Source organism: Sinohyriopsis cumingii, chromosome 17 (assembly GCF_028554795.1).
Source record: "Sinohyriopsis cumingii isolate HCF-2022 chromosome 17, ASM2855479v2, whole genome shotgun sequence".
Classification (NCBI taxonomy): Eukaryota; Metazoa; Mollusca; class Bivalvia; order Unionida; family Unionidae; genus Sinohyriopsis; species Sinohyriopsis cumingii.
The window spans coordinates 33,241,392-33,313,480 of NC_142977.1; the positions used below are offsets into that span (position 1 = coordinate 33,241,392).

Below are 72,089 nucleotides of genomic sequence, written 5' to 3' on the forward strand. Positions count from 1 at the left end.
TACATGTTCGTTCGACCTAATAGGATGTACCACACACACACACACACACACACACACACACACACACATACATACATACATATATATATATATATATATATATATATATATATATATATATATATATATATATATATATATATATATATATATATATATATATATATATATATATATATATATATATATATATATATCCATATATTCATACATACATACATATATACATACATACATGCATACTTTCAGCTCTGTCGGGTGAATATTTGTAAATTTCTATATTTAGAAGCCAACCATTTAAATTAATTTCGGGGGTGGGGGTCAGGGTTCTATTGATGTAAACTTTGCGGCTCTCAAATTGCCATGAAACTTTGTCAGATAGCCATGAATGTTTATACCACGACTAAGTTCCATTCATTTTGGAATATGTGCGATTAGTCGAAACGTTCGGGGAGATGGAATTGTTATTCTCAGCAGGGGACGAATTAAAATTCTCTAATATGTATGATACTATTATTTCTCCAAATATAGCAGAGAGACCGAGGCTGTTGGTGCAAATAATGCCATTCGTGTACCATTCAAATGTCATTATAAACTGCATTTCTCCAGACAATCAATACTAAGATGACAAAATAGCAACAATCTGCATAGTTTATAACTGCTAGTTCATAATATTCACTTATTTTGCAACGACTACAATATATTTCTCCCTAAAATCGATACTAAGCTGAAAGATTGTCATTACTTAAATTGTTTCAAACCACGAGTTGAGACAAACAAAAACCACTTTAGTGGACCAATATAACTATATTTATCAAACATTAATTATATACACTTCGAACAAACGTTATCTTGAAAATTAAGTGATATCGCCAAAATTAATTTAGATCCAATTATTCCGATTAATTGATATCGTCAAAATTAAGTGATTTGCAATTGTTCTTCTGTTTCTTTTGTTTGAAGAGAGGGAAAAGGCATTTTAGTAGTAGTAGCTCCCTTTATGAAACACAGTAAATATGTCACATGATTGCTTGAATGTTCGCCTGTTCTGAAGAACATATTTGAAAATTACAATGAACAGATAAAGCAGTCGTACTTGTATAGGATGGAGTACACTGTGAATGTGTTTTTGTAGATTTAACGCCAGTTTTCAGCACACTGTGGGCAATAAATATTGGCAAGTGGAGGAAGAACCCGTGAAGAAAAAAAAAACAGGAAGAACCACTCACCAACGGGCAGCTACTGGCAAGCTTTCTCACATACCCACGTTATCAGAGCCTGAGATTCGAACCCATACGTGAGATGTATGTGATCTGTAAAGTCGAGCTCCTTACTCCATTCCACCATCTTGTTCTCCTGTTTGTTGCTGTAGTAGGGTTTAACGCCATTTTTCTGCATAAGCTTGGCTATACATGGCGGCCAGTATAAATGGTGGAGGAAGAACCCGGGAGAACCCCGGAAAGAACCACCAACCCACGAGAAGCTACTGGCAAGCTTTCTCACATACGCAGACAGAGTGGAGTATAGTGTAAAGGATTTGTTATTATTGTGTTTTTATGCTGCAACCTGTGCAGTTTAACATCAAAATTGAACATTCTGGTGAATACATATTTGCACAAATCTTTCACGGGAGTATTTCAGAACAATATTCAAGCATTTCACCGCTTTCAGAATGTTGTCAGAAATATGGCAGAGGGTCCTGATAATCTAGATTTTACTTGATTTTTAAAAATGTATCTATAACTGTGATCAGACATTAGAATGATCCTTCAATCTTCTTTTGACGCATCAGTGTAGAACAGTAAACACCGTTCTCCCTAATTAGGAAACTTGCTGCCAATATATATAAATATATATATATATATATATATATATATATATATATATATATATATATATATATATATTCTAATTTGATGTAGGTAGTTAATATATTTTGGATTATGAAATATAAATTGATGAAAGATGCTTTAAAACAACATAATTTAGTGGTGTCCTACTGTTAAAGATACATTAAAACAACATGAATTGAATGGTGAAATTAGGGTTAAAGACGCTTTTGTGTGTGTGTGTGTGTGTGTGATTTGGAATTTTAACGAAGCTTTAACAATTTTTCAGTCATATCGCTACGATGTCTGCAGTGCAGCAGTTTTTAGTGACGTCTAGCACTGTAGTGTGATGTCCCACCCAGTCACATTATCCTGTCACCAGGCCGACCAGTCCTAACACTAACCTTGTAATGCTGAGCGCCAAGCGAGGAAGCTGTTAGTACCATTTTTGTAAGTCTTTGGTATGACTCGGCCGGGGATCGAACCCACGACCTCCCGCATCCGAGGCGGACACTCTAACCACTAGGCCACCGTAGTGGTAAAGATGCTTCAGAACAGACATGAACTGAGTGCTCAGCCTATGGTCAGGAGTCTCCTAAAAGTACTATTAAACTTGATAACAATTTGATAACGTTCGATATAATTGGGGTAAAATTTCACAGAGAGGCTAAAAGAAATAAGTAATAAGTGCAAAACATTCTACATAAAATGTAGATCCTAACATATTTGAGGGATATTTTACGCACTTTCTCTTTAGTAATATACATCATGCACTGATCCTTTTGAAAATTGAAAACTGAAATTGCTACGATTTATATATTAAAAAAATAACCAAATATGTAGGAAGAGTATAACGCACTTGCACTGGATGATTTAAGGGGCTGGCGGTGCTGCACTAACTCAAATATCCGTTTTACAGGATCTGCTGGCAAAAGCAGAGTGTAAACTGTAAACATAAGTCTGTGTAGTACAGGTGCATAAGTTGAACTCGAGCAATGGATTTGTATAAACATTACCTCTTTTAACGAGAATTGAAAACCAACATTCTTGCACAGTATATCTAGAAATACTATCTTTAGCATAACTCGAGAAAAACGTTCATTTTGATTGCCAAAATTATTTTAGAGAACTTTTAGATATATTCATAGCTCGAATTCCTAGCTGATAAGAAACTTCAGTCAGAGAAACCCTTCCAAATAAACGTAAACAATACGTACTATCAGATCAAAAGTACATCTGTAAAAGTTCTGTAAATGTTATATAGAATCAAGCACAAAACTATACATCCCCCATTATATTGCATGACAATTTGTTATATAAGTCATTTCCTCACAAAGACCACGATTTTGATTTGGTGTCATGTCATCAATATAGGTCCTTCTTGAATTCACACACACACACACACACACACACACACACGAGATAAGAATGTGTTCCACCGTCTGGGAAGTCCCTCGGACATAGTTTAGCCCTTGTCGAAGTATGTACGAGTCGTGTATATCCTACGAAACTAGTTTGTAGACTTTTCATTGAACGTAATCAGGACCTTGTGGAACAAGCACTGCCACTGCTTCACGAATACGGTGTCATGCGCATGTTTTCAGTGGTCGTCTTGCCTTCCTGTTATATCTGTTTTGTCTCAGATCCCTAAGTTGGTTGTAAGTAAGAAAGTTAACAAAATCTAAGTATAACCAGTAGTAACTAAATACGCTGTGATTGAGTAATTAAATATAAGAAAGCAAATGTTTGTATCATCATCATGTAGGTAGGTAGGTAGGGAGGGAGGGAGAGAGGGAAGGAGGAAGGTAAGTAGATAGGTAGGCAGGGAGGGAGGGAGGTAGGTAGGTGGGAAGTTTTATATAGCTATACTTACCTTGATTTCTATCGTAGGAGTCCAGAGGAACTGTAAAAAAATTAATTGCTAGGTCGACATGCGGGTGTGTCTGTTATGCACAATGCATATGCCATTAATTTTGCTGCATTTTATTTTGAAAATGTGTACATGGTCGAGACGGTATGGGGCTTGATGCGTACATGCAAGCCGATGGGTGCCGTAATCCGCGGATCCGGTTTGAATCTCCGTAAAATATAAATTGAAAAAAATATCTAACCCGCATGATAATGTTATTTATTCATATTTTTAAAAATTATGTTTGTATTAGCAAGCATTCTCCTGTTAGGATTCAGTTCTATCCCATCTTATTGGTGTGTGTGTGTGTATATATATATATATATATATATATATATATATATATAGTTAGGAAGTCAATTATGATAAAGCAGCTTGAGCTTGTAGTTACCGTGTATTACGACCAACAATTCTATCAAATGTAGGGTGAGATTCCGTCTAGACATTTCTTCAAACACTAATAAGTATCTCCAGGGTAACATTCTAGCTTCGTCATGCTGGAACCTCTAAATGTATACAGAATATATACTTTTCTAGTCTAATGAAACTTCTCTTGCAAAATGTTGACAACGTAAATGAACTTTTGTTTAATAGTGTACCAGTATTTTATTCTTAACGGTAGATCTTCCTGATGCTTTTAACCTATTAGATTTTTCACAGTATTGTGAAATGAAGTGTTCTACAATTGCTAATAGTTCCCAACATACAAATTTCAATACACACACACACACACACACACGTGTAAACTATGTCATTCTGTACATAAGTGCCTGAGTGAAGTGGCAAAACTCGTCCTATAGCGTTAAATATGAAAACTTCAAACAATGAGATAAGAATTGCAGACGTGTATGACTGTCATAAATTCCTAATTTGTCCCTTTATTGTAATACAATAGGGTATGGAGAGTTGACGGGATGTGACGTTGGACTAGGGGTCTGAGCCATAAACGATACAAAAAGAAGCGTTAAGGCGATGTTCTGTTTTTAATGAAATTAATCGTTTCCATTATGATTAATTATTATGACTAATTAAAACTGAATTTTGTTCCCTCTTGAAAACTTACTAATTGATTTGTTGCTTATATCACGAATATATAGGGGAAAGATAAAATACAATCAACATATATTTCTGGTAAAAACCAAATGATCCCGAGTTTGGTTTAAGCATATTTTACTGCAATACTTTCGTAACCATATAGCAAAGGTGTCCGACTACAATTTCTAATGACATAATTTACGGCAAGTCCCATGTCTTCTGCAATAACGCTCATGGAAGATTTATATATGTGTGTGTGTGTGTGTGTGTGTGTGTGTGTGTGTGTGTGTGTTGACCGTAACAGAAAGAAATGTCTTGATCTTCTACATGAAAAAGATAATAATATGTGACAAGAAAATGAGTAGAGGGTCAACACTTATCAAAGTCACACTGAACACATAATAACAATTAAAAATTATGGTGGCAGAAGTAACTTGATGAAATTGGTAAAATGAAGAAGGCAACGAATTATTGTGTTCTATCACTCTAATATCACAAACAACGAAAAATCGTCACTAAAACAGCCTGTTCTACGTTTTATTTGCATTATCAATAACCATCCCGCAACCTGCCGCCTGCCGCTCTTGTGAGTGTCGTTATCTTCTTCCGTTCATACATGCACGGACGATTGGACGAGTTTCACGTACTCCTGATTTTCTGTGAAAAGAGCTGAAATATCCATGGGATATTTTTAAAATTATTTATCCCTAGCAGTCGATCTAAAATTATCCCTATTATAATCTCTTGATTTCATAGACCTTTTTAAAAGAATTTCCCTAAATCAGTGAAAATGAATATTATTGTAAAAGCGAGAGCACACGTTTACTAGGTTGTGTTTTTAATATAATAACGATAACGATAAAAATGTTATTAAAACCACCAAAATGACAATGAATGAATTCGTAAATCAAGTTGCAGATAGATTGTAAAATCACACTTCTTTTTCCAAACCTAACATTTTGCTTATATTAATGTAGATTATATTTTTTTAAAAAAAGGATTTGATTCCTTTTTGCAATGGTGCAAGGACTTTCATCTAACGTTTCCAAATGACGGACAACTGAACATCTTTATTTTTCGCATGGCCCCCGTATATCACAAAAACAAGTAAATGTATTTTTTTCATCTTGCGTTCTTTCGTTAAACGGCAATTATATCTGTATAGCATCGTGTGACATGTATTAAGGATTTTGTTCTCAAGAACTCTCAGATTTGTTATGCTTAACTCAGTGAGTGTAAGAAAGTAAGTACGTTTAATTTTCTTACTTAAACGAGAGAGAGAGAGAGAGAGAGAGAGAGAGAGAGAGAGAACGAAGTTAGTGTCACAAAGGCAATCTGATAGAATAAGCAGATAGTCTTCCATATTTCAAACCGGCATTTCAGCCTACCGGCAAGGGAGTAGTACTACCGAACAGCTAAAACACTACAAACATGGTTAACATTTCATCGATCGTTTTTCTCTTCCCGCCCTTGACAGTCGGAACAGACGACCCTATGAGTAACCTGGTGTCGTCTGCTACCACACCGGTAAACATGTTTTGTTGCAATTTTGCTCACGGGCAAGTGATACATACATGTCCCTCCCCCAACGAAGATTAGTTGTCTCCTTCTAGTTCTTAATTTGTGACAGTTTTTACAAAAGGTTAATGCCGACATAGTTAAATTACTGTTCAGTCTTATAAGTTATTTCTTTTTTTTTATGGTTGTAGTCACGTGCCTATTCTAGCCAATCGCCGCTACGGTTGATATATTATTATAAGTGGATGTACATTATATATATATTGCAGTCATTCAGGTAGGATTTTGTAGTCGGTTGGTGGCCAGCAGTACGATAGGATCGTAGACAGATTCTCTTATTGTATTTCACCTGCATTAGCTATTTGAATTAGTTCATCGCCGGAGTATTCTCATTCAAGTGACACTACATGCGATAAACACTTCGTACAATCGAGTACTCAGTAATAATCCAGTTAACAGACTTTCGTTTCCAGCTCTGTGACTTAGAGCAAAATGTCTCAATCGAGCGTTACGGAAAAGAGGACGGTAATAACTACGTCCTCATCCTCGTCATATGATGAAGGTGATGCATTTATTAAACCCAACATTGGTACAAGGGCAACCAATATCATCTCGCGTTCCTCCACCAACCCCGTCCGTAATTTCGGTGGCTCAGGGGGTTCCGTCATCACTCGGACTGTAGAGTATGGATACGGCCACGGGATGAGCCCCGGGAGTTACGGAAATATCTCCAGTGGCGGGGCCCAAACAATAAAGCAGACCAGAGAGAAGGAAAAGAAAGATATGCAAGACCTAAATGAGAGATTTGCTGGCTACATCGAAAAGGTTCGCTTCTTGGAGGCACAAAATCGCAAACTTGGAAACGAACTTGACGAACTCAAGGGCAAATGGGGCAGAGAAACCAGTCTTATTAAGCAAATGTACGAGGCGGAATTAAAAGAAGCCAGAAAACTAATAGATGACCTAAGTAAGGATAAAGCTTCTCTGGAGATTAAAGCCAGCAGCCTTCAGGAGCAAATGTCGGATATCCAAAGACAGTAAGTCGGCCATTTTATATAGATGCACATTTCTTTATAAGTACCCAACTCCCACTTTATCCAGTTAATGGAATGCATGCTGTTTTTTTTCTTCTTACAAGTATTTCAGTCAGTTTGACTTTGCAGATGGCAGAATTTATTGATTTTAATTCAGTATATTCGCTTCGTTTATAATTGACGAGACATTTTAAGCCGCTTCACACTTCGTCAGCAACATTATGAAAATGTCGATATCAAATTTGGCTGATTCTGGGTTAGAAAGGATTTTGCATCATTAGAATTTAACTACATGCATTGTGCAGAAGAGAGTGTGCTATGTCGCATTTCACTGCAGCATCTTAATTCTGCTGTATCTCATTGCACATCTTTTATCTCAGTATTATCTCATTCCTGATATTTTAGGCATTGTATTAGCTGAGAAAGTAAATGTGGGGTAAAAACACGGTATATTTTACCATAATATGGACTCGATATAAAGCGTTAGTTTTTTCAAATGAAAGTATTAATTGTTACTGAAAATGTGCAATCTGCTGAAATCAATTGAAACATGCAGGTGACTGCCGTATAGCAACTCTCTCTGTCACACAAACTAATCAAAGCTTCACCTGCAGCACTTGTTTGGAAAAAAATCGGATACATCACTATATTATCTATATCTAACAGCACCTCTAACCGAAGCTAAAATTGTATATCTTTATAACCGGTTTTAGTCTGTCTACATGTGTGTGTACTGGCCCTGTGAAAGTTTAAAATTTGATACGCATACCTGCAGCTACCTGTCACGCTAGCTTACTCCCACAAAGTGTAAGTTGTATTTCATTCACAACGTAAATACGCGTAGGTTATGATTGATAGGTTAAAATTTTACAACCTAGGGCATGATCTGTTTAGGGGAAAGATAAAATACAATCAACATATATTTCTGGTAAAAACCAAATCATCCCGAGTTTGGTTTAAGCATATTTTACTGCAGTACTTTCGTAACCATATAGCAAAGGTGTCCGACTACAATTTCTAATGACATAATTTACGCCATGTCCCATGTGTTCTGCAATAACGTTCATGGAAGATAAAGGTTGGGTCTGTACACCTCTGAGTCACACATTATGCTTGGACTTAATTTCTTCAAGTTTAGTTCTGAAAGGCTGGGAATTTAAATTTAAATTTAAACTTGGTCTCCAAGGTGAGGGACACAGAATACCCATAATAAAAACCGATTGAAAACATTCACCCATAATGGACACTTGCAAAATACTGTGAAAAGGATCGAAATGACGCACTTAAAGTTACAAAGCAAATTCGCTACGTTTCCGACAACCGCACAGTTGCAACATAAAATTACACGTTCACAAAAAGATACAGGTGTAAAAATTGGATAGGTGAAAAATCTACAGAAAACAGACTTAGAAAGTGCTTCACATCTGATGGAGGGTTGATAACATTCCTAAAATATGAACTCCTGATATATACGTATGTAAAAAAAACCAAATGCCAACAGTTCCCATTCAAGGTGCACCAAGCCCATACTTTGTGTAGGTGTCTGAGTTGCAAGGGTTATCAGTGAGCGAATGACTTTACCGCACAGTTAATATCTCCTTACCCACTAGATATAGCAATTCTAATGCAGGTTTTAAAGAAAACCTCACAAAAGAATAGTATTTTATATTACCACTACGGATGGGGTGGAATGGAACTTGAAGAAGTTCAAGGTGAAGTACTCCAATTAGGTTATATTAATACGCTTGCAGATAATTATGCCAGATGACATTTTGGGTGGTTTCTTGGAATTATCATAACCGATTCATCATTTTTCTAGCGCTATCAATAAAATACACCCATACAAAACATGCAAGCATTGAATGATCTGTATGATAGCTAAGCAGTCAGTATGTTTTGATTACACCTGTTTACCTCGCTGACCCAGACTAATTCAGTCTTGTATTTAGAAAGCATTCGGTGCCCCGTATTTACACCTGGTGAACACAAAAGGTTTATTGCATAGCCAAAACATGGCCAAAATGTCATATTTCACACAGAGCTGTAGTAGTAAATACAGATTAACCTAGATGTTTTCATCAAATTCATCATCGTGTCTGACAACGAATAGTGATGTCTGATGGACAGGAGGTTTGTAACACCAGTCTGCTCTTGGAAGGGAGTCGTTGTAGTCTTTTGAGGTTAATGCCATTTTTCAGATATGCGGCCAGTATAACTGGTGGACGAAGAACCTGGTTAGCTACTGGCATGCTTTCTCACACACCTATATCGATCGAGCCCTAGATTCGAACCCACGCGGACAAATGATCGGTAAAGGCGAGCGTATAAGACCAAACGGCCATCCGGGGTCCCCCTCCCCCCGAGTCGTCGTCGTATTAAATAAAATATAATATAATCTAAAATAAATTGCTCTTAATTATAAGAGTAACAGCCAATTTGTATTGGCTTTGCTTAGAATAGAAAATTGAATATGTAATATTTCACTCGGCTAAATTTGGATTTTACATATCACACGCAGATAGCGGATGCACAGTGGTTAAGCGTCCGTCTCGGATGCGGAAGGTCGCGGGTTCGAAGCCCGGCCGAGTCATACCAAAGACTTATAAAAATGCTGGTATCAGCTGCCTCGCTTGTGTGTGTGTGTGTGTGTGTTGGATTTGTAAAGTAACTTTAACAATTTTTCAGTCATATCGCTACGATGTCTGCAGTGTGACAGTTTCTAGTGACGTCTAGCATCGGGGCATCATGCCGCAGACATGTAGCATGATGTCCCAACCAGTCACATTATCCTGACAACAGGCCGACCAGTCCTAACACTAACCTCTTAATGCTGAGCGCGAGCGCCTCGCTTGACCCCAGCTTTGCTTTGAGAAAAGTTTTCGTAATTTTAAATTATGTGCCTAAAGCTACCGGTGAATATGAGATGGTCTCCAATTTAGAAGTGATTCTCTCTCAAAAACCTAAAGTGAAAGAAGTGCCGACGTATAATGGATGTAGATGGATAATGACACATCAGCACAATCCTGGCTATATAAAAGGTCTATTCATTTTAGGTATCCTATAAAAATGCACGAAGGACAAAGATAATGGCAAAAGGGCAAAATACCCAATTGAGAAAGTAATTTTTTGTAAAAAATACGGATACAAATGCTTACATTTATAAAGTGAAATATCGGCTAGAAGATTATCACGGGATCGACGTATATGAGACTAAAAACGTTGCCATTATTTGGAGCCCCTTGCGACATGCAAGGTGTCGCATCGGGTGAACTCAACATCGCGAGCCGCGGGCGTAAATTGCCCAGTCAGTTGGTAACTGTATCCGTATTCCTAAAAAGACGGCAATCATGCACTCTTTCAAATGTCAAATGCTGTTATAATCATGTTATGTTGATAAACTGATCGTTTATGGTCGAAACTGCTATTATACACTATTAAAAGTTCCTATTTTACATAAAGGACACGAATATTTCCATACACGATTACTGCAATTTCAAGTTTAGATGAATCCAGTTGTACATGTAATACGTTGGTATGTATTTCATTATATAGTTATCATTGCTATGATTCATTCACCTTTCAGAATATTTTATCGATATATTTCATACCGAAAAATATAAACTGATTTAATACCTTAGTTATCGCGTGCAATGTAGATTTCAAATCCAACATAAGTATATTATGACAATGAAGTCTTCTGTACAAACTTTTAGCGTAGTCTCCCTATTTGAACATTTCGGTGTCTTGCATTCGACGTTTAAAAGCAGCATGCATGCATACCTGTAACTGTTCAAAAACAGATTCTTAACGTAAATTACAATTCGAAATTTAATCCAAGAGTCAAACTGCCATTATGTATTAGATTTTCTTTACTGCAGATCGATTTCTTTACACACAGTTGAACAGAACCCCGGCCGAGTCATACCAAAGCCATAAAAATCGTTCTAGCAGCTGTCTCGCTTAGCGCTCAACATCAAAAAGGTCACTGTTAGGACAGGTCGGCCTAGTATTAGGATAATGTGATTGGGTAGAGCACGATGCTACATGTCTGCGGCATGATGCCCCAGTGCTAGACATTATAAACTGCCACACTGCAGACATCGTAACAATACGACTGGAAAATTGTTTAAACTTCGTTAAAAGTCCAAAATCACACACACACACACACACACACACACATTCTGTATTACTTCCATAGAATATAGTTCTCAGTTAATCATAGAACATAGTGCTAAAACCTAGAAAAATAAATAGTTTTATATCAAAACTATAAGTGTATTACTTAACTCGGTAGTATTTAGCTAGGATTGCGCTGACGTGCCGTTATACTCTTTACACACACACACACACACACAAACATACATACATACATACATACATACATACATACATATTATGACTCCTTTTGTTTGTCTTGTAGGAATTAGCATCAGTTTGCTTGTGCAAATTCCCACACACCGACTTAGCCAATTTTTAATTTCGTGTACTGTATGAGAAGACGTACTGGATAAAACTTTAATAAGAAAGTCGATTTCGCGAGGAACGTTTTTATTCTTTTTCTTCAAACGACCTGTAGAGTGTTACCTCTATATCTGATCATGAATGTGCGTACGTTTAAACTGTTTTCTTTGTGAATTATGTTATGTCTTTCTTTTTGGTTATTGACAGTTGCTTAAGTATTATGTTGGCTCTTGAGCCAAAGAACTTCAAGGCCCATTTTTAAATTTACATCTAAGAAGAAATAATTCTATATAACAGTATGCATCTTGTTCAAAGTAACACCTCTTAGTATCGTTTTCGATATCACGGCATGTGTACATGTGTTAATCACTTAAAAAAACAAATGTTCTGTTTACCTGCCGATAAATAACATTTGCCCGACTGTACACATGCAAAAATGTTAAACTGTGCATGGTTGGTTTTCAAGATTAGCAGTTATTGCTGTGCCATGGCTCCATTTTATTGATCTGTGGCAAAACATACCAGTTTATATCTCTTGTCGAATCATTCAGGTCACTATGCGCATAAAATAATCTTATCCATTCCTTTTCAGTTGCTCAAATTGAGGGAGATTGTTACTTTGTTTTAATGAAGAACTGATTTGGTCAAGGTTTATTATAAATCTATATAAAAACTCTCCAGCAATGGAATATTTATTTTCTTTCCTCTCGAGTAATTTTGATTGTAGGCTTAATTTGTTTGAATAAGCAAACAGTTGCGAAGTAAATAGTAGAGTCTTTTAATAAGAAATTTTGCAAGCAAAGCGTTTCCCTTGAAGAAAATGAGAATCAAGGGTCTACAGCACGCATTCTCTTTGATGCAGTCCTGCTTTGTCGGAGGGTTACAAATATCACTTCTGGTCGGTTGACACAATGCAGTTATCAACACAAGATTTGATGGGAGATAGAACTAGTCTGCCCTGACATCAGGACCTTTCCGAAAAAGTTCGTGAACCGGCCGGCTCATGTACATTGACAAGAATGCCTGGAGAGTGTCTCGTCTGCATTGAGAAATCAACTCTGTTTAATTTACTTGAGACCTGTCATCAGCGTGTACACCTGCATGATAAATATAAAACATTCTCCTTTTTCTCACAAAACATGGTTTTAACCGTAATTTTTCGTAAATTATCCAAATTTGCAAGTTAAAAATTTATAGCTTTGAAAACCAATGGCTTATGAGCCTTTCTTTTCATTTGCATGCCTCTGTTTGTTTACAGGTGCTAGCAACCCTGTATGTTTCTCGAAGGTTGCTTTTTTGTTAGTCTGCGTCATGATTTAGAAAACAAAACATGATTCAATCTATACAGAAGAGAGCTCGATATGCTTTATTGTGGGAGAGTTGGAATTTTGTGAAAACAAACTATTCATCTCAAATAACTAGAATAACTAGAACAAATAATATTACTTTGATTTGTAGAAGATTATATATATATATATATATATATATATATATATATATATATATATATATATATATATATATATATATATATATTGAGACAAAATTATCTTACGATCAAAAGAACAAAAATAACTGGTTGGAAAGAAAATCTAACTTCTACCCCAGCAACACTCCATCAGCCCACAAAAGTCGGATTGATGTTTCTTCTAATCAGATATCAGATTGCTAAATTCGTTAAAAAATTTTAAGTGCAGTTCTGTAAAATTAAACGTGGTAAATTTTTCTAGCTTTTTGAAGAAAACAAAAACTATAATGTGTAAATTAAAAAATTTTTCTCCCATATCCAAAATCACAGATGTTGTTACCTCATTTCTATAAGACTGATATGTGTGACGTCATGCCTGAAAGCGCAGACCAGGCACTTTCGTAGGAGTGTATTGATTGTGCCCATTTTTGCGATAAAAAGAGAGATTTTATGCATTATACAGCCATGAATTGTAATAAAAGAACAGATTAAGAGTTATTTCTCAACATTTTCTAATTTTTAACTGATTAAAGGCTCAGAAAATAGGTGATCTACCAATTATCATGTGTCAAAGCGGGACATATATTTATGACGATTTTTCCAAGTAGGCCCTATTTCTCATTTTGACTTTTTTCCCCACGTATTTTAAATGCGATCAAATCTGAGAGAGAGAGAGAGAGAGAGAGAGAGAGAGAGAGAGAGAAGGGTGAGTTGGTGGTTGGGTCGCCCTCTTCCAAAGGTCACATAAATTTGAATTGAAAACACTATATATAGAATGGAGAAATAAATGTACCAAATAAAAGATACAGCAATCAAACATATTCTGTAAATTAGGGATGCATTTAATTGCAGCTGGGTGCCCATTTTGTGATTTCAATGAACATCAGTTAACTTTCAATGAATTCTTGTCGATTCTAGTTACTCAGAATATTGATCTGGTGTATTTATTTTCTGAGTGTGACTGATACAGTATGAAAGAATCGGGGCCATGGTCCCACTTTTGCTTTGGAATGCTCAGTAATTAGTTATTGCTTTACATACTTGTCATCATTTGTTTTATTTTTTCTCTCAATCTTTCCATGACCTTATGACCGTAGGTGTGGCGTTGGTGGTTTCAATTTGTTAATTTTCCACAGGATCACTGTGTCATAACCTGTTGTAATTTCTCCACACTATAATCGTATTGTCGGCGAGTTTTGTTTCAATTCAGTGAAACGTCACATATATATTAGTGACGGGAAAGCTACCCGCGTGAAATTTTGTGAGGGTCATATTTAAACGCAATTATTCGCTAAAGAAGAAGTGAAAATGTGTGATAACACCGAATATAGGGTCTTCAGTCATGAAAGATTAAAACGGGGACGGATCAGGTCAAGTATTTGTTGGGCCGGTGTCCAAGCTTTCAAAAGGGCTCTGACTTTCCTCGAAAGGCACCAAGAACAAGTCTGTATCTATTTACTAAAAGTGTGCATAAAACCTAATAAATGTGTGAAAGAATAAAACGATGGTCAAATTTCAATTGTCAAGCGACTGTACGTGTGTTTGTGTACGTTATTTTTAGCCTAGAGGTGGAGTTCCGGACCCCCCCCCCCCTCCGGCCCTGTAAAACGCAACTTTTATATTTATGTGTGTGTGTTTGTGTGTGTGCATGTCCCGTCACACACACAGAACCAATTTTTAAGGTCTTTTATTTGACCTTAAATATTCAGCTTTGGCCGCCTATGATTCAAGTTGTCTGCCTACCTGTGTTTTCTCTATTTTTGTAAATAATGTTACGTTGTCCATCCCTTAAAATGTATTCCTATTTAGGTGTATTCGTGGATCAATAACGATTAACATGTTTGCAAGGGTGGATACCCCCTATCCACCCTTTAACAGTGTTCTGGCAAGACATAGTGGAATGTGTTTGAACATGAATTTGGGTCGCTTGCAAAAGGATCCGTGGGTCTTTTCATTCTACTTTGCATAATTTGTTACTAGTGTGAGGTGAATTATTAACGCATACTCTGATACCTTTGGTTTATTTCGAATTGAAATTCTAGATGTCTATAGTATTCTTATCTTCAGTTCAAAAGTGCTTCGATCAGCAGTTATACAGTATGCAAATTCAATACCAGTCTGACTTGGTGATCAATGTTCATTACAACAGACTCGTATATCATGAAACTTGATGTATTTTTAATAGCTGTCTTCCTCGATGTCATGGTAAAGGAATGGTCGTACATTACTTCTTAGAACATTGATACACACACACCCACACACACACACACACACACACACACATGCATCCAGGAAACTTTTTTTTACTGCTACTAACATGGCGATTGCAGACGACAGGTGTGTTATCTGGAATTTTAAGGCGCTTTGTAGTTGTTGTATGCGGACAGACAGGCTTCTGGTGGTCTCAGATCACTTATCGTCTTAAGTTCTTATTGTCTGTTTTTCTCAAAAACTGATTCGATTACTTTTGTCGAAGGACAATCTAGATCTTATTAATTATACAAATCTTAGTCCGTCACCGTTTCAATTTAAATACATCGTACACAGTATATATTTAACCACTGAGTTAAATAAGTAAATACACCGCACACAGTATATATCTAGCCATTGTATCTGACAGTCAATACACCGTACTCGGTATTATTTAACCATCGAGTTAAGCAAAGTAAATACACAGCGCACAATACATATCTAGCCATTGTGTCTGACAGTAAATACACCGTACACAGTACATATCTAGCCATTGTGTCTGACAGTAAATACAACGTACACAGTTCATATCTAGCCATTGTGTCTGACAGTAAATACACCGCGCACAGTACATATCTCGCCATTGTGTCTGACAGTAACTACAGCGTACACATTACATATCTAGCCATTGTGTCTGACAGTAAATACACCGTACACAGTATATATCTAACCATTGTGTCTGACAGTAACTACACCGTACACGGTACATATCTAGCCATTGTGTCTAACAGTAAATACACCGTACACAGTACTTATTTAACCATTGGGAAAGAGAAAGTAAGTACACAGTATATATCTAGCCATCGTGTCTGACAGACTAACTATTGTGTCTGACAGAGTAAATACAGCGTACACAAATATTACATATCTAGCCATATTTACATATTGTAAATTTGAGAAGTCATTTCCTTTGTTGTGTGTTTAGTTTCTTCTGCTAAAATGGTTAGTTCATGATCTTTCGCGCATAAACCATATATCTAATAATTATGCATGTTCTAATTCACTTTCACGTCAATTCCGAGTGAGCGTAGGGGGATAACAAAAGCTCTCGCATTATAGAGCTTTTAGTAACAAAAAAATGGGAGATGGGTTTAATCAAACATGATCCTTTAGCAAACCAAATTTGGTATTTATCAAGTGAGAATTACAGTGTATATGCCTTTTAATGACCTCGTTTATAATAGTCATCTTATTTACATAATCAATGTGCTTGTGGCATTTATCTCTTTTAAAGTTAGTCTTCATTTTGGTGCCTGTCAAAAATGTGTAGGCATCATGACTACACGCGATGACACAGCCAAGAGAACATGTTGCGACAAATGTCTACGTTAATTCAGAATGCCCAATAAAGGTAGGCTTATATCTTGCTTCAAAGCTGCCAAAAACTAGTGACACGTTGGCTGAAATGTTATGCTTCTAATACAGTTCCGAAGCAATATCTTGAATAATTGATCCTTGATTGCATGAACATCGGCAGCAGTTTGTATTAACTCGTACACGACGACGTGAGTCTAGTGTAGGTACTGAAACATTTCCTACTAAGTTAATTCGTTGTGGTAATTTATTCGGTTGATGCACAGACATACAATCAAGTGTATGTAGCTCGTTGAGGAATTAATAAGCTCGTAATGCTAACAACATATATATATATATATATATATATATATATATATATATATATATATATATATAGAGAGAGAGAGAGAGAGAGAGAGAGAGAGAGAGAGAGAGAGAGAGAGAGAGAGGGGGGGGGGGACACGTGTGGCTAAAACAACGAATATGAAAACTACGCAAACGTTATAGAGACATGATATTTAAACCAAGGTGGTTGCACTTGCCAAGCCTGATTAGCAAACGACTATAGAACATAACAGGCCAGTTTGGTACATATTCAGGCTTTGTTTTGTGGGGTTTAACGCCATTTTTCCGCATATGATTAACATGATGGTAGACAGTATGTATAGTGGAGGAAGAGCCTGGAAATCCCCAGTAGGAAACCCCACTAAACAAATACTAACAATCTCTCTCACCTGCCCACTTGGATCGAGTCGAGACTCGAACCCAGGCGGACAGATGTTAGTGATCTGTAACGGCTAACGCATTAGACCACTAGGTCTTTAGGTCCACACTCAAGGGCTCTGCTAGTTGCCTTAGTAAGGCAGGAAACGAAATAGCTGGGTTAGCCTTTGTTTTATGCCCAGCCTTGTACGGAGCAAAATCTAAAGACGTGAGTCTAGTGTAGGTATTGAAATAGTTCTTATTAATACTCCACATAGATTAAATGTTTTCATTCTGACAAAAGTATGCAAACAAAGAGAAGCATTTACCAACCACATTGTCATTTATATCAGGTTAACAGTGTGGTCCATTGTAACGTCTCGTGAGTTACGGATTACACCTTTACAAAATTTTACTTCCTCTCTTTTACATCTAATGTTTAAGGTTCCTCGTTACAGTTATTAAGTAGGGAGAGGCATTCACAAGTTGTGTTACAAGTGAAAGGGAGAGAATATTGTCATAACTCTATGATACTTTTATATACTGTCTGGAAATTTATTGATATGTGGTATTAGTAAAACAGCTCACCGCCCGGAGCAGACAGTTGATCAAAATGGTTTGATCCCATTGCTCAAGAAAGGAACTTAACTTGTCCAGACTATATGAACTTTACCAGTAGTAAAATCAGGAAAGGAACTTAACTAGTCCAGACTATATGAACTTCACCCGTTAGTAAAATCAGGAAAAGAACTTAACTAGTCCAGAATATATGAACTTTACCCGTAGTAAAAACAGAAAAGGAACTTACTTAGTCCAGACTATATGAACTTTACCCGTAGTAAAATCAGAAAAGGAACTTAACTAGTCCAGAATATATGAACTTTACCCGTAGTAGAATCAGGAAAGGAACTTAACTAGTCCAGACTATATGAACTTTACCCGTTAGTAAAATCAGGAAAAGAACTTAACTAGTCCAGACTATATGAACTTTACCCGTTAGTAAAATCAGGAAAGGAACTTAACTAGTCCAGACTATATGAACTTTACCCGTTAGTAAAATCAGGAAAAGGACTTAACTAGTCCAGACTATATGAACTTTACCCGTTAGTAAAATCAGGAAAGGAACTTAACTAGTCCAGACTATATGAACTTTACCCGTTAGTAAAATCAGGAAAAGAACTTAACTAGTCCAGACTATATGAACTTTACCCGTTAGTAAAATCAGGAAAGGAACTTAACTAGTCCAGACTATATGAACTTTACCCGTTAGTACAATCAGGAAAGGAACTTAACTAGTCCAGACTATATGAACTTTACCCGTAGTAAAAGAGGAAAGGAACTTAACTAGTCCAGATTAATGAACTTTACTCGTAGTAAAAGAGGAAAGTGAATACTGCCAGCGTTGACAATATTAACGTCTAAAAGTGCAACAACTGAAAAGACTTATCGGCTAGATTTTCTTCTTCAGTTTACCTTAGAACTGCGGAAAGTAAAAACGACTAACCGTAGCTAGTCGTCTTTTGAGAAATGGGCGTCCGAACTAAGGATAAGCTGATTAATCTATAACCCAAACTGCATCCATCCATCACAACGGAAAAAAATTATTTTAAAATTTATATATATTTTATCAATTTATGATATATGTCAGGTCTATTTTAAAGTATCTGCATAACCAGCGATAAAAACCTGGGAGGTTATTTGTCTTCAAAAATCAATTGCTGTGCAGCTATGAAACTGTGGAGCGGAACTTAAGCAACGTATAATTGTATGTAACAGGGGTTCCTTGAATGCAAGAATCAAAAAAAAAAAAAAAAAAACCAACAAGACAGACCGCAACGATCGGTGGAAAAATCGTGATTATCAATGGTCGACAAGTAGGGGTGTAACAACAACAACAAAGAAACAACAACAAAAGAAACAAACAAAAACCCAATATGAATTAAGAAATCACTGAGGTGTTCAGAATCAATAGCTATGCATTGGACTGCTCACTCGGAGAGCCTTATGATGTGTGTAGTAAAGGATAAAATGACTTGCAGTATAAATCCATTCATGACATAGAGGGGCATTCGTCGTTAGGAGCGAATGTGTGTCATGTTCACTTTCCTTCACTGCAGTGTGATTGATGAGTTTAATTAAACAACAAAACTCGACAAATTCGCCAACATAGGATCCACAGTTGTACAGATCTCTGGCTTCTTGGGCCAAAGTATCGATAATACATGTACCATGTCACGATGAAACCGAGGTCATTTGTGACGTTTTCCTTTATCAGATTGGATGTTATTCATGCAATCATAAGCAAACTCTAGTAAATCTGAACTCCTTCCATAAATGATATTTATGGTTTAAGTGATAATCAAGTTATAAAACACTCCACTTTGTTTATTTAGCTATCTACAAATAAACGACCATCCAGCGAGAGTATTAACATTGCGGTGACACGGCACATATTGTTAGAATTCTCAAAAGAATTCGAATCAAAAAGCCATGCACAATTTGATTAATTAACCGACGCATATTTATTTCACGTTTACAACAAAACGATCCCGACAGAACATGTGGCATTTTAGACAATCACGTATACGTGTTTAGCTGAAAAGGTTAATAATTTTGAAACAGAGACTAGGTTCTAGTGAAGACACAGTATTGGTCAGTGTTCTTTCGGTATGTGTATGCAATTAGTTTTTGAATGAAATAAAATCGAACTAAGAAGTGGAAACCAAGGTGACAGGCCACTGCACATTATTTTTGTTTTCTTTCGAATATTGTCTTTGTCCATCGGCGGTCTCGGGCTCGGTCTCCGGCTAAAATACGAAATGTAATCAACCGTCCAAAGCTAGTTATTTCCTCTTGGTCAGTCATTGGTGTTCCACCTCAGAACCATACAAGTCTGGGCCACCACGAACGTGTTGTATAGGTTGTTTGAACTTTGCTGCGTTATCTCTATAAAATACCTCTATGTAAAATATCAATACACTATAACAAATTAAACAGGTTCAGTGCCGTTAGGACAGAGAGAAGGATAGAGATATCCATTTATAAATTTAAGGCTATTCTTGCACTCGGACCAATATGTTTATGGAGACTAAATGGTTTCTTTGCCCACGGATAACGATCTCAGATATCCAACTGGTTCCAATTATAGTTTACAAAACTTTGTTGTTGATTGCTCAGCGGCATTGTATAACACTGCAATAAGATATGCCTCAGGTTCAGAGATGACAAGTGGGGTGGGGGCTAGAACTAGGAGAAGCTCGGGTGTTTCTTACCCAAGGGCCCGTGATCGCTCTCTACGGCCCTGCTCAGGTAAAATTCATCTCAGTGTTGTGAATTTAGATCACTGCTTTATTGTTGGCATCTATTCAGTCATGCTACGCTACAGAACATTGCATTTGATGATCAAATAACTTGGCTCAAAAATTTCCTCTACGTTGTTTGACAACTAACTGTATTTCCAAAATTCAAAACATACAGGCGATGGCTCGTTTATGATAGAGACAGTCGTTCACATAACTTTAACCATCTCCATAATTGCATGCAAAGATTTTCATTGGAAGAATTTTCAATGCGTTCGAAACAAAATAGCATTCTGGTAATAAACTAACTATGCTTTCATCAGTCTCGTTTCTTATCCAACGAAATGCAGCGCTATTTCAGAATTTTATTCCTCGCCAAAGGGGACAACTGTAGAGTTTAGGCTTTTGTTCATCATGAAAGGAGACAGTAATATAATTCTGATTATTGATCGCAATGCATGATACGATGCAAACGGATCTCAAATTTCGATGAATTTCGATGAATTACTGCTGTCGCATTGGTGCCTCTTGAAAAGCTTCATCTCAGTGGTAATTAATGTTACAGCTAATCATTTTGAATTACAGCTGGTTCAGAAATTAAGCAATCTCAGTCTAGTAATAAAAAGGATTAGATAATATACCTGACAGATGCGTAAAGGATTCAGCCATGCCTTGAAGACTTCCATTGGCAATATATTCAATATTTCTATTCTCTTTCAAGCAACACATAACACCGTGCCCGATGAACTGAAGGTAGTAAACGTGAAATCCGTGTCTAAAAAGTCAATTCGTATAAAGTAAGAAACTATGGGTCAGTCAAGACGTTCTGAAAACCACCTATAAAGTCCTAGAGAAGTCTACATCCCACTGGAAACACCTCAAAACGATATACTAGTACTGTAAGAATTTTTCTGTTTTTATGGGGTCATATATTTCAGAGACATACCTAATTTATTTTACATACTACAAGAAAACACAACTTCTGAAGATTTATACAGTGGTATGATCACGTTAAATTTACTAAAGTAATTTACAGACTTAATCAAAACAGAGGCTTCTAATGGTTTGTACAGGGATATGATCATGTTGGATTTATAAAAACGGATCATTACATATTTTGCGAGACGTTTTCTGCATTAAGAGTAAAATCAATTGATTGATTTTAATCATGCTGATCGAACAAATTCCAGAGTTTTAATGTAAATGAAAAAGTGTTTTAGCCCATATTTACAACTTGTATGGTACCTTGTGGTAGTATGGGGAGGTGGGCTTTTCTTCCTTTTTTACATATATCCTATGACTTCAAGCATCAATTCAGATCGTAAATTACAGTTGTACGCTGATGAAAGCACAATAAACTTCATAAACAAACAAAAATTAAAATGAACGGTGTTTGAGAGATTCACAATTTAAATACCCACACGACAAGTAAACATACAGATTTTGAAATAATAGGAGTAGAGTTTGGACGCAGTATTTTCATGCTTGCATATATAAAGAGGCGTTAGGAAGCTGATCGCTAATGTTTGGTACTAGTGGAATATATTAGTTGATTCATTTCTCAAGGATCTTTTACAAGTGGAATGTAATTATTATTGACTGTACCATTACACGTAGATGTACAAATAGGATTTCTGTTAACAGGAAAGATATACAGTTTCATTGCTGTTGAGTAACTACATTGTCTTTTTAACGTTACAATTTCACTTGAAATTTAAATATGATAATCAAAGAGAAAAAGAAATAAATCAACGCTCCCCTGGCACAATAGGGCCTGAAGATAGCAAGCAAAGAAAAGCCAGACAGATATTATAATGTTTGATAGGAATCTTCATGGGTAGCCAAGCCAATCGTACGTGCATGACAAGTGACTTAATTTGTGTAATCTCAACGAGAATACCTGTAACCTCTATTACGTCGGCAGGAGCAAACCGTTAGCTACTGACAATGAAAAATGTTTTAATAGTAGATTGGGTTAAGTGAAGTGTGTACAAATACATTATTCAGACCCAGTTGAGTCTAAACCTTACTTTGAGCAGTGTTGAGTCATTACATTTTATTCATAGCAGATCTAGTAACCCATTAGAATGCAGCTTATCCTGGCCGAGGTTCAGTAAATATTTGTTTTGTCTTTACCAATGATACTTTTCTGACTACCTTGGAGAACTATAGCTGGCAGAAATTCTGGAGCAAATTCAAAATATTTCTTTCATTACAATGCTTTGGATCTTGCTTAAAAGAGACTGTTGTATGCGAACTTAGCATAAGTGTGTGTCTCTAATAAAGATCAAATAGCTTCATATTTGAAATTTGAGAACTGTTTTGGTACGTCAATTTTTTTTTACCTGAACCTATTCAGGTGTGCATTGAGTCTTATTACATTTAATCTCTGAATGTCAACTAGCATGGTGACTTTTGATTTGAATACACAAAACGATTACTGGTGCGTTGTACTTTAGTCTAAGAGTCAATTGACTGTGCTGAAAGTTCATTTGTATTTCCAATGGTAGTGCTTTTCCTGGTACAAAGAAAGTGTAGTAACAAATCTAAACTTTCAGGTCATTGTAAAATTGTACTTTTTTTGAGCTTTCGACACCAATTTTTACATTCCATTGGGGAAAAATGATACTTTAAAGGTGCACAATGTTCTATATAACCGCATAATATATTAATATCTATTTGTACACCACCATAAAGGCATACAAATGCTTTGTTTTTAACCAGGCTTTCGCGTATAACGCATAAATGCATTCAAGTATGCAAATAAACAAATACACTGACAAACAAACATCCATTGATACATACATTTAAATGTTGTGAACCACGTAAGCAGCATAAAGTGTAAGTGTTTTATATTTTAAAACTTGAGAAAACTGAACTACTTTTCTCGTAAAGTTTATATTGAGGCTCGAAGAAGTATTATTTTCCATTATTTGTTATTTTGAATCAATATCCAACTTTGATTCCTTGCCAAATTTGCCAACATCAAATTACATTTTACTATTATTCCTAGCATCGGACAACCGAAAGTCGATTTTTATCCGGCTTTTGTGGAAATGCATTCCAATAAATAATTGCTGATTGTGCGGGTTTGGTATCTGCTGGTGATATACGGGCAAACTAGGATTGGTGCCCAGGGTCGACTCTTCTTATTGCTAGACTGTTTCTTTGCGTTCAATTGATGCATTAGTGGCCGACTAATTACAGATGATCCAACACATAGCATCTGAAGTAATGATGACTTCGCACTGGTCAATACTTGGAGGCGAAACAGATGTGTGTGTTGAAACTGAAAATTGCACCCACTACACTTATACTACCGGGTTTTAATTTCTTTTCGGAAATGAAACACGTGTAAAGCCGTCAGTTGCATATAGGATAACAGTTAATGGTGACAGTTTAATTTTGACACGCGGAATAATGGGGGTGCTTTGTCTTCCGTTTACGTATCTTTCCATATATTCAACAATCGATGGTTTGTTGTTTTATTTGTGTTGATTATGGGCCAGACGTGTTGCGAATAAATCAATTATACTGATTAGAAGTTTAGACTTACAATGAATCTAAAATTTCTGTCAATTAAATTATGCATTTATGTCAGTTAATTTTATAGTGCAAGATAAAAAACAAAAAAATTATGAGCAACCTTTGCATAACAATTGTCGATTGTGACAGATGGATATCTCATTGTTTTTTAATCACCTTACCATAAGGCCCAGTGAATTATTGCATGGGATTTCATCCGATGTAATAAATAAATAAATAAATAAATAAATACAAATTAGTTAAATTGATTTTTTAAAGGAATAAATTCACAAAATTTGGAGAAGAAAAAAAAAACATTCTTTTGTAAAGGTGCTTCGGATTGTTCAACTAAATTTGATGTTTTTAATATGGCCACCGTGACCGAAAATAGGAAAATATTTAATGACATCTTTAAAAAAAAGCTTGCTCAACAGAACTTGACAAAATGTTTTTAAAAAATCGTCCTGTCGTGAAAATGTTACGATTTTGTTCAAATCATGTAAATCCATCATTAAATATGGCCGCAACTACGCTACTACTAAATATAAAAAACTTGAATTTGACCACATTTTACAAATATAATTCTGGCTGTCGACCTTATTCAAATGGCGCCCGTATGCTCTGAACTATTACTACCAATGCTAAACACAGAAAAAACACACCAAATAACTTCTTCTTGCAAGAAAAGTTAAAATATAATTTGACCGAACTTGATTTAAAAAAGCTTCAATATTGTGTTGGTGTCAACGTGTCTATGAAAGTAAAGGAAACAACATGACTACTGAGAATCACTTATTTATGATGCAGAGTTATCCCACTTGCAACAAAACGAAAGTTAAAATCGTTGTTAACAAATAGGTTTAGAATACAGTGTATACAGTGTGCATAAATTGCAATAAATCAAGTTTTACAAATTAAATAAAATATCACGTTTGTGATTAAATTGAATAATTGACTATTTAAGCTGGACAGAAAAAGTGTTGTGCAGTCTTCTTAGTCAGTTTGCTTTTTGAGTCCTTGGCATTACTTTCTGCGTATATTTATCGTGTGAAAGGCCTTTAAAAACGAAATACCACTGAGTGGACTCTGACGAACCGAGTTTCCTTAAAAGTAATCTAAACCAGTGGTCTTACTTTCATATTGATTCAGCATTAAAACTTTTTTAGAGTATCAAAGTACCTCGAATTAAATAAAATAATGAATTATATATGCAGTGAGATAATGGCAGCTATAATAAACAGTTAAAATTACTCTAATGTTCATGTTATTATCTAGCTATATTTCGGTACAGAACTTAAAGAGATTTCTCATCTATAAAGACTTATACTTGTTGCTACGTTCTGAGTTTAAAATTACCCCAGGGCAGTAAGATTGTATTCATATATTATCAGAATATTACTCGAAGATTTCAGCGCTATAGCGTGGTTATAACCTGACTTTAATAATTACAGTTTCAAGAGACGAGCGATGCTGTATTGATTGCAAATCACGACTGTCTGCCCTGCATTTGTACTTGTATGCTGTAATTTGAGGAATAAATTGAATATAGCCGCCACTATCTCACGTATTAAATTCATTATTTAATGGCAATCAGAGGTGCAGTAATCACTAGGAAGGTGGCATTTTGACCGTAGAAAACCCATAACAATAGTCCTTGCCCATGACAAAATTTTACCTAAAGTTTGTAAAGTAAATCTAGTTTAGCTTCATATTCAAATAATAATACATCGATCATCACAATATTTCCACAAGTAGTTATTGAGACAGGTTATATATCCAGGAAAACTTTTCATAGTGTTTATTTTTGCTTCGTTTCTTAGGAATCCAAGACAGTTATATTGCGTATGTCTTGTGAGTGACTGCAATAGATAACCATTTCTCATGAATTTATCTAGTTGGGTCTTAACATTTTCATGCATAAATTAGACAGTGGACTGAGAAAATGCACGTTCAAGGGTGCCTTAAAAGATTATGGACTGAAAAGATGACGTCAAAAAGTGTACCGTAAAAGATTATGAACTGACAAAATGACGTCAAAAAGTGTACCTTAAAAGATAATGGACTGATAAAATGACGTCAGAAGTGTACCTTAAAAGATAATTGACTGACAAAATGATGTCAACTGGTATCTTCAAAGATAATATACTGACGTCAAAGGGTACCTTAAAAGATAATGGACTACCACAATAACGTCAAAAAGGTAACCTTGAAAGATAATGGACTCTCAAAGTGACGTCAAAGGCTACCTTTAAAGATAATGGGCTAACACAGTAATATGAAAGGATACCTTAAAATATAATGGATTGACAAAAAACACGTCAAAGGGTACCTTAAAAAACACAATGGTGAGCAATAATACAGTGTACAATAATAACAAGAGTCGCAAAATTATGTCTAATCTGCCTCCAGTAAGAAAGAAATCGTGCAAAGCACAATGCAATTATCACTTCTATCAAAGTTTTACAGAAGTAATTAGAAAAGTCATAATCTTTAGCCAACAAGTTGCAACTTTTATGATGCGCAGTATTTCATCCTGTATAACAATGCTAAATTTTGCAGTTAATAGAAGAGAACTGAACAGAACTTGACTGATCTGACTTATGCAAAATAGCATATAGTTACAATACATGCTGCATATACAATACATTATTGCATAAATTAATGAATGAATAATGACGATGTAAAATTTGTGTACACTTAAGTCAGAGAGAGAGAGAGAGAAGATAATCTAAGTTGGAATGCATTATAAAGATATTTACCAAGGATTTTACAGTAATTACAAAACAATTCAACCTTGATGCAGTCTCGATAATCTGCTTGAAAAACATCATGATAAAAATTGCAAGATTCTCGAATACATTAAAACCCACTTAAATGGTACCATTAGCTCTTTTTCAACTGATTATAATAGCATTACGTTTATTTTTCTTGGCGTTGTAAATTTATTTTTTTTAACATTATTTTACTAGTTTTTCCTTTACTTCAATGCTCCAGCTCATTTGCATAAACATTGTGTATACCAATAACCCCACAAGGAAAAGAAACATTCCGTGATTATTAAATTACTGCACTTACTTTAAGATACATTTCATAACTTTTTGTTTCGGAATCAACAAAAGATCAGAGAGAAAAAAATACTTCACACAAGAAGCAATTTGATCCGTATCGTTGGTGAATTTAAAAATATATGTTCTCCTGTTTGTGTGAACTTTTTCGTCCCTCATATGCATGATCTTTTAAATTTTAAATATTGTTCTTTGCAGACTAGATGAAGCCAAGAAATATCGTCAAATTGACCGAGACCAGATTAACAAATTGAACCAGCAACTTGCCGACTATGAAAGTGAAATTAACATGCTCCGGCGATCTATGGCGTCCTTGGAAACAGAAAGAGAGCGTGACAGGAGCACTATTCAGCGCTTGCAGATGGAAGTCGACAAGCTTAGAATTGTAAGTACGCTTGCAGGAATTCTAGAAAAGGAATGATGAGGTGACACACTAGTTCAAATGTTAACTCGACACCTCTTCACCGTATAGCGTGAATTATGCGCTGACGTAACATTTAGCGATTTAGTTTAAGGGGACAGGAATTTAAGTTTGTCTAGTTATATTCAAGCAACTGCTGATCAGAGACGTTAAAATATATAAATTGGTCAAGTTGGCGGAATTTATTTTCGCAATCTAACTCTGAGACCAATAAATTGAAAACAAATACTATTCAAAAATTGCAGCGTAAGTATGTTTAAATGTTTAATTTCATTCGACAAAACGCAAACGTAACAAATTTTGATCTCTTTATTAAATATTGACGTTTCGACATTTGGATTGCACATCGATCCTTATTTCTAATTATATCCCGACTAAATAGAGTTCGCTTACAACTATATCTGATACAACGATATGTCACTTACTAAGGTGTACATTTAACAATCCTTCACTGTGTTCGAGTTAATAATTAAAGGGCCTCGGGTGGCCGAGTGGTCTAAGACGCTCACCTTTCTGCGTGAGCTCGAGTCTTCCTCCATCAAGTATACAGGCCACCATGTATAGATTGCCATGTGCTGAAAAATGGCGTTAAACCCCACAAAACCAAACAAGTTAAATAAAAAATAAAAAATCACAGAGTATAGCAATATAATTTCTGGCTTCCCTTGGGGAGGTTTACTCTATGTCCTATTTTTATTAGAACAATTCAGGTACTATTGTACTATCAATTTTAATCATTGCAAATGATGCAAATAACGAGTTCATGGATAAAGTCAAAGCAGCCACTAAAACCAGTAATTTAAACACAGTCTCAAGATATAGTTAAAATTATTCAGTTCTTAACTGGGAAGAGAGTATAACAGAATGTATCAATATACAAGACTTCATATTGTTTGCGGCTCGTTGGATATGACTGCCGAGGCATGCGTACTTGTTTATGTTTAGTCGTACCCGACTCTGCCGAGGCATGCGTACTGGGTTATATTTGGCCGTATCTGACTGCCGAAGCATGCGTACTGGGTTATGTTTAGTCATATCTAAATGCCGAGGAATGCATACTGGGATATGTTTAGTGGTATCTGCCTCTGCCGATGCATGCATAAAGGGTTGATTTGTTTCCCAAGGATTTTTCTTTAATATAAGCTTGAGCAAGTAGATTTTAAACCGACACCGATTGCCTTGGAAATAAAGTGACATTTTATAATCTTCTCACATGACCAGAACTAAACCTCAATAATGTTCTCGCTCCTAACATTTTGTTTTTATAAACATAAATATTATCGTATCTAGTTATCTGATTTATGGAACTTGCCGCTTATTTCATGACCACTTAAGATGGCTCTGTGACGGCAGACGGCGTTTAATTTTCTTCTTGATCTGTCATCAGCGAATGGATTTGTGACTAAACATCACGCAGCGCTAGATGCACAAAACAAAGCTTCTCTCTGCATGGTTCTGTTATCTGCCATTGCTAGGGAAACATTTATTTTTATTTTATCGATTGTGAGCTAATCATGTTTTCTATGAAAAATCCCATCGTATCTTATCGTAACATTATTGCCGACTTACGTGTTATTCTGATAGAAGTTTTTTTTCAGATGAACTCCAAAAGTAAGTCTAGGATTTATTGACAGAATAATTTCCCTCTCCAGACTAATAAACGCCTGTCTACATTCCTAATTCGATATTCTTTTGTAGTGTCTGCACATGGTTTTGCTCTGTAATAATTGATACGTCGTGCAAAGAATCATCGAAAACATTTCTAGCTTTTTTCCAGTATTATAATTAATTCGGCTTGTTTCTCTGGTCAGACTAAAATATTTGTTTAATGAAAGAAGAGTCCAAACTTTACTAAGTTCCTTTTAGTATACTCTAGAGCTTGAGACACTCGTCTTTATTTTTCTTCGGTTCGTATTTTCTGTTTCCTTCTTGGGGCCAAAAGATCTTAACCATTCTGTCATTAGTTACTGTTGTTCTTCGTGTCTCTAATTTGCTGATTTTAATGCCTCCAGCAATGTGACTTAATACTTACTGATAATATTCCTCCTTATGTTCTTACTCTATCCTCAATAATATTCCCCCTTATTTTCTTACTCTATCCTCAATTGTCCTTATTGTATAATGGAACAATTTTTTGTGTGTGATGTAGTATTCTAGTTTGTTTCATTCTACTGAAGAATATCAGTCTACAAGTGTAGTAAGATCCCTGTATTACGTTTAGTCCAATGTTTTATGTCTACAGCATAATATACTAATGCTCTCTATGATAATATGTCATCGTTATCTTTTTTGGCAAAATGATCTGCAACTCTAGTCATGATTATAATCCATCTTATAACAGGATCTGAACAATGAGACCCTGGCCCATCTCGACGCAGAGAACCGTCGTCAGACCCTCGAAGAAGAGATTGAATTCTTAAAGAAGGTCCACGAACAGGTGAGATTAGTGCTTGCACCCTTCTGAACAAATACGCATACGTGTTTAATTAAATCAATTTAAGTACTTTTTTCCAAAATCTTTTGCCTGAAAGTTTGAAGTGAAATGAGCCGATAGTTTTTGAAATATTAGACACACATTTTAAAGATGGCTACAACTGGCTTATTAACGTTAATGTTAGGGAACTTTGAATACAGACTCGTGATTATGGAAAGCTAGTGCTTAAAGACAGCATAAACTAAATTATGTGTAAAAATGTAAATTGCCTAATTATATTTGATCGGAATACTCGCTGAGGTATAAAGCTGGAATATCATGAAGTGTTCAAATTCGAAAGCTTCGATACTTTTGTGATTAGTTTAATGTTTCCTTTCTTTCACCACAGTATGACTAATGAAGCAACCAACCAGTCAGTCAACATCTCAAACCATCAAGCAATTTTTCCGTCATTACTCAATCTGTTCATGTATATATTAGTCATTTAGTCATTGCCACACTCGGTAACCCACTCAAATGGTCAATAAATCAATCACTAGTCAATCAGCCAAAAAATATTTGGATCGTTAAGGCGTCTAGCACAAATCATAGCCAGACATCGTATATAATTAGAGATCTGTGTCTTCCTTTTTCTTATAGGAACTGAAGGAGCTGGCTGCGCTTGCTTACAGAGACACCACGGCTGAGAACCGAGAATTCTGGAAGAATGAGCTCGGCCAGGCTATAAGAGAAATTCAGCATGAGTATGATTCGAAGGTCGATCAGATCAGAGGTGACCTTGAAAGCTTCTACAATCTCAAGGTGAATGTCAGCGTGTTCAGTACAAATTGGTTTTTCATGTTGTCTTTATTTGCAATAATTTAGTTTATTTAGAGAGATTATCTGCAATGAATCCATCAGGTGTTCCTTTCATTGTTATGCAATTTATGAGTTTCAAAATCAAGGCATTTTCTTCATTAATTGATTTTTATTTAAAGTAAATGAGCTCTTTTGTTTTCGACAACCAAAATGTAGACAAGCAATATTGCATCTATAATCGACGAGAAGAGAATGTTTTTATGCGTATAATCTTTGTCTTTATTTATATAAATTATTCGTAAATAAGGTAATTGTATGATTTTGTACCGTTACTTCAATGACGTGCAGCAGAGTCCTTGCATCTTGATGATTTTAAAACTCATCGGCTTTAATTATCTTGTCTGGGTCTTTTAACAAACTGGACAGGAGTTTTATGGTCTATCCCACTCAATCAAGCTACAGAAGCCAAAACGATGGAGGAAGTTCAAATAGGGTTTTAAGAAGCCTAATATGACCTCTATGTCCTAATTTTCAATAATATAGGCGTACCCTAAGCTTTCATTTGACTTATTCTTGTCTGGATTATAGATCCAAGAATTCAGAACAGGGGCCACCAAACAAAACATGGAAGTAACCCACGTCCGTGAAGAGAACAAGAAGCTGATCAAACAAATGACGGACCTCAAGGGAAGATTGGCAGACTTGGAAGCTAGAGTGAGTTTTTATTTCTTTATTATTCTGCGTCCCATATTGCATAAGAACGATGACACACTGTAAAATTGAAACGATATTCTGTATATATTAAATTTGCCAAGTCTTTAGAAAACGGACATCATTTGTATAAGAACCTATTTATTGTGCCGTAAAGATGTTAGATTCTGCTGTTTCCTTGAACTGTATAATTTTTTTCATATTTTAAGAGGTTTAGAATCAATGTCGTCAGCAAGTACAAATCAGGTCACTGCGAACCTTACTCATTTATGGAAATAAATGAAACAGATATTAATAACTGGTACATTTTATGTGGAAAAAGAAAATGAAAATGTTGTGTCGCTGATTATTCAATCATCGTCATATTTTCTGGATGATCTTTTAACCGTAGCACATTAAAGGTGATTACGACGGCGTCCAAAGGCGGCCGGCCACTGATCTAGATGTCTTAATCGAGATATATAAACTGTATATATTAATTTATTTCTTGTTTGACTAAAGTAGAGGCAACTATAAATACTTACACAGTTCAGAATGAAATAAGACATACTGCTTAATTACCGACTCTCGAAATATTCAGTTTTTATTTGTGAATGTTCTTGAAAAAAACACAACTATTTTTCGTTTATTTCAAAAGTCAGTTTGTATCATCGAGAATATTATCCACTTGGTTATATTTCGTTAACAGATATCCTGCAATGGTGCCAGTTAGATCCATCTTCAGATGGATACCACACTAGACTGCATTAAGTTCATAACACTTGCATAGACACCTTGCATGATTGCCTGATGTGCCTCTGAGATGTTTTATTGACATATGTAACATAAATGAAATAGCCTTCTGCTCTTTGATCAATAGTATTTCCATACTATTGAATTAAATTATTTTCCTCGAGTTTTCCGGATGTGCTATTCTTAATTATGTGGCCTACTTTCAATTACCAGCCTAGAATCTCACAGATGGATTGATATATCACTGTTAAATATGTTGTGACACAATACACGTTAAACATCATACGATAAATGCTTTCTTAAGTCACGTTTATTAATGGGATCAGATTATGAAAGTGAGATAAATGTATGAAATCGGGGTGGGACTGAGCGTGTTGTGTCGAAGAGCGAGCTTAATCTTCCAAATTGCCATTCTAGAGCAAGTTTGATATATAATAAAAAGCAAATTTTCTTTTGTATCGTTAATACTGGATATATCTCATCTTGTTGTACCAAAACCGATATATTCTCAACTCGTTAAAATATCACGTGTTTGGTACCACACCATGAAATATATCAGGTATTATCGTAGGAAAAGAAAATATCCTCGATATATTACCAATTAAAAGGGAGTTTCTCTGAAAGTTTGAAGCTAATCGTCATATCCAACTTTTATTTGTAATAATTCGCAGAATGCCCAATTGGAGAAACAGTATCAAGATCTTCTTCGCGAATACGAGTCCAAGGACGCTGACCATGCTCTTGAGATTGCCCAATACAAGGAGGAGATCTCCAAACTGAGAGCCGAGATGGAGGGCATCCTCGCCGAATTACAGTCTCTGATGGACGCCAAGCTTTCCCTGGAGTTGGAGATAGCTGCCTACCGCAAATTGCTTGAGTGCGAGGAAAACAGGTGTGTTCGAGGGATTGGGCGTTTTAGATTTCTGGATGATTTGCAAACCAATCCCGAAATATTTGAGCATGTTAAGGCAGAGGAGACGGATAATAAAAAATGAAGTGTCATTCTCTATCGCTATACCTGAATTAGAAACACACATTTTATATATGTTGTCTTTAAATAGACTTTTGGTTCCTACATCTGTATTTTTGTTTGGTAGTATCTTAAGCGCTTCTGAAAGATAATATTGGGCGGTAACGTTATATATGCAATTAGGTACCTGAGGAATGTGTTAAAATTTGATAAGTCTATGGTTTCCAAAACTATTTACAGTGTCAGGGCAATATCGTTCGGTTATAGTTAGTATGGTTTACGTAGGTTATCAAATGTATAGAAACCGATTATATTAACGAACATGTACATCATGAATGGGCTGTCTTTGATCACGTAATATGGTCTTTCTGTAAATCTGTAGTCATACAACTGAGAACACAGAGGAATGTCGGACTACATGAAGCCAGTAGAGCCTGACAAAGTTGCACATTAGATCTCCAACTGTATTCACTGCTTGTGTCATAACGCCACTTTGCAATGGAGATAACAATCAGATTTTTGTTCTTTCCTAATTTAGAAATGTTCCGCGGGACTCTATGATGAGAGAAAACTTCGAATCCTCCTTAATCTAGACTTGAAAGAGGCTATGGACAGTTTTTTGCAATAACCTAAACTCGATGTGTGCAGTTTTGCTATTCTGTCTACGAAGTTCTATATACACTTGAATTATACTGAGACAAATACTTAAGTGTTTCTTATGAGTGCTTCAAGGTATTCATTGAGGAAAAACGCCATTAGGTTTTGTTTGGTGAAATTGGATATCTTTAAATTCGCAGCTGGAAAGGCCTAAAAATAGTTTCATTTAAGATCATGTAAGTTCAGGATTAAATGTTTCAGTGGGTATTGAGCTATATATAAACGTTTGAAATTTCGTGCAAAGATATATGTTAGAACTCAAGCATAATTACCTCTCATGACCTTTAATATCTATATTAAACTCAATGTTAAGTACATGAACCTCTTTCGCTGTTCTCAACGACGGGAAATGTGACGGAGGACGAAAATATATTTATATATTTCAGGTTTCTGTCCATAATTCAAATACCGAACTTCACTGTCAATATGCAGCGACATTGTTTCGTTTCCTATCCGTCTTGAATATTCGTCCTGCTAGATCAATTTATAATACTTACAATACAAAAGAAGAAAGTGACAACGTTACCCTTAAATCTTCTTATGTGATGCTGAAGTTAGTTTTGAAACAGATAAATTGAAATGCTAAGGATTTTCCATCAGTCTTTGAATGAACTTCAAGAACTGACGGAATACTTACGTAAATTAGTATGGAATCAGGGTTGAAGTTGATACGTTAGTTGAATTTATATAGCCAGGTCTATAGACTTTGTATAGGATTTGAAAAGAGTACCTTGCTACTGAGCATTTACCTGCACTAATAGATATATATATCAATATGTATGTATGTGATGCTATGGTGGGCCAGACCTCAAAGTGCCTTTAGTGGTTTAGGTACCACGGGTACATTGATTTAGATTACTAGTTTCGTATATGTTTTATCTGACTAAAGGATAGAACAAGTTTTAACTTAGGACTTTGTAATTTCTTGTCGTCAACTCTGATATAAAGTAGTATTGGTCGATGGCGATTGAGACAATTATCGAGACTATATTGGCAGGGTTGATGTATGGCGTGCAACTCATGGCTTAGTAAGGGCAAGGGATGGACTGAGGCCGAGATTTAGTTACTCGCCAAGCGAAACAACCAGGCCCAAAGAGCCTGAGGATATTCAAATGGAGGAACATGTAGTTAAGACAGAAACAGCCCCATTCAGTCCTGAATCCCAAACAGAAACTGCAAGCTCCATAACATCGGGTAGTTCAGAACAACCTCAAATTCCAGAAACAGAAGAGGAAACGCGTCAAGTTGATGACAAGACAGTACATTTTGAGCCCTTTTCCACTCCTGAGAAAGAATTAACTGATGAATGCGAGATGAAATTAGATAGTACCGAAGAACGAAAAGAGCATATAAAGGAGGAATTAGTAGAGTCTTCTTTAGTAGAGGTGGAAATTAGTGGTCAAACAGAGGGAGATAGCATTACTGGTGAATCTGTAGATAATGGCACAAAGGAAACCGTAGAAGCTAGAAAACTATGTGAAGAAAGTGATGAACTAGTTGAAGATACACCGGATACGAAAGGCGAAGTTGAATGCGAAATAAATGAGACCGAGAGTGAGAAAACTTCTTCGGAGAGTCACGTTATTCCAGACATTATTGATGAAAAAACATCTCCAAATGAGCCCATGAAAGACAGTGGAATTGCAGATACCAATGACACTCAAGAGGTGAAGGGAGAAGAATCAAGGACTGATGAAATAGTAGAAGAACGTGCCACAAAAACAGAAGATGAACCTCAAACGATAGAAACCAGTGTGAAAATAGTTATATCTCCGTCCATTTCACATGATAAAATTGCCAATGCTTCTGTCGAAGGGGAGGTACAAGAACCCTCATCAGAAATTATGGAAATTCATGAGCAGTTAGAGGAAACAATGCAAGAAATTGCAACAGAGAAAGCAATGCCTAGTGTTACTGGCTTAGACGCAAATGAAGATATCACAACAGATACGGATGAGGACTTGACAAAAAGCACCGCAAAAGGAGATGATCCAGAATCAGTAAAGGAAGATCAGATATCGGCAACACGTGGAGATGAAAAGTTAATGTCGCCATCATCAGAAGCAGAGGAAACTCTGTCTCCGGTAAAGGAAATTGAAACGGCTAAAATAGAACAAACGCTCGACGAAGAAAATGACCAAAGAGCATGTACTATCAAACAAGAGGCAGACCAACAAGAAGAATCACTTGTTGACGAAGGTTCTGAAAAGCATATGGAACTTAAGGAAAAGGACAATAGCAAAGAATTGCAATCTTTAGCAAATTTAGATGATGAAATTGCGCAAAAGGGTGTTCATTTACCACATGAGGAGGCTGACTCTGAAACTCGCGATTATGAAAAGGATATTGATACAACAACCGTATATACTAAGGAGGGAGATAAGAACACTGATTTGATAATCCAAGAAGATATTCATTTGGATGAATCAGAAGCTAAATCACCGGTAGAAGAAGATAATAAAAATGTAAGGACGTCTGAAAGTAGTCATGAGGATTTGGCAGAGCCTGTGGGGACGGGAGAGGGGGGTGCAATTGATACATCGGTAAAGGACATTGATCCTAATCAATCTGCAGAAGAAATTATCAAAGATACGGAGGCAGAGAAAGCTGATGGCAAAGAAACTGAATTGCCTCTCAAACAAAATGCTGAAAATGCTCAAGGCCCAGAAGAAGAAAATTATGCGAAAGTAGATTTCTCGAGTATGGAACTGGATGGGGTGATTAACACGTCTGCTTCTAACGACACCAAGGATGAGTCAACTACCATAGATGTTAGCACGTCAGATGCAGATCAAGATATTACAAAAGATCATGACCTAGAAGAAACAAAACTGAGTAAATCTAAATCTGAAATCGAAGAGAGTAAAGATGTAGAATGTGGTTCTGTCCCTACCGACTCGGAAGATGATAGACATACGAGTGCAAAAGATCAGTCAGATGTTATTTACTCCCAGGATGATGAGTTAGAACACGATCAAAATGTTTCGGAGGTGATTGGCTCAAAAAATGATGAGTGTTCTGAGATACAAGAGAAAGGACAAGAAGAAGAAGCTACAACGCCTATTGAGACAAAAGATACACACATACCATTACATGGTGATGAACAAAATGCCGATGTTGAAACATCAACAGAGGCATCAGTTTCGGTTGGAGGTAAAACTTATATGGAACAGCATGATGATAATGGTTTAGACGGAAACAACGAGAACGAACAAAAAAACATTGAAAAAAATATTGAAAGCAAAACTTATGGAGCAAACGAGTCTTTGGCTAGATCGGTTTCTTCTGACGATGCGTCAGATTCACATTTAATGGGGAAAGCCTCAGATGGAATGAATGAATCAAACCAAGTATCTGCTGAAGCTAAAGTAGATGAAATAAAAGGTGAGGGAGATAGTTCTGATGCTCAAATTATCCTTCAAAATGGAGATAGCGAGACTGACACCAGTGTTCCAGAAGAAACACGAGCAAAGACTGAATCAGCAGTAAATGGATTTCAGGAACAGAGTGGGGATGATGTAATTTCAGATGCGACAGATGCAGAAGTCGGTATGTGTTTTAGCCTGGCAATGACGCTTTTTCCTTTGCTGTGTGTTCACCACCGTTTCGTTTTCTTGTTTGAAATACCTGCTCAGTTTTTGAGAGACTGCCACAAATTAATGCGTAGCATGATACTTGTTTCTCATTCGTGATATCTCGTTTGAGCACGTGATTTCTTTTTTTTTTCTCAACGCTTTAGTGTGATCACTGCTTTAAGTCTTGTATGACTGAATTTATTAGTCTAATAATATTGTTGCATTTCAGAACAAGGACAACAACGGATGTAATAGATATTTTGACAAAGCCTGCACAAGGTATCCACAAACGTTTGTAAACACTGTCGTTAGCAAACAAACGATACAGGAATTCCATTCACGTATAATATATTCGGTGGTTTCTTGCCGAGTCGGTTCATAATAATATGCCACGTAAGCGTGGTAATGAGCTGCTTTCGTATCTAGAAACAAGGCTTCTCTAATGCTGTACACCTAAACATCCTAAACACTAAGCTAACTTGCCTCATGGTTGACACGTGTAACGGTCTTAATCATTTTAAGGCTAGAAATATCAAAATGCCTAGCATAATATGGTGACAATGTTCCATTTACATATGTCATATATCTATAGTTGTACATTACCATGTTATCCACATGCTTATCGGAAAACTATATATTATATTATTCTCAAGCTGGCTTCCAGACCCAAATGTTTGTCTATGCAAAAGAGACGTGAAATGATCAACAATCTTTATTTCCCGCTAACAGAATTGGGCTAAAACATGTTGTAGAGCAAGCGGTTAGTGTTCAGTCCAGAGGAGGATCTGCTTTCGCAGATATCATAACCAGTGAAACAGAGTCCAAAGGCGGTTCGTATTTGCACTGTCTTCGCGAGGTATTTCTGCTATATGGCTTCACAAATGGTTTTTTTACTTTCCTCTTTCTTTCCCAAATGAACAAAGAGAAAGGCTGTATTTCGGTTTATATGGTACCTATTTCAAACTAGTATCTTTGCAAAGGGGTATCGATAGATATAGGGGTATCGATAGATATACTCTTTCTCGATATTAGACTTTTTATTTTCACAATACGTTATGAAAAGATAATACAAAATAGAGCATATGGAATAAAATTCCACATTATCAACAGAAATATCTGAGACTGGAGAGACTATTCATCGGAGACAGCTGATATAAGATGTACTGAAAAATAGCTCAAGCCAATGTGCAGCAAACATCAAAGAATCAAAATAATGCGATATCATCTTAAAATGCTTAAGTTGGGAAAGTGTGGAAAAACTCAAAATCAAACTAAACACCCAATGAACTGAAATACAAATCCTTTCTCTTTGCAAGAAATATGAGCACACAACGCTAGATTGCGTGAAATATCTCCTGCTGCAATTAAACACTCAACGGTCGAGGATGTATATTCATATCTCCTCATCCATTTCACTAACAGCCTATGTCATAACCAAATCTAACCTCTTGTGTTTCCATCCCTTTTTTAAAACTATTTAGATTGTCACTGAAACAACATGTAGAAACAGTTGAGCAAGTGCAAAGTCGAGGAGGTGCCGCTCTGTCCGAATATATTTCAGGGTTCGAGTCCAAGGGCGGTGCGTATCGGGAATGTTAAGCCCAGTTATTATAGAGTATCACACGCCTATACCATTATATAGCCTATATTAACATGTCAGTTATAACTAACAAGAGTTAAGGTTATACGGATGGGTTGCCTACTAACATTGAACACTTTGTGATGTAATTGTATATACGGTTTCAATAGGAAGGCGAGTTCCTGTTCTTTGAGCAACAAATAATCGGGGAATCTTCAAAGGATATGCTTCAAGCCACCCATTTCTCCCGATCTTCTATTAAATAATATTTACAGCTGTGCTAAAAGTTTCTTCTACACATCTAACTTCATTTAATAATGTTCAGTATACCTTTTTTGCAGATGTCATCTCTTACAATTTTTTTCTTCATGTTTACAGATTTACAATTTCCTTTTTCAAAATAATTTGTGCTTTAATGTTTGCCGAGTGAAGATTAATGTCATATAACATGACCTGTATTTGTATCACAGCATGAAAAAAAATATTTGTAAAAATATAGTTTATTTATACTTCATTGGGACTGCATGACATAAATCCAGAGCCAAAAGCATGCTGATTTTTTTGATAAACAAATGCATGCAAACGTTTTACGTATCTAAAAGATTCACACGAACACAAATATGCTGGTAAATAATTCTTTATTAATTTTTCAAAAGAGTGGAAGCATTCTTATGTATATCACCTTAATAGGAATGCATATGTGACGAGAGTCTGGCATATACGAATTATGTCTTTCTTAGAACTACTGTATCATATTTACCAGTCATTTTTTGTTAATGAGGATGATGCCATTTGATTGTTTGAATGTTCAAGCATCTCACTGAGTATATCATTCATTTATCCGAAAGAAACGATTATACTGATAAGCAGATTTTATATTCTTACAGAACCTAATATACTTTTAATCCTATTTACCTGTCATTTCTTGTATTTCATCGGGTATAACATAAAGCCGGTTTAGGATCTTCAAATGTGTCTCTACTTTCCACGGGGCCTGCTTCAGCGGTATAATATATCTCTCAAGAGTATTTTTCTTTGTACGGGGCCCATTTTAACAGTATGACAGTCAGTTTGGACCTTCAAGAATATCTTTACTATCCTTGGAGCCTATTTTAAAGTTATGAAGGATGGCCAATTTAGGACTTTCAAGTGTATGCTTATTTTACACAGGGCCTGTTCTAAAGATATCAAAGGTAGCCAATGTAGGACCTTCAGGATAATTATTTCCTATCCATCGATGCATATTGCTACAGCCAGTATGCCTACAACAAATCCGTATTTTCATTATATTTGTATGGAACTGGATCCAGGAAAATTATTTCTTTAATTAAATCTGCATAAAACGATATTGCTTCACTTTCCTGATATATTCTTGCCGTAATTGCTTTACTGCTTTATCCACTTGTAAACATGTCAAATATTTAATATACTTGATATATTTTGAGCAAGAGACTTTGCATGCAACTTAGGATACTGGAATATATTTCATTGGCTGCCTAAATGTTAGTTGCATGATATTGTGATGATGCGCTATGTTGAGATGCGTAAAATTGCTGATAGTTAGTGCCGCAGTTTGATTCGTTATATATTTGTATTCGTATCAATCTACATATTATGCTGAATGTTGCGTCAATAAAATAGTTTTTGTTAATGTTGAGGAATGTGTAGTCTACATATCATGATGTAATCATTATATAAAATAAGAAAGATAAAATTGTGTAACATTTGCATTAAATATATCATTGTTATTTTTTATTTATCATTGTTTGTTTTTCTCAAACATCATGCTGAGGCATAGTCATTTGACTTGATAACAAACTGTGCACTTACGAGTTTGATTGAAAAGTAATTTTCTCACATGAAAATATATTACTTAATATCATTATTTGTTTTCATAATGTTCATACGAGTAGCAAAGAATACATATGGGAAAAATCTATACAAAATAACCATTGAGAACCAACTGTACGTTTGATATTATCTTCCGCTCTGTTAAGCTGGCAGCTATTGCCCATATCTTACAAATGTAGTTATATTTTAGTTTCATTTTATTCACCGTTCTTTCATGGTAGATACAATTTGTAAGAGTTACATTTATTCAAAATTGCATTACATTAATTAAACAATGGTTTTTGTTAAATGTATGGATTGAGCTTGTAAAATAACCTCTAAACCCTCAAATGATCTTCATATGAACATCATGCATGAAATTTAAAATTTACAAAAGCACATCACAATTTTAGATTCTCAAGTTAGCATGAAGATGATGCGCGGAGAGGTATCAGCTAAAACCACTTACCAAAGAACTTCCACTGGGCCTATAGCTATATCTGAAGTCAGTCCAGAGGGAAAGTTTATTGTTCTGGAAAACACATCTTCTGGACCAAATAGAAGGGTAAATATTATTAGCTAGTTATTTCTTCCAAATAAATACTTCCTTTATGTGCAAATAATTATGCTAGAATGCATTCTAGGGTTTTAAGGTATAAAGACTTGCGATGAAGTTTCAGTACCTGATTTTGGAATACAGTTATTTTCTTTCACGTGCAAATTGGTTGTAGCACTATTTGAATATAAGCACTCGTGTTTTGTAAACAAAAGTTATGATCGTTCAACTTAGCAACATTTTTTTCTGGTCCATGTATATTCAGTATTTAAAATAAAAGTTATTATATCCCTACGTATTGTTAACTCACGATATATTATGTTTTACTGCAGAATGAACCTTTTTAAGGCAATTCTAAAATTCTGAAATTCGATTTGGATGAAAGAGAAAAATTGTAAATACAAAACCTTTGTAAGTATTGTCAGTAAAATAGAAGGATAAAATGAATAAAACTGAAATTTAAAGTTTTGCGAGGATACAACGGTTGATTAGGGACGCCAAAACCTCTTGTGCACATAAAGGGGCAAACAATGCCAGACAATCAGTGGTGAGATCAACAGTTTTCAGTCAAGATAACTGTCAAATGGATAAACATGTGATATATCTCTTTGTACATTCTATGGTGGCTTGATTATGTCAGAACCTTTTTACTGTAATACCAATAACTTTAGTATTTAAACTAAATATCTTGCCATATACATGTATATGATGACCCCATTTTGTTGATACATGTACACACGTAGCATTTATTCCTTGAAATTCTGGGATGCTTTGCATCTTTTCCATAGAAATTAATGCTGTATACTGCTGGTTAACCGTTAGGATATTCTAGTACAATACTATACAGGTAAATCCCACTTGTTGATGCAATATCCTTCAAGCAAACTTGTTTTTACATTTACAGCTATGCAATTTGATTCTTGTTTCATTTGCTCACAGACAGAATGAAACTATACCAAACATTTTTAATTGAATCTTATCTATTTTCACGGACGTAAATTTAATTAATTTATTCATTCTTAATCCAAGGACAGAATAACAATATTTCTGATTCAGCTTTGCTGTGTTTAACCGTTATTCCACCATGCTCCGTATAGATCATTTTCCATTCGAATATATAACCTTTTACACGTGTCTAACTCACTTTGGAAGAGTCATAATTAGAGCCTAATGTGAATATCTAGAAAGTCATGTAGGAAGACACGTTCTTTTCCCTATTGTGCTTGATTATCACTCGATAATCCCTGGTAATTAATCTGATAAGTATTCATATATTTAATACCCACTTTATTTCATAATACCTTTCCTGGTTTTTTAGCTACAATACTAGTAATTAATGAACAGTCGCTTAGAATTCTAACCGTTCCTTTCGTATATATTTTATACTGTAATAGTTTATTATTTGCGGATATCCAAATTTAAGTGGACATATCAGTCTCATTATTCAGCTGTTAGTTTTAACGGAGGGAAAGAGTCATAACTTCCATAATAAGACACACGGTTATTAGAGGTAATTATCTATTGTGAATATTGCTTTAATCTCTTTCTCAGAGCTAACGACCTTTTCCGAGCTTGATGTTTGTGTTATGGTACATTAGGGTTTTACTTTGATATAAATTAATTATACATCTTGCATTTTGAAATGTGATAACATTTGGATCATAACACAATTGTGCTAAGGGTGCTGAATTTTTTCTTTGCTGCTACTCACAAAACCAACTTGTAGCATGTGTGCTTTTCTTAATTCAGGAGCAAAAATAGGTAAGATTTTCCGCTAGCTAATGTTGGTGAACTTCAGTTTACTTTGTAAATCTTGTTTTATCTACGCAGTTTATAAATATTTTTGTTAGAAGCACGTGAATTGTTTATCTTGATATTCATGTTCTAGCAATATACTAATATACTAATATTTTTGTATATAAATCATAGGAAGTTAATCTTGATGGATGGAAAATCAAGAGAACGGTCGACGGCAAACACGACTACATCTATCCATTTAGAAACTTTACCCTGAAAGCTGGAAAAAAAGTCAAGGTGAGTCAAACATAATTGCACACTATGCTGAGTAGTTAGACTTTGAATGGCATTGTATATTAAGATTGCTAACGTACTTTATCAGTAAAAAGCATTGATTGAACATGGGAACTAAAATGATAATAACCATGGAGTTAAAAAACAACATTTCAGAATCAGAATAGCTTTATTTAATATTTTTATTTATAATCAAACTTTCATGATGTGATAACACGGCCTGTATAATAATCTAGTTTTAAATTGAGATCAGTTCTCGGTGCAGAGTAAATTGTGGACCGTTAGACTGTTTTTAACATAAAATAAACCATTGCAAGCTATTTCAAAGCGAGTCTTTGAATTCAGCTTTCACTGAAATATATTAAGTGGGCAATAAAACATCAAAAGACTTTTACTTTTCAAACAATTAGCTTAAAGGAAAAGATTCGATAGCTTAGAAAAATCCTATATAGTACACATGTTTGGAGTTTGCATTGCTTAGCAATATTTTCTAAATGAAAACAAAAATCAACCAGCCCTGAAAATGTGAAACATGTTCCGAAAGGTAACTTGAAAGACCTGTCTTTATATCCACTAACTATGATATTCGTGTTCAATTAATCGACAGGTCTTTGGCATAACTCCTACAGATAATACTGAGATTCGTGTTCAATTAATCGACATGTCTTTGGCATATCTCCTACAGATAATACTGAGATTCGTGTTCAGTTGATCGAAAAGTCATTGGCATAACTCCTACAGATAGTACTGAGATTCGTGTTTAATTAATTCACAAGTCTTTGGCATAACTCCTACAGATAATACTGAGATTCGATGTACGTGCGTTGGCAACAAATGTTGACCGTATTAAGTGCTGCACGGATTGGATTCTAGGTCGTGACTGCTTCCCGTGTTGACTTCTTAATTTCAATGTTCCAGATACTTGCCAGAGGTTCAGCAGCCGAAGCTGGGCTTAACGATCTGGTGTTCAGAGACGAGGACACTTGGGGCGTAGGATCTCAGGTGACCACCGTGCTAATCAACGAAAAAGACGAGGTAATAATGAAAATTACGGGGAAGATTTTACTTGCAGTATATAATATTAGGTCATTAAATTTAACATCTTACTAGAAAACGGTTAAACTAGAACTCGTAGATTATTCGTGTTTGCCAATAGAAGTCTCTTTTTGCAGATACAACTAACCTAAATACCATCGAATTCGATATTATTTTTACAATAACCCCCACAATCTTGGACCTCATGTTACAAGAAAATGATGAAGTAAAAGTGAGATTACGATCAAATTTTACATTATTGAAGCAAGCATTTATTCAATTGCAGATTTGCAACACACATATCGAAAATCGTAAGTGTAAAAATGTGTTTATTGAATTGAAGTAAATGCTATGCTTTACACTGTTTGTTTTGAGCACTGTTGAATCATTCCTTAGCATGTTTTTGTGATTGTGTCAACCTTCTGGCATCCCCACCTGTCCGTGGCATGTTATTAAAGGAAAGGTACAAAGAAAGCTTTTCCTCTTTGAGTGAAGCTGCCTGAGCAGTTACCTCCATTTTTCATTTGAACTGTTGTGTCGCATACTGTCTGTCTTTACATCAATAATGCAGCTTTTCAAGTACTAAATACTCTCCGTTTTTTTCGTTTTGGTCATATTATACAAAATGTTCCAGAAGCATTGCATGACTCTAGCTTTCCTTCCAGTTGAGTTGATAAAGCTTGTTTTGTATTTCATTTTTTTCTCTTTTTGATCAAGCATGTTGCAACGTCTTACACAATTTAAGTGACTTATGGGTTCAGTAATGACTTGCAGTGCCGTTTGTAATTGACCAAAAAGTGTCAGGTTAAGCTTAGATTAATTCATTTAACAAAGCAATATTATTCATAAATTTATGTTTCACTGAGATGATAGTGTGTTGTTTGTTTGTCTTTGTGGGGGGGATTTTCATGGCTATAGGCTTTCAGTGAAACTATAATCTAATCAGTCACATACCTTTGTAATTAAATTATTTGATTCATTCAGCACATACAAGTAGCTTACAATATAAATAAACAAATCTGATATTATAATATTCCCGAGTTATACAAACCTTATTTAAGTCATAGGGCTATTGAAAACTATCTAATGAATTATGATCTGAATGCAAGTGAAATAAATAACAATCATGTGGATTTGTGACCATATATTATATTCTTGACTGCCATTTGTGATAATTGAATATGGTTATACAGACTGAGACTGGAATTATTATTTAATATGGTTTTACAAATTGGGACTTGACTGATGTTTTAATATTGTTTACACATTGGGACTGCAATGCTGATTTATAATGGTTTTGCAACTTAGGACTGGACTGACGGTTTAATATGGATTCACAAACTGGAACTTGACTGATGTTTTAATATTGTTTACACTTTGGGACTGGAATGATGATTTAATATGTTTTGCACATTGGGACTGGACTGATTATTGAAGTTAGTTTATACATTGTGACTGGACTGGTGATTCAATATGGCTTTACACATTGGGACTGGACTGGTGATTCATTATGGCTTTACACATTTGGACTGGTCTGGTGATTCAATATGGCTTTACACATTATGACTGGACTGGTGATTGAATATGGTCTTAATAATAGACAGTGTAGAAATATAGCAATACTGTACATCTTATTTATTATAAAAACTCCTTAGTGGTACAAGCATTAAAGTCTGGAAGACGTTGCTACCATTGAATATATAGCAAGTACAAATTTCAGCATCATCAGCATTTGTTCTAATTACTCCATTGGTCAGCTAGATATAAAAGTCTATAAGAACTAGTTTATATATATAGATAGAGAATTTGCAAATCAATAGTTTCTTGTCCCTTGAAAGTGGTATATATATGTATATTTCTGTGAAGGGTCAAGAAACTTGATTTATGATTTGCAGATCAATGCTCTAAAGACCACCATGTAATGTAATGATGCTAACGTATCTTCAATGATGACTTTTCCCTTTACAGGAGAAAGCGAGCCACGTTCAGAAGACGTTGTACAACTAAAGGATCCAATTCTACTCATCAAAGAGCAAAGCGAGTCACGTGCAGAAGACATTTTACAACTTAAGGACCCTTCTCAGTAGCGACGTCTTGGTCTTTGCAGTCCACCATAATATTACCATTGCATTGTAAGCATACCCTGTACATACCATACTATCCAGCAGACCAGTTAGACTAAAGCGCCACGTTCGTACTCCTTTGCATTCCAGTGGAACATCAGCAAACCGGCTTTTCAGATTGATGTTCAAACACAGCAATTGGAAACATACCCAAAATCGTATATTTTAGCTTCTTAATGTATTATTTATTTTGTTTAAAAAATTGGAAACAAGTGTAACTGTAGCAACAGTTTGTGTTATGTTTCCGTTGTGTTAAGACTTTAAAGCATGTACAAACCCCTTTTTCAAACTGGTGTTAGTTTTTACCTTTCGGTTTGTTAAGTCTGGAGATACAAAGACGTTCTAAGCTATAAAAAAAGGTTTTTCATTTTTGTACATGTAGATAGCTAAATGTATATTTATTTCAATGAATCCACTTAAGGAAAATAGGTTGTGATGTTTTTTAATAAGATTCTGTGGTGCAGACCTTTAAACTATTTAGGATTTAGAGATACAGAAAATCAGATTAAACCTTTATAAGAGATGTATTACCAGTGTGATGGTAAAATATGATGTATTACCAGTGTGATGGTTAAATATAAAAACACAATACTTCCATTGCTTCACACTATGAATAGTTCCTTTCTTATTTCGTGTTAGTCGTTTACTATGTTTGGGATTTGGTATTACTTGCCAAGGGTTACTGTTTGACACTGTATTCAAAATAACATAATATCTTATGGCATTTTGAAGTTCTTACTGTAGTGGCTTGTACAAAAGGAAGAACTACATCCCAGGTTTCCTAAATATGAAAATGCATTTTAACTCTTAGACAATGTTCAGTACGTTTCCAATTTAAACCCATTATGTATCTTTTACGATTATAATGCAGATAGCTAACTGTAAACTAGTTAACGATATACCGGACCCGGCACTTGCAATGCCATTTTACCACTTGAGATTATGGTTTTCTAAGCAAGTTCTGGTTTTATGCTTGTGCTTAATATGTTTGTGTTTTATCCAGTGTATTTTCCACTACTACCGAGATCTTTCTGTGTTTTGTGACTGTTAAATGCTACACATTCCACAGCATTTTTATACTAGCTTAATTCTTGTTTCCTATGCTCGCTCGTGGTTTGACTACACGTATTGTATGTTGGGGAAAACAATCATATCATCACATATCTAAGTAACATATAGTATTTAATGTCAAAGTAGACGTACTTGCAATGTCTAACATTTTCGAAATACTGCCACTTCTCATCTCGAATTTTATGAAGACAATTTAGTTTGATTTTGTGGGGATTTTTTAAAATTGGAGTGTCACTGTATTGAAAAATACAAGCCAAAAAATATATAGAAGGTGTTTACATTACAACGATACGTGTCTGGGCATTTCTCATCACATGTGCAAAACATTATTTAGGCCTGTTGTTGTGAGCTATCACATCTACACCTGTACTAGAGACGCTGTCACATTCACTTCAGAGACTAAAGTGTTGTACAATATGTATTATTTCTAGTGGTTTCGCTAGGACTTACACTATAATATACCTACAAAAATCGGGCTTTTAATATTGCTTTGAAAATATTGTATAGATTGCATTGAATGCATGTGCTAATACATTGGGAAGAGTATATCAACACCAGCCTGGTTGAACTGTTGTACATTCAAAACCTCTCTAGTAAAGGTACAGTTTTGGTTGTGAGTAGTAATTGCAAGTATGCACATCAGTGAATAATCTTTTCTTGCAATTCAAGGATCAGAAACAGTCCTTTTGTTCTACATTTTTTAAAATAGGCATTTACAGCTTCTGTCTTAAGAATCTCTCACAGGCTATAAGAAAACACATTTCTTAAGCTGGAAATTGTCGACATCTTGTAAATACTTCACATAAAGATATTATTTATTTCCTAATTTATTCGAATTTTAGAACAGGAACGTTAGCATTATGGTACTGTTGGTCAATAACTGCTAACAGTACCATATGGTGCAGGAAAATTTTGTTCAGCCATAAAATATCTTGCAGAGCAAGGCATCTACACGCCACTTACTATAAAACCGACGGAAATAGATGTAAATATCTAGGTATCTGCGTTAGGTGTAATTACCTTAGTGATCCTCGATAAATTGGGTTTTAAATGAGCATACAAATTTGTAAATGGTAGAGTAATATATCTAGCGTTGCCATAAGTGAAGAATTTGCTTTTAAATCTTTTAATCTCGGCCATATGAATTCCTGAAGTTTGTATTGAAACTTCATATAAATGTGTGAAGATAAGATGGCATCAATGCCTGTTGTAATGACCTTTAAACTTTGGTCATGTGATGGTTCCTATGCAAGTGGAAAGCTGTGATTTATTGTTGCAGAATATTTCAGAATTTCCTTTAATTTCAATATTCATGACATGTCTTATTCAAAAATGTTTCTATTTCTTCCACAGGATCATATTTTCAGCTTTAACATTAATTTCTCTTCCAATATTAAACGCTTTCTATGTTTATTTTGTTTCGTTGTTTCTTTGTATCATTGTTATATATTTGTATCGGTTGTTCATGATCTGTATACGAACTCCCACCCATAAGCTGTGGATGCATCATCAACATGATCTAAAACAGAATTCTTTGAAATTTGCCGATACAAAGACTCCAATTTTAGCTGTAAATCCAAGCCAACAAAGAAACTTAGATGCATGAGGAGTCGTCCGGAAGTGTTCAGACAAAAGACATGCCCCTTTTCCTCTAATGTCTCGAGTTTCCACATTTCTAACGATTTTAGCTGGAGCTCCGAACACTCATATATAAAGCTAACATTATTTGAACAAAATCTTATGGCCAGTTATTTACAAGATTACATGTTCCAGGCAATTACAGACTTCATGACGAATTACAGACTACATGACATATTGTAGCCTTCTATTAGTAGAACAGAAGAGGCACTGATGATAATTTAAGGTAGTATCATAGAGATGCTGGTGATTTTATTTCAGACAAAACACAATAACGTATATTAATATAGTCATGCCATTTGTTCAGCATTTTTGCAATAAAACGTCAATTATGCTGGTACCAGGATGTGTCTCTTACTTTAAAGCTCCTCATTACATCCCTATCTCTGGCTAAAATTGCATATATGTATGACTGCCTAACTATATATCTCTGTTTAACTGAGGTATCGGATACAATGCATACACAATAAATATAAAGATAAAAATGATAAAAATGGCATAATACTTAAAAGCCAGTCGTATATATATATATATATATATATATATATATATATATATATATATATATATATATATATATATATATATAATGAGGGCTTTGTATAGCGCCTAATCTTTAGAAGCTCTAATCGCTTTACAACATTGGACAACACCTATAAGATAAAAAACATATAATGATATGATTACAAAAACAAACACCATGAAATTAGAAAACATTAAAAAACAAGCTGAGAATATTTAAGGTAGGAAACATTATTAGGTATTTAAGTTTGTTCTTGCAGTCGAAATAAGTGAGTTTTGAGAGCTCTCTTGAATGAGATCACTGTGTCTTTGTGTCTAAGTTCAGTGGGCAATTCATTCCACGTTGCTGTAATATATATATATATATATATATATATATATATATATATATATATATATATATATATATATATATATATAATCCTCCCTCTTTTCAAAAGCTCATGACCTTTCAGCGGAACATCATCACAGCATCGCACGCTAAAACATCTACTCCATCTTGTGACGCGCAGGAGAGGGCATCGAGCCCTCACCGGTTCCATTGCAATTGAACAAGAGTTTGGGGATCTGTATTTTTCAGAATATATTTACATTTTAAATGCATAAAATATCCACCACGTATCGGTTAAAGATGTATCTGTCAATAGAAACACCAAAATGCGCTATAATAGCGAGATTTTAAAAAGCATATTATGTGCCACGTATATGAACCATTGTGTCTTCGCAATGTTTCGCTCTTCAAATAAGAATTTAAGAATTTCGTTAGCTTGATTGGCCATTTCCTACTATTAGAATCAACGTTTTCTTGCTACTTTTGATTGAATTCAATCACATATGATTCAAGGAGACATTCATATAACCAGAGGCTTAGATACCTAAAGGAAATAGTTTTCATGTGCTATTTCGCCTGCGTATATCCAAATGGCTGACGAACCCCAAATTTTTCCTTCAGGCTGCCTTTTTCTTCAAATCTCGAACTCACCCTAACCTTTGCACATCATTGTCGTTTGGGCGCATTCTCATTTAGAAGACTAAAATCCAGATACAAATTCTGGTTCCAGAAACGATGATACTTTGCCTATAAATAATCTGGTCTCACAAATTGTACTCTTTTGGTTGTATTTTAACGCGAGTAAAACATCTACATTGCTATTTGTCAAGCTACATCTTTCCTCTGTATTCTAATACCAACTGATTTGGTCTATCAAGACCTGTCATGACGTCACTGACCCTGGAACAAGGGTACTATATCTACATTGAAGTAATTATCTTACAAAACACAATGCAGTCGCTAGACTAGTACATAGTAGCAAGGACAACGAACGGTTCTAAAAGAAAGGGACAAAAGAGATTTAAAAAATTATCACGTGACCATAAGAAGACAATAATACTTAGTCGATTCATTAACTTTGCTTCAACAAAGTTTTTAAAACCATGTAAGGAGATAACATTTTCTGAAAGATTATTCAATAAATAAAGCAAGAGTCGTGATTCTTCACTATACCATCGGGTTATCAGGACGCTTCGTTGTATCAAGACATTTGTTATGACACAGCTGGCAAAGGTATGTTGAAGTCAGCTGTTCATTTTGATGAGTCTTTAATTCGTTGTTGATGGACAATTTCAAAATGTATAATCTTTGGGGAAAAATATATATATATATATATATATATATATATATATATATATATATATATATATATATATATATATATATAAGATCAAGTGGAGAGAAAATATAAATCTCTTATGGCTAAAGAACTGTATCACCGTATCAAATTTACGTTTTAAGAAAATTCAGCTGGTAATGTAAGTTGATAAATTAAAGCAAATCAAACCTTTGCATATACAGTTTTTTGATATTGTGACCGCATGTTTGTCAGAAGGAAAGGATATGATATTCGTGTTTCTTTCAGTCTGTCTGTTACACTTTAAAGCCATTACAGTCTAAAAGATGAACATTAGCAAACTTCTGAATCGTTGCAAGGTGTGTAATGTATCATTCTGGGGTTCCAATCTTTAAAGTCAAGGTCACGGCTGGATAATTTAAGTTTTCCGACCCACTTTCCTTTTCGCCCTATAACGTTCTGGTCATTTGAGATCAAGTGATGGAACTTGGTATGTTTATATATGATTATTAGGGCCCTATCTTAAATGTCAAGGTCAAGGGTTAATATTTTAACTTTTCCATCAGACTTGCATACTATAACTTTAGCTGATTTAGACTGAGGTATGACACTAGGTGTACGTTTACATAATCACTGACGGTGTATTGCTTACCATACTGATAATCATATCTTCAAGTACAAAACCAGAACATATTGTTTTAACTTGTACGTCACAAGTACCAATTCATTATATAACTTCACTGGATAAAGATTGTGTTGCATGCACATCGGTTATACTTTGTTCAAAGCCAAGATCACAGGTCAATAGATTTTAAGCTTGAAATATCACATATTCCTTTCTGCTCTTCACCTTTGGATCTGTTTCAGGTTTGGGGATGTATACTGACATATTATCATCAGGGTCGTATTTTTGTATGCTTATATACTATCATTAGGGTTGCATTTTTGTGGGAACATTTTTTAAAACATTTTAACCCGTCTCCCAAATGCTACTTTTCAATATCCTAACCTGGTCTTCTTGATCAATTACAATACATATATAATTACATAATCATCTCTTTGACCTGCGCTTGCAATATTTGTAGACTAAAATATAAATAAAGTTGTCCACTTTTAGATATGTTTTGAAATATAAATTATCAAAAATAATAAACAAGGGAAGAATGGGATTTGGTTGCATATGAACGATTACTTCAAACTTAATTTGACTTTTTGTTATAACGTGTTTATTTAATTTAAAAAATAAATAAATCTGCCATGCTTTTTATTTATGATTACATCAAAACAAAATTATATCTTTAAGGGTGTTTTGAATATGTCATTTTGCAACAGTAATACAGAAGAACGAATTAATAAAAAGGATAACAAAATATTTAATAAGTAATAATAATCTCAATTTTTAAAAAATTAATTGTCACCAATGCAAGTTTACAAATACATTGCATATTGACATATTCTCTATAAAGAGTACAAGTTCTAAAACACTTTAGATGAGAAAAAGTGGGAAACAGACGAAAACTTATTTATTAGAAACCATCTTCGATGTATGTTATGGTTACTGTCTATAAGCTGAGATTCCTATACTTCCATACAGTTGATAGCTACCATCACGAATTATGATATATGAGATACCCATTAGGCTTTAATCGGAAGTGAACCACACTTACCGATGGATTTGTGGAGTATGCAAACATTGTGAAAATAGCTAAAATATATTTAAAATCTATTTAACGGTTGAATCAAATATATATATATATATATATATATATATATATATATATATATATATATATATATATATATATATATATATATATATATATATATAATTTATTATAATTTTATATATTATTTTAATTAATTATATATTTATATATAATGTTTGGATGAATATATCAACACATCCATTCTTTTTAACATTTTCCTTCAACACAAGGGTTGACCATACGTTTCCCTGGTGTACATTTGTAAACTGGTAAACTGATATTATTCCTAGATACATGTTTAACTGCTGAAAGCGGTAGAGTTCGAAACGTTCATTGGTGTCAATGTTTGTATCTGCAAATCATTCAGATTATCATTTTGTGCTGTCTCAGCAGCAATATTTGACCAGACTGACATTTCCGCTTTCGCCGTTTCGCTTTTACTCAGGGCTCAACAGCTGTTCCAGTAATATTGATTGTTGGGACCTAGTACTATTATACTAATTTTTCTTGTTGTTTTATGTACACACAAGTGGATTAGTGTTAAAAATTGTACGTGCTAATACTACATGGCTTTAAATGAAAGTAAATGGATGAATTATGAGAGACAATTTAAGAAGTAATGTAAGCAGCATTTCCTATTTTGAAAAGATATGTTTGCATATATCTGGGAAAGATCATTCAGTTGCTGTCGAAGCTTATGTCAAAGTGGTAATGTATCCGATGCCATACAGAATATTACATAGCAGTCATGTATATTTTCTGAATTACAGCTATAACTGATACATCCAGACATTAACAGATCGAATAGTTGTCTGAAAACTTTTGCAAGAGACTCAATATTGAATAGACAGGACAATAATTTTCTGTCTGATAGTTTAGGAAAATGTTTTCATTTACCACATAACTGCTGGTGTTAAAATATATTTTAGCTATTTTCACAATGTTTGCATACTCCACAAATCCATCGGTAAATAGATACACTCCACTATTTCACAAAAGACAAAAGACGTATGAAAAATTTATATTCGCTGTAAGTAAAACAAGTCATTCTTGTAGACATTGAATAATTCCATTTCTGTCGGTTCCACTAGACATACAGAGATAGATAAAATCGATCTTCAATAGAATCACATCAGATTCTATTAAGCATAGACAGCGATACAGTGTGAAGATGGTTGACAAGGAGTGCGAAAAGGTGAAGTGTTGTTTCCTTATATTGGCGTACTGTTAAATCAGTCATATATATACATATATATATATATATATATATATATATATATATATATATATATATATATATATATATAGTGAGTTTACAAATCAAGAAATTATCGTTCCTTGAAAGTTGTATGTATATACATATTTCTTTTAAGTGACAAGAAACTATTCATTTCTTATTTGCAAATCAAAAGATCACCATTTTAAGGTAATGATACTAACGTATCTTCACATTTCTTCAATGATGGCCTTTTCCCCATTACAGGAGAAACTCAGTCACGTCCAGAATACGTTAACTGTTCAAGTCGTCATATATATATATATATATATATATATATATATATATATATATATATATATATATATATATATATATATATATATATATATATATATATAAATATATAAACCAAATTAATGTTTGTTCAATTGTCGTATAACTGCAATTAACTGCAATTGAGAAACGTTGTTTTGAAGTTGAAGGTGATCAAGTTTAATGAATGATACTGTACTTTATAATACTGTATTGGAAGCTTGACATTCAAGGCCAAAAAATGAATTAAGCAATTACTTATGCTATTTTATCAGTCTCATCAGACAGACAATGCTAAAAATGCCCATGTTTTAATTTTAAAAGAAGAATTCAGTTTCCACGGTGCAAGCCGTTCAAACGTATTGCAAATTCTTACAATATTAGCCACACATAATTATACCCATGACTCCAGTTTTTAAAACCTTTTTTTTTTCGCTTGATGCGATTATGATTTTGTTTAAGTCATAGCAGATAGTGTGTTTGCATATTTAAACAGCAAGTAGCAATTTCCATTGTCATTTAACGACCAGATCTAACCGATTTTCTTGAAATAGCCTAAATGTAGCTGCTTAAAGTGGAAGAAGTGCAATACATTTCCTAACGATTAATTGTGTCCGGATGGATAATAGACGCGTCAGTATCAAGTAATTGCATCAGCTACAGAACCCTCCTTCAGATTAATATCCTGTAGAATATGGGTAAGAGTCCTTTACTGTGACCTTGTATGGTTTTGGCCAGGTGGTCATAGTTGATTGAACTAAACAGATGGGGTGTAATGTCGCCCTCATAGAAGGAGGGGTGGTTAATTGGTTTTGGCTGGCGTTATCCACAGGATGACCTCCCTCGATATTATAGCCCAGCGGGAGTGAAAGAAGAATGGAATTTCAACAGAGAACTGAACGAGAATACTGGGAAGAAATAAAACAATACGAGCTGCCTTTGACAAGAACATAACAAATTTAATCAGAACAAATTAATACCGGCAGAATTAGAATTTAACAGGTGTTTCCAATTTGGATTTATTACGTCATCATAACGAGAGGTGAAAAGAGTTCAATGTCCACGATCGATTACATCGCCTTCATTCACGTTGACCGTAATTCAACGTCTCCTAGTTCATCCTTCCTAAACTCTAGGTTCTGCCCCTTCATGGACTTCCTGGTCCTTTTATTCTGACTTCGTCCTTCTTTCTTTCATTCCCCGTACTCCTGTATTCGGACTGTCTCGTCTTTCTCTCCGAAAGCTGTTCCTTAAAGGACAAATTTACCCCATAATACTGTATACCTACTATTTAAAGGTACATACAAATCATTTAATCGTTATTCAGAGCCTGTGGCCATCCACACACCTCGTAAATTCTCACTTAGTAGGTAGGACACTGACCTCGCTTTCCAGCGGCAAGTCTTAAATTACCACATGACTAATAAGTATTACCGTATTAATTTACATATGCTACTGCATGTTCGATTACTACTGCATGAAATTCAAAAGAAATGTAACTCACGGCATTCCTTAACTACAAGATTATCCAAGCATTGCACAATCGGATATAATAAGGTAATTATCCTTAACTCACGATGATCTGTATCGTCCTAACAACAAAGCATGTTATTTCATATAATCATATGAAATCCTACAAATATGAACATTTGGATCGCATGCAATCAATTCTACCAATGAACTAATAACTGTACAATTAAAAAGGTAAATTGCATAACAATTATATCATCAACACTTTCCATGAAATTGAATAAAATAAATTGCATAACATCTCTAGCATCAACTCATTTCCACGAATTGAATAAACGATACATAATATGGAAACCCAGTCATAGCAAACACCTTTGCATAAACAAGCAATCAAATAATAGAATATTACCTGAAACTAAAACTGCGTACCTTGTCGCTGTATTTTTACATGCCTTTCATTTTACACGACGACCACCTGGTCCCTTTCTTGTTTCACGAGGAAAGCACTAATCTTTATGTCCCCACGGAGTCGACTAAGTTTGCTCTTGGAAATCTTCAGACTAAAGAATTTCGACCAGGGTCGTCACTTTAAAGTCGATTGCTCTAAAGTGTACGACCTAATTTATTTTACCCAATCGTAGGCGGTGGTCCCTAATCTTTCCCAAAGAAATAATTTCTTTCATCGAGTTTAGACAGCTCAGAATCTGTGTACGACAGTGCGTGACAATTTCCCTTTGAAAATATGATAAGTGGACATAGGTTACTACCAAGCGGTTATGGTTGGTAGCTCAAATGTTTACTTTCTAAGGACCGTGTTAAGATACCCCGGTACATTTCACTGGGTCGGAATTCTATCCCTCTGAAGTTTACACTGACATGGAGGGAGATGAACGACGAAAGGTCGGAGTAACCCTTCAGAAAGACTTTCCTGGCTTAACTGCGATAAGACTTTAATTGCTAAATGCGTTCAACTTTAAAATTTTCTGTAATTCAAACTTCGGCACTTCACATGGGAGTTGCCAACATGTATTTTTGTCAAGAAGAGGGAGGCGCTGTTTTGGTCGGGTGTAACAAGCAGTATATGGTTGGATATATTTAAGATATAGGCATACACCTTCTGGCAATGAATGTTCTTTCAGGAGTCCTCAGTTTTGATGCACTTACGCATTCTCTTTTGTCCTTTTGGTAATATACTCCTTTCATAGAGTAACCTTTAATTTCATTTGGATCATTAGTTATTTAGCAAAACATGTATATCCAATCACATATGTAAGTGTCGATGGAAAATATGACAGTTCAGTGCAGATATCAAAGTTACGATGGCACAACTGTTCAAGCAAATGAGATTATCAGTAAGTGCGTTATGTATTACTATTTTCATTTGTCACTTTAAAATGTTGTGTGTTCTACAAATTTTAACAGTAGAGGACAGATTGTCCCCTGCTCTTGGGATCATAAGTGAAGTACTGTATTCAGTATATATGCACTGACGTTTTTTGTCTTTCCTGTGCGATTATCTTTGTGATACCACTGCAGCTTATCATGTATTTCACATTTTAACTGTTGTTCACAAAGTTTGCATGGATAGAGCAAAGAATGGTTTGAACTTTGTAATGTACGTGGTAAATAACTCTACAATCTCAGCTAGATTCAAAAATATGCTAGGTAAATACTTTTAGAGATAAAACGTTGGGTACGATTCCTAACGGGTAAAAAGCTAACTATAGTTGATTTAAGATGGAATTGTGAATGGTAAATGGTTTTGTATCAAACAATATATCTCTTCAAATTTCCTGAAAAATGGGTACATATATTCTTCTGTTCCTCTTTAATGAAGCCATTGGACGGGTCTATTGTAGAACTGAAAGTTGTGTGGAGAAATCCCCCACTGTTTGAAAAGGGGACATTTATTAAATATATGGCAAGATGTAATGAAGAAATAAAGATATTATTTGCCAATATGATTGCATTATTATCCAGTAACTATATATCGTAGAATACACCCTACACTACGCATTTTATTCACCCTTTCAAGACTTTTGTTAAGTAAATTTAGTGCATCTGAGAAAGGTGGCTAGAAGTTGAAATAACAATGTAGGGCTACTCTTCCTTGAGAAAGCACATGCTACTGTCACCGTGACTTAATTTGCAAGGAGTTATCTTTGCTTCAGTAATACACTCAAGAGACTTTAAAAGAAAAGACAATTTGATTTCAATCTAATGTAAATGTTCAAGACAAATGATTAAAATAATCATTGACCAGAAATCGTTTGAAAGTTGTTATCTTATAGACCCTTGCAAAACCGTTTGACAACATTGCAGGAATTTCAACCTTATGAAGTCTTTGGCCCTTTAATAGTGAGATGAATTTACAGTGCCCACATTAACGGGGAAAGTAGTATTGTGAATTTGTTAAAGCTCCTGTACTAGTTAGTGAAGTCATTATATTTAGATATTGAACCAGGCGATGCCTTTTGAAAACAACAATAGATGAAAATATACCGAATGACATGAATTTGTATCAGAAAGTCAATGCTTCCTTTTTGTGGCCTATGTTAACCAATGCAAGTTTTAAAAAACCAAGTAAAAACAAATTCTGCTTTTTCTATCACAGGCTTTTTTTTGGTTTTGCTAGGTGGTTTACGGCATAGCAACACATGTAGGTTATTTAGTGCCGAGGCAATAGGAGTAAAGTATCTTGACAAAGAACACACCATAATGGACGACCCAGTCTGCTCCGATGATATCAATCGAACACATACTCTTTTGGTCGTGTGTCCAGAACGCTAACCACTGACCTAAAACTGCTTCACGTGTTAGAAAGTAGTGTTTGCATTACAAAACAAATTGCCTAATGTTTGAATTCATTCATTTACGGTTATTTTTTTACGATTAGTTTTAATTGTCATAGTAAAGAACAGCACAGTACTTTGAGTGGCCAATATTGAAATGACCAAATAAATCATGAACAGCCCAGATGAGAACATTTGCAGAAAGAACGCATACTACACAAATAGGAGTCTGAAGGATTTTAGAATAGCGAATATATGAACTAAGTCTTCATACTGAACAAACAAATGGATCAAATTGAGTGTAGCTCTTCCGAAGCATTGACCAAGATATCTAGCATCGTATGATGTTTGGTTATCTCTTATCAACAATTTAAATCATTTTTGTTATTGTTTGAAATCATTTTGTTTCAATAAAGTAATACCTCTCTCGCCTCAATATAATGCACTAACATTGAAATATTCGATCCAGTATAACCAGTGATTACAGGCTATACATGGCGGCCAGTATTAATGGTGGAGTAAGAACCCGGGAAAACCCCGTAAAGAACCACCGACCCAGGATAACCTACTGGCAAGCTTACTCACATACCCACGTTGGCTGAATCCGAGACTCGAACCCACGCAGACAGGGGTGAGATGGTAGTGATCCGTAACGGAGAGCGCTTTAGAACACTCGGCCACTCGGGGCCCACATATTCACATTAAATAATCTTACATTCACATTAAATAAGCATTCATTCACATTAAATAAGCATTCATTCACATTAAATAAGCATTCATTCACATTAAATAAGCATTCATTCACATTAAATAAGCATACATTCACGTTAAATAAGCTTACATTCACATTAAATAAGCATACGTTCACATTAAGTAAGCTTACAGTCACATTAAGTAAGCTTACAGTCACATTCAATAAGCCTACATTCATATTAAAAAATGTTGAAGCCTACATATTCCTGGTATACGCCATATTTTAAACAAAAATCAAGCAAATAAAAAACAAATACAATGTCACTATACATCTTACCATTTCATAGTTGTTGCTCCAAGGATTTACACCTATGGTACAACAATGCCATGCCAAGGGAAAAAGGTTGACATTCCAAAGTTGAAAAACATACAACTTTTGAAATCACGTCTCTTCCAGGAAATCATTGCTTTTTTTGTTTCATTTCTTTACAAAATCCACGCTGTCGCTGTTTATCACTACTTGCCTTATATAATGCACAACCCTGTGGAAAGATTCTTTCTGACGTGGAATGAAAATCTGATGAGAAGCTTTATATGTATTTGGTGGGTGTGATATGAAATACTGCGTTAATACATATAATGACATGACAGAACTAAGGCAACTGACATTAGAATTAGAAACAATCTTTGATACGAACAACGTGAGATACTCCAAAGAATTATTTTTTATGTTGGTTTCACGATGTTGGCACAATGAAAGTTGACAGAATCCAGAATTATACCGAACAATGTGCTTAAATAGATATTGTTGTTCGTAAACATTCAATATACTGTGCGATGACATTTATAAACATTTGAAAGTATCTGCAAGATTTTCAGCCACCACCGCAAAGGTAGGAATTAGAAGATGACGCAAAAAAGATTCCGATTTGAGAATAAAACATCAATGTTAAATTTGATTTTAAAATCATGAACATCACAACCCAATTAGCGAGTCTCCACATGGACCTACTGTCACAGAAGTTGTCCTTACGGCAGAACGTTACTTTGCCATACGCCCCACTCTGCCTTGTAAAACAATTATGCCTTCAAACGTGTTACGAAGATGTCAATCGGAAATCAAAATCTAATGTGACTGCTATAGCGGCTACGTTGAAAATGTCTGAAAAAATCGTCAGAGTGACATAGAGTTTATAGTATAAGAATTCGTATGACGTCACGTTCTTCCAAATTCCCAATATGTTCGCACGGCAGCCATCTAAACAACTCTTCTCCGGAACGGAAAGTCAGATTGACATCGGATTTTCACCAGAAGACTTCTTATGGCATCTTGTTGGTCGTAATTGAAAATGATGCCACTCAGGCATTCAGTATGGCCACCACAGTGGCCATCTTGAACATTTAGTTTTCTCTGCTTCTCCTAAATAGACATATTCATATATGTGTGGGATTTTCACTGAAATACATTTTATAATGTCTACTCAGCCACTCCTCCACCAAAATGCATTTGCCGCCATGTATGGAATATCTTTGCTGAAAAATGGCGCTCAACCTCAAAACAATCAAACAAAAACTTCTTTGTCACAAATGAAAATCCTGCAAATCTGAAGTTTAATATGGCCAGCACAGCAGCCATCTTAGAAACGTTTGTTAATGCAGCTGCTCCTGAAGGAAAATTTATGTTCACAGCTGGCTTTCACCAGAAGACTTCTCATGCTTTATTTTGGTCCTAAATGAAAATGTTGTTGCTCAGGCATCACGTATTACCGCCAAAATGCCCATCTTGAAAATCTTGTTATCACTACTTCTCCTAAATGAATGGTTATATCAGCATCGGGGTTTCACTGAGAGACTTCGTACGATCTCTAGTTGGTCATGAACGAAAATAGAGCCAATATAAGCTTAGATACAATTGCTATTCAGAAAAGATTATTATTATTGCCTCTCCTTGAACTTTGGTCATATGGACATTGTGCTTTCACAAGAAGAGGGGGCCCCGAGTGGCCGAGTGGTCTAAAGCGCTTTCCGTTACGGATCACTGCCATCTCATCTCTGTCTACGTGGGTTCGAGTCTAGGATTCGGCTAACGTGGGTATGTGAGAAAGCTTGCCAGTAGGTTCTCGTGGGTCGGTGGTTCTTCGCGGGGTTTTCCCGGGTTCTTCCTTCACCATTAATACTGGCCGCCATGCATAGCCTATCGTGTGCTGAAATATGGCGTTAAACCTCACAACAACAACAACAATCACAAGAAGACTTCTTTTCATATCTACTTCGTCCATCATATAGATCGTGCAACTCTGATATCCAATATTGCCTCCGAAGCAGCCTCGTTAAAAATTGTGGGGTTATTTTCTCAAAACAGAACGTCATATCAAGATAGGATCACACAAGCAGATTTCTTGTAATACTTTGTTCATCTTAAATTCAATGTGTGCTATTCTGACCTCCAATTTTGCCACCATTGTTACTCCTTTTAAACAGAAGGTAATTTTTACATGGAATTTGCACCGGTGTCTGGCTGGTCTCTAATGTAAATGATGCAAACTGACCGTCAAGATGGTCATTATGGTAGGCATATTGAAAATATTGCTATCTCGACTCTTCCCAGATGGATAGTATATTAGTACCTGGTTTTCACTAACAGACATCTTCTGTCACTTAGATGGTCCTAAATGAAAATAGTTCCACTCTTTCATCCAAAATGACTGACACAACGGTTGTCTTGAAGGTCTTGCTGTTACTACCCACTATTGGATGGATGGCCATTTTGCCGTAGCGTTTTCGCCAAATACTTCTGATGATGTCTTTTTGGTCCTAAATGGAAATATTGCCAATCTGATATTTAAGATGCCAGGCATAGCAGCCATATTGAAAATCTTGTTTCATTACTACTTCAAAACAGTGAAGAATATTAGAGATGTCTTCAACACTCGGCAGTTCAAAAAGAAGGAAAGATCCTGTTTTGAATTCCTGGAAATTATTTTCGGTCGGTAGAACATCAATCCTTTCGATGAATTCTATTTTGTACATTCTTAGAAAAAAATGTTTAATTTTTAAACAGAATATCAGTGAAATTTCTTGATTAAGGTCACGATGAGAGTACTTTCCATGGTTCATATTAACAAGGAAGAATTTTTATTGCTTAAAATGGTTAATGTTTTCAACTGAGAGGTGTACTACTTTAAAAAAGGGAAGTGGGTTTCATTTAACATGAAGTTCCTGTGTATCTGCAACGGATGATGTCTGATACAGTGGTCGTCTGTTAGAATGGCACACATTTTGCAGCAGAAAACAAACTTTAGAATAGTAGGGTCAGATATGTGAGTAGTAATTATAAACGAAGGAAGAAAGTCTCAACTAATTATGAAACATTTAGTGTTTTCATTAAAAAGTCAATATCATGTTGCGGAAAAAGACTATTATAACATTTTTAAGTCATAAAATCGATACAAAAAAATCAGTATTTGAAAGCAAAAGGATATCACGTCATTTTTGTGCTAAATTGTGCTCTTCAGTACTGCACATCTCATATGTTAGCTATTTAGTGACAGAACCTGACCTCTGAAGATGATCTGGCACAAAAGAGATTTGGAATGTGACCTCTGAGGATCAGCTGGCAATAAAGATATTTGGATTGCTTGCCTCTTTGTATGGGTCAAAGTTTAATTCTTTATCAGCATCTTAGGAAAAATCTTGTCTCCCATTTGAGGAAAATTTCACATTATTTCCACTAATATGTTGACCACGAGTCGTGCTAGAGGGGTTGCCGTCCCTGCTTCGTACCTTTAAACACAAATTCTTATTCTTGTCGGATGTGGGGGTAGTGGGCTAACGTAATTGATCCATCATACAAACCTCCTCTTATTAAATAGCTTGATCAGGAAATTGAACTTTGCAATATAGTATTGCACATCAAATCTTTCGACATAATGGTGAATCTTGGCATCACAGAAAGGAAAAACATTGTATGTTTGAGTGCTGAAACAGAACTTTTTCATTACTATAATCTTGCGTCTCTTTCATACTATGCTAGTTCGTGAGGGAAATCTTTCCTCCTCTCCAAAACAACAGGATAAGTGAATTTATGGCTCACTGACAAACCACAGTTTGCATACAGGATTGTATACACTGACTTTTTAAATCATTTATTAACCTGAAACCCGAGAAAACTGAAATTAAACCTCACTAAAGCCATATACAGTACACTCACAACTTCCAAAGCAAATTGTTTGGACGAAATTTAATTGTTTCAAAATAGCTAATTATGGCATTCATATCATAACTTGTAGTGAAAACCCTGTATATCCCTATACACTCTTGATTAAGGTCACTATTATAGTTTTTAGTTCTACTGATCATAGATCATAAGAGTTTATTAGATTACTTTTCCTGGATAGATGGTCATATCAATATTGGGTTTTCTGTGATGTCTTTTTAGTCTTAAAGAATAATGGTGCCATTTTATCTTTCCGTAAGGCCGCCAAGGCAGCCATCTTGAAAATCTTGTTCTTGTTATTCCTCTTAAAAAGAAAGTCAGTTTGACATGGAGTTTTCCAAAAAAGAATTCATATGATGTCTAGTTCATCCTAAAAGAAATTCGTGCAGACCGGAAGTTTAATATGGCCGCTACAACAGCAATCATGACAATTTTGTTATTGTTTCTCTTCAAGGTCATACTGTGACTTTCACCACAATACATCTTGTGACACATTGTTGGTACTACGTAAAGATGGTGCGAATGCGAATCTCGTATCATAAATCGCCACCGTGGTAGCCATGTTGAGACTATCACCCTTTTCGTTTGGCTCATATCAAGCGATCAATCTGCCGGGACCAGTTCTCAAGCAAAGTTGCAAGTTGCTTTACCGTGGATAAGAGGCGGTACACTTCCAGGGTTTACGATGTTTCTTTGTTGAATAATGTCTCATTATCCTACCTATCATATGGCAAGGACACTCTCCAGGACATCACTCTGAGCCAAGCCATGCAATTGATCATGAAAACTATTCCACGCTACCACATACAATATCACTGCATCAAATGCAGTCTAATCTTTAACAGATCCATGTCGCTGTTTAATGGGTTGAACTCTATATGCCTACTGGTCATGCATTGAGACAATAACGATGATAAAGCAATCTTAGCCTTTCCATTTCTCAGACGGGCTCCATTCTATACACATGATAAAACTGTGTATATAATATAATCTATACAATCTCACAGTAGCTCCTCTGCAACAATAAATAACGACGTCGCTGAGTGTAATTTAAAAGAAGTTCCCTGCAGGAATATAATCTAAAATTCAAATTCTATATCAAATACCTAAACTGATATGTCAGCAAACGTATGTATCACAGCAGTACAAAAAATTATGTTATCATGTTTAATGGAGTCTCGAATCTCCATGTCTACCCATGCAGAAATCGTGCATCATTAAATAGGCTGTCTGTTAAAATGTATGTATAACATAAAGATATATTTTTATATCATCCATGCACATCCTCTTTTAATAAAATCATTCAGACAAATAAGTGTGATCTTAGTGAAGCATTACAGAATGTGAAAATATGAAGACAACCCACAAATTTCTAGGGGGAGGGGTGGATTTAGTTCAATATAATGATTAAAAGTTTGCTTGCTCATTATTACACACCTTGAAATTATACGGTGAAGTGCACAAGTATTTTGGATGCCTTTTCGCAGCGGACAGAGATCCGAAACACCAATGCACGCTATTGTATGCTTTCATTGAATGTAATAAGGAGTAAACAAAATTAAAAATATGTACTGGACTAGAGACCTGATACACACACATATATACCCTCTCTCTCTCTCTCTCTCTCTCTCTCTTCTCTCTCTCACTCTCAAAAGAGGAGGACGAGGAGGAAATTATTATTAGGTTTTTTTAAAAAATGTTTTTAAATAGCTGTGTAAAATATGCAAGTTCTCTCGTTATTTACAGCTACACTCAGTTGTACTCATTACATCAGGCATAATCGAGCTTAAAAGGGGAATAGAGTGACTTCCGCTGTATCTTCCCTCATTTGCCTTGTTAAGCATTTAAACTGTCCAGTTAAGACTGTATTTGTTGAGTAATGGTACAAGTCGCGTGATATTCGTGTTATATAAATCTCGATTTTGACCATATTAGTGATTATGATGTGTTCTTAAGGCAAGAAGATGAGATTAAAAGCGAGAATGTCGATAGCCGAGAGGTAATTATTCCAAAATGTTGGCGGGGGGGGGTGTGAAGTACCTAAAGAAGGCTTTCTGCAGCTACTGCGGAAAAATAAAATGGTGATAAAAAGCGTTTGTTTTATCTTGTATGTGTATACATGCAAAAAGCGTTTGTTTTATCTTGTACGCGTATACATGCAAAAACGTTTGTTTTAGTGGGCATTAATACCGATCTATAGTAAACCAGAGCATCGACAGGATGGAAAAAAAGTTTCATATCAAAGGTGTACAAATTCTTTTACGCATCTCACACATCATGTCACGTAAAATTAGTGCAGATATTATGTACATGAAATACGGAAGACAAGAAAACATGCAAATTTAGTCCGTGTTAGCATTCTTTTTGTACTGAAATGCACACATATTAGAGTGTAAAATAATCGTGAATAAGGGTCATCAAAGAAAACCAACAGAAAGAAACAAATACCAAACTGAAGACGCCAAATTTCCTTCGTTTTTCAAATGCTACGGCTCATTTAAATTCCGTCTGTATTATGTTTTGACATTTTACCATAGAATATCAGCACATAATGGTTTCCGTTTCAACGCCATTACGTGTCTACTGTGACGAACTAAAGCACTTTTCTATATTTTCTATCTTCTAAAGCTGTTGTTACGATTATAATGAAACAAATATCACATGCATAAATACATGTATATATCAAAATCTGGCGGGAAAAGGTGTCGGCCATTTTTGTTGCTATTGAACACAAAAAAAGCTGAAGCAAGTAATGTACTTCTCGTTCGTACCCTAATGCAGCTTCATGTCATTTTACGCAATATTAGTCATATAAATCGACATAAATCAAGTGTGTGTGTGTGTGTGTGTGTGTGTGTGTGTGTGTGTGTGCATGAATGGATGGATGGATGGATGGATGTCAAAACCATAAAGACCATTTTTATGCAAACTATTGGGAAATAAATTTGCTTCAAATATTTGATCACCGATACGCTGAAGGCACAATAGTCCCTCAGCTGGCTTATGAATCGTGTAGTCTATCCGAACATGACTTAAACGGCAGTTAAAAAGAACGAACTAGTGTGCTGGATTCTGGATTATTTTCTGCAAATATCGTTGAGCGGATTCTGCAAACATTGAATCTTTCAAGACACAGTCGGCTCAATAAATGTACCAATAAGTTATATTCAACATGAATTTAGTACATACTTTGCATGCCTGAGTAACTGAAGTAAATCAACATGCAAGGATGTAGGATTTGTTTTAAACATTTAACTCAGGTTATTAATGATGTGATGTACATACATGATTTAGTTATAGTTTGTTGCACACACACACACACACACACACACACACACACATATGCACCTGCACCTGCACGTAAGCAATCGTACTTACTGAAAATGTATGACATGCGGCATCGATTAATAACAGAACTGATAGTATAACAATACTCGCAGTTTAAAACTTCATGGATCATTAAAATGAGTTTAATCTTCCACCTCATAATATTTCTTATTGCACAGTTTTTCAAAATGTTCGATTTAATCAATTAATCATGTCATATAAAGTAAACGAATTGCCTAATGTATAGCACAACTGAGCGAATTTAGGAGCTAGTGGTAAAATGGGTTCTTCAGAGAAGTGTTTTCACGACTGAGGTGAGGAAGACATTGAAAGCTCCAAAAACGTTAAGAATAATCCCGAATATATCACGAAAAACTCCGAACCCTTGATGATTCTGCTTCATGTGGCCGTCATCAATCGTTATATTCACACGGCCACCTTTCGACTGATCGTTTCTGTCTTTGATTGACCGCATCCCTCGTTCTTGCGTAGGAACATCGTCTGCTGCTTGACCACTTCCAAGCGCGTCCCAGGACCAAGCTCCGCTGTAGCCGTGTTCATACGCCCAAGTAAATTGTTCCGGTGAGGTCATCCCTCCACCTTGGTCCTGACTGAATTCGCCAATAATTAGAGGCTTGCTTACATTGTATACACTAGCGTTGACCTTGAAAAAAAAGAACTGGATTGAGGAGAAAAATTCAAAGGGTGGCAACTTCAGCAGATAGAAAATATGTACATTCTGAGATGCTCATTCAGTTTAAATCGCTTTCAAACTGGTTTAACGGCTAAATTGGTTTAAAAGTTTTTTAGAAATACTAGACCCTCCACCATTTTTCATTGTGCAAATAAAAATTATTTTTGAAACAACAGCCACCTTGCTCAGAAAAACGTTGACCATACGTCATTTTAAAGAACAAAGAAGATCTAAGCCATAGTACAAGTAACAAAGGTCATGTAGGCATTCAACACCGATTATTTCAGTAATGGGTGTCATTTTTAGAATATTATTCTGCTTACCTTTAAGTGGCAAGTATTCACTTCATTCGGATTCGTGTGAATCCGTGTTCCTTTGGAAGGTCATTATTTAGACGTCACGATAGGTGCGGTGCATATGGCAAAACAATGTTAAAGTACGTAGACATCTTGGACGAAATGAATCTAAAGGTGTGATCCAATACAATCTGGATTGAATGTAACGCACTGTCATGTCACAATAAAAGATACACATAGTGACAAACAACTTCGTAATACCCTCGATTGTGTATGGAGGGGGATTACCGCCATAATTATATGCGTGTATTTCCTAATCCTCCTTGACGCATTATTGTAAATGGCTGCTTGAAAGTGATACTTTCATAATTCTCTCAATGTTTATTGTATTCTTCATTGATGCAGAGTGTACGTGGCAGTTTGCAAGTGCTACTTTCCTTCTGCATTTTTGTAACTGACTGCTTGCAAGTGCTACATTCGTAATTCTAGTCATGGATTTTTTATTTTTCATTGATCCAAACTGTAAATGGTTGCTTGCAAGTTTTTCGATCTACTTTCCTTCTGCGTCATTGTATCTTGCAATTTGTCAACTACTGAATTGATTCTGTAGTTTTTCGTATGACAAACGCTATGTCAGTTATTGCAAGTTTTGTATATTCTGTTTGTAAACTTTACAATTGCATCATTCCAACTGCTGTTTTCATACAGATTTGGCCTTGCAACAATATAAATACTAAGTTATATCAGTATCGTCTTTGTTGGCCAACTCGTGTCGCCATCTGTTGTCATAATGGCATACTAGAGATTAGCATGGCATTATGACAACAGACGGCGCTCTAAATTTCCTTTACCTTAAATAATTAATGCTCCCCATGGAGCTTTACGACATTCATTTTGTGTCGATAACTCTTTCAGTCCTTTTTTTAAGGTGAACGTTAGCAACAAAGTTTTAATCGTCTCTAAAACCATATGCTTTCTCAATGATCTAAGTGATTTATAGCATCTTACGAAAACAAAAACGCATACACTACAGCAGGGTGGTCCATCTTTTTCAACCCAAGTTTTGACGCCCTTAAGTATTTACCTTCACCGTTTAAGAATTCTACTTCTTAGTGATATCTCTCATTACTTTGGAAACATTATTTATTTTAGCAAGGATCAGAAATGACTATGATATATTTCCTCGTACTCTTCTTAACGAGCTTTCATCAGAAGAACCCTGGTTGTAATGATTATATTGTACGTCACCCATTTTGACGCACCTCACGGACGTCTATCTTTTCCTGTGATACTCTTGTACATAAACTCCCGCGAAAATAAAATATTTCAGAGCAATATCAATAGCACATTTTAAAAAAACTTTTATAGGTAAAATGACATTATAAAAATTAAAGCATTCCTTAAAGGCGTTCTTATTCTTATCACGTTCTTCATTTTGGAACATATTTTGCCGCAAAAACCGAAATAATCAAACTGTGAAACATCACGACCGTATTATCATAAAAATGTTTACTTGCGATTAGAAAGATCAGATTTAGTGTACAAATGTTTTCCAGTACTTAATTTGCATTGTTAATGTACAGAACCTCAACCTTTGAATGTATTTATAAATACAAAATACAACCAAAAAAAAAAACAGATTTAAAACTGGTTTGCATCCTTTAAAACTTTTATCTCTAAAAGTGGAAATAATCAGAGACAAAATATGTTACAGGAGATTTTACTTTTATTTATTGTAATTCTTACCACTATCAAACCAATTAAAGTTAACAATTTGGTTCAAGAATTTTAACAATATAAATATAGCACCCTTGGGTTCTAATTATTAAGCTGCTCATTGTCACATAAAAGATTTTTTTAAAACTTTAAACAATTTTTGAAATATGAATCTACTAATGCATGATTCTGACTTGTTAATTGCGCTGCTGTTTGAAATATGAAATTAGTTTAGAGAATTATCTATTATCGAAGAAAGAGAGAGAAAGAAAGAAAGAGAGAGATAAAGAAAGAGAGAGAGAGAGAATGCACCAAAACTGCATATTTCATTTGGTGATTGTAATTGTATACATGTATCATGGGTTGATGAGTGTGTTTTGGGACAGTCTTCAGCAAGTATCAACAAAAGAATAAACTCTACTGATCTTACTCGATAATTATACAGGGTAGAATTTTACAGATAACTGTTTTTTTTTTATTTGGTTTTATTCTATTTAATTGCCTACACGTATCCTGGGTAGTTGGGGGTGTTTTGGGACAGTCTTTTGTTGTTTTAGGGTAGTCATGGAGTCTTTCATTTGGTGATAAATACCATTATGGGGAAAAAAACTCTCCTGATCTTACTCGATAATTATGCAATGCAGGATTTTACTGATCACTGTCTTTTTTAAGGTTTGATTCAATATAATGGTATACATGTATCGTGGGTAGGTGAGAGTGTTTTCGGACAGTCTTGAGCTAGCCTCATTACTGTTTGGATGCCTAATTCATGCATAAGTTGTTGGAAATAATCAAACATAAAATTTGCTGGACAGATTTAGAGAGGCAGACAAGTGATAAAAACATTGCCTAAACTTTTAGAACAATTTTTGCTTTAATATTCACAGAAATAGACTATGGAAATCTTGAGGACGCACACATTATGGTCAACAAGTTTTAGTTGGTTGACTTGGTATTAGGTAAAGAACAGTCAGCCTACCATTTTTTTTGTAAAATGGCTTGTCAGATGGTCAAATACAGGAATAGGCTGCAGATGTGCCTTAGATATCTTCTGATTGGGATTTCTTACCATTTGACAAGTGTGACAAGATCTATGGTACTTATAAACATCACTTTTAATTTTCAGCAAATAAAAATTATTCAGGATCTTGTGATAAGTTCTACTGACACCAAAATGTCCAGTTTAAGGAGTTTTATGGGCTAGACTATGCATTTCCTGACTATATGACTTAGGAACAACACTCTGATTGCTCACTGACCACTCATCGACAGCAGGAACATCAGATGTCTCCATTTTCTCATAATGATCCCATTTTTCACAAAGTAACCAACTGGTATTTGTGTGGCTTTAATTTATAAAATCCAGTCTTGTGTCTTCTCTGAGGAATACTAGTACTTGGGGGCCTATAACTCCCAATAAAATGACTTCCATGCTTATAAAGTAGCTGTTACTTTCTGCTAAGATATCTTACAACTGCTGTCAGAAATTGGCTAGTGGTTTTTATTATTCTGTGAAGCTAACTTAGTTATGAATCTACTCTCTCTCTCTCTCTCTCTCTCTCTCTCTCTGCTGAGTGATTAAGACATTTAAATTATGGAATTTACATTATCCATTGTTCCAAGGCACATATATTGGAATAAGAAGCAAAATTTACAATGTTATCTCAGGTGCATAAATATAATAGTTTTGTGAAGGTCAAAGTATGAGAAATAACAAATTAGCAAATAAAATTTAATCCTTTTCATGTTTTTTGTTCATAGCAAGTGCAAACAACTTGTTTTTATTGCCCACAAAATAAATTCATCAAAAAGTGAGCATTTTTGTACAGTATATATATTGAATATAGATCCAGTAATGGAATGTTTTGGAAATTATTTCTTGAAACGGACACTAGAGAATATAACCTGACTGTTCTTGAGTCATAATTTACAAATCTATGTGGTAC

At 35.1% G+C, this 72,089-nt stretch overlaps 2 protein-coding genes across 3 annotated transcripts in view; one reads left to right on the top strand and one right to left on the bottom strand.

The window, feature by feature from the left end:
- Positions 1 to 6,477: 6,477 nt before the first annotated feature.
- Positions 6,478 to 49,327, top strand: LOC149778385 (uncharacterized). 2 transcript variants are annotated; one of them, XM_089939210.1, is made up of 12 exons: positions 6,478 to 7,328; positions 27,590 to 27,776; positions 30,154 to 30,249; positions 30,886 to 31,047; positions 31,633 to 31,758; positions 33,159 to 33,379; positions 35,112 to 37,663; positions 41,512 to 41,663; positions 43,584 to 43,688; positions 44,604 to 44,720; positions 45,007 to 45,031; positions 46,689 to 49,327. In XM_089939210.1, exons 1-12 carry the CDS (start codon positions 6,784 to 6,786, stop codon positions 46,805 to 46,807), a joined length of 4,407 nt encoding a protein of 1,468 aa, XP_089795336.1. In that variant the 5' UTR covers positions 6,478 to 6,783; the 3' UTR covers positions 46,808 to 49,327. The 2 variants fall into 2 exon arrangements, with proteins under 2 accessions (XP_089795336.1, XP_089795337.1); XM_089939211.1 differs by lacking the exon at positions 45,007 to 45,031 and having other exon boundaries at positions 6,480 to 7,328.
- Positions 49,328 to 67,175: 17,848 nt separating this feature from the next.
- Positions 67,176 to 72,089, bottom strand: part of LOC149778386 (mannan endo-1,4-beta-mannosidase-like) — a 16,546-nt gene continuing 11,632 nt past the window's right edge. Inside the window, exon 6 of the mRNA XM_089939212.1 lies at positions 67,176 to 68,101. Within this exon, the coding sequence (XP_089795338.1) occupies positions 67,727 to 68,101 (375 nt within the window). The 3' untranslated portion in view covers positions 67,176 to 67,726. The remainder of the gene's footprint in view (positions 68,102 to 72,089) is intronic.

Coding starts and splice junctions, on each gene's coding strand:
- LOC149778385 (XM_089939210.1), top strand. CDS start 6,784: ATGTCTCAATCGAGCGTTACGGAAAAGAGGACGGTAATAACTACGTCC. Junction 7,329..27,589: donor ATGTCGGATATCCAAAGACA/GTAAGTCGGCCA, acceptor TGTTCTTTGCAG/ACTAGATGAAGCCAAGAAAT. Junction 45,032..46,688: donor CAACACACATATCGAAAATC/GTAAGTGTAAAA, acceptor TTCCCTTTACAG/GAGAAAGCGAGCCACGTTCA.